Source organism: Pristis pectinata, chromosome 32 (genome assembly GCF_009764475.1).
Source record: "Pristis pectinata isolate sPriPec2 chromosome 32, sPriPec2.1.pri, whole genome shotgun sequence".
Classification (NCBI taxonomy): domain Eukaryota; kingdom Metazoa; phylum Chordata; class Chondrichthyes; order Rhinopristiformes; family Pristidae; genus Pristis; species Pristis pectinata.
The window spans coordinates 2,577,507-2,649,595 of record NC_067436.1 but is presented as its reverse complement, the minus strand read 5'-3'; the positions used below and the strand labels follow the sequence as shown (position 1 = coordinate 2,649,595).

The following is a 72,089-nucleotide window of genomic DNA, read 5'->3' as shown; positions in this document are numbered from 1 at the left end:
TCTCCCTGACTCAGCTGACAGTCACACACCTCTCGACACACACCCCCTGCTCCCCCATACACACCCCTCACTCCCCCACAATCTTCGCTGCCCCACACACACCCCCACACCTCCCTCTCCCACAGCCCTCCCTCCCCCACACTTCACACTTCCCACCCTCACTCCCCCCACGCCTCTCCCTTCCCCAGTCCCCTCACTACTACCACCATCCCTCCCTCACCCCTCACTCCCCCACACCCGTCCTTCTCCAGTCCCCTTCACTACCCCACCCTCACTCCCTCACTCTCCCTAACCTCCCTCCCCCACACCTCACTCTTCCCCAGCCCCCTCACTCCCCCACACCCCTCACTACCCTACCCCTCACTCGCCCACTCTCACTCCCCCTCACCCCTCTCTCCCAAACTTCCCTCCCTCACACCTCACTCTTTCTTAGCCCCCTCTCTCCACTCATCCTTCACTACCCCACCCCTCACTCTCCCACCCCTCACTCCCCCACACCCCTCACTCCCCCCACCCTCACTCCCCCCAGCACCCTGCTACCGATCCACCACCCAACTGCCCTCTAAACCACCTCCCAAACTTCTCTGGCAACCACAACCCCCAAACCCTAAAGCTCACCCACCACACTGAAACCACCCCCAGTAACCCACTAACCGACAATACAACTGGCCCTAAACCACTACCCAGCATCAGCAACCATGCCCAAAACCAGCACCCAAAACCCCCACAGCAGGGGCAACTACCAACCTCCAACAACACTCATCCCCAACTCCATTCCACCACCATGCTGTTGGTCTACGGAAAGCTGGCAGCTAAATGCATTGCCTTTAGAATCAGCTTCAAGACCCCGCAGGTAACTGCAGGGTAAGTCCAGGTGGTCCGTTGGAATAACGCTGACTGAAATATTGTTGTCAGTAAGGACACTGCAGAGAGGTTTTCTGATCTTCTTCTGAAAATGTTCTGTTGAGAGCAGACAGCTTAACATCTCAGCCACAAGGCTGCAACATCGACAGAGCAGCACTCCCTCAGTACTGCAGCTCAGATGCAGACAGAGCAACAACCCCTCAGTGCTGCAGCTCAGATGCAGACAGAGCAGCCCTCCCTCAGTACTGCACTGCAACTGTAGACAGTGCAACACTCCCTCAGTACTGCACCTTGAGTGGAGGCCTGGGTTTGATGCTGGAACCCTGGAGCAGAACCTTTCTCTGTGACAGAGGCCAGTGAAGTAGCACCTGACACAGTGGCACAGGAACAGTGGTGAGCCAGTCAGCCTGTCATTGTATAATGTCAGGGTTGATCTTTTACCTCAGCCTCACTTTCTTGCCGTAACCTTATATCCTTGATTTTCTGGATAGCCAAGGACCTATTTGTTCTTTCCCAGGGACTGATTCTCCACAGCCCTGCTGGGTGTGGAATTCCAAAGATTCACCCATCCCTGGGTGAGGAGAGCTCCACAGTGCAAAAAGCAATCACAAACGGACCCACCAGTGAGGAAGTGTCACAGAACCAGTTTGCAGCTTTGCCTCAGAGTGAACAACCTCTGCGGATCGGCACGCTCCCATCCCAGGTCTCTGCCACGGTTGTGTTGGTATTTCTGCATCTGTCACTGGAGCTGGGACAGAGGGCAGTCTGAGGACTAAGTTTTTCCTGCAGACCCCACGTGTGTGACACGGGTCTATCACTGCTCACTCCTGTTCTCAAATTCTTCCCCGGATGCTCAGCATTAACAGGAGCCACCTGTGCTCCTCCCACGGGCCTGTCACTATTTGCTTCTTCTACAGACTTTGAAGGGGTTGGACTGTTTCCATCAGCTCATGTTGCAGACTGGACCTTCAGAATACATTCTGTGTCTTCCACAGACACCTCATTGGTAGTGCCTGAGGGTAAAACTGCAGAATCCGTGAGACTTGCTCCGGGAGGAGTGATGCGTAGGCGCACTCTGGTGTGTGAGTACAGGAGCTGACGGGGAGATCCAGCAGGCGCATTGGGCACCAGCAGCTGCCACCTCCAGATCCCCTCCACCCTGGTGCCGTCGCTGGGTGACCAAAGCTGATCCCATGTGGGTGAGCAGACAGTGAGCAGGCCAGGTCTACCTCACACCCACTGAACTGATTAAACACAGTGACGACACTGGAAGCAGAAGAATCAGGTTTATTATCACTGACACACTCACCAAATTTTATCGATGCAGCATAGAAAACATCCCATCTGCTTGGTACAGCAACTGCTCTGCCCAGGACTGCAAGAAACTTCAGAGAGTTGTGGACACAGCCCAGCAGGTCATGGAAACCAGCCTCCCCTCCTTGGACTCTGTCTTTACCTCTTGCTGCCTTGGTGAAGCAGCCAGCGTAATCAAAGACCCCACCTACCCAGGACATTCTCTCTTCTCTCCTCTTCCATCAGGTAGAAGATACAGGAGCCTGAGGGTACGTACCTCCAGACTTAAGGACAGCTTCTACCCCACTGTGATAAGACTATTGAGCGGTTCCTTTATACGATGAAATGGACTCTGACCTCACGATCTACCTTGTTGTGACCTTGCACCTTATTGCACTGCACTTTCTCTGTAGCTGTGACGCTTTACTCTGTACTGTTATTGTTTTTACCTGTACTACCTTAATGCACTCTGTACTAACTCAATGTAACTGCACTGTGTAATGAATTGACCTGTACGATCAGTATGCAAGACAAGTTTTTCACTGTACCTCGGTACAAGTGACAATAATAAACCAACACCAATACATACGACATGAAATTTGTTGTTTTGCAGCATCAGTACAGTGCAGGATATAAAATCTATAAATTACAAGAATAAATGAACAGTGCGACAAAAAAGGGAATGATGAGGTAGTGTTCATGGGTTCGTGGACCGTTCAGAAATCTGATTGCAGAGCAGAAGAAGCTGTTCCAGAATCATTGGGTAAGGATAAGGTCAAATCCCGCTGCAACAGATTGGGAACAAACTATGGGTCACAGCAAAGCTTCGGACCCAGAACACTCAGTCACCATCGGCAGTGAACAACCAAGGGACTAAGACGGACCATCCCAAACATAATGGAACCCAGCACTTGAATGTAAAGGACAAACCTGTGTTTGCAAGTGGCTGTAGTCTAAAGTGTCTCGAGGATGACTCCATTCAGTCTCTCTGGGGATTCCCACAAGTGTCCCAACAAATTCAGTTCACTCCATGTGACTGGGTTGCATTGGATGCAGCAAAGGCACTGGGATAGCTGTTGGAGCACTGGAACCCAGAGCATCAGAGCAGCCCTCCCTCAGTACTGCACAGCAACTGTAGACAGTGCAACACTCCCTCGCCAAACTGTTCCATGCTGCACTCACCCAGTTTGTGAAGATTGTCCAGGTATGACCAGTCTAAGAGAAAGAAAAAAAAGCTCAGGAAGAATCCAGTCCAGCTAATTCCAACCCCACCAGTCTCATCCTCATCAGCAAAGTGATGGTCACTGATGGTCCTTCAAGACAAAATCACTCAATGGAAACCTACTCACTATCACTCAGGTGAAGTCTCAGCAGAAGAACAGGACTTTAGACCTCCCCATAACATCCCAACTGAGTACTGGAAGAAGGGTGTCCCCAAGGTTGGCAGATTTAATCCACCAAGTAAAACCAATGTCATCGGGATCAAGGGAACCCTCACAAGACAGAGTCAGTCTGAAGCAACAGCCAATGATTGTCAGAGACTGCTCCAGAAAATCTCTGCAGGAGCTCCTCTGGACAGTGTCCTTGGTCCAACCATCTTCAGCTGCTTCACCAATGACCTTCCTTTCATCAGAAGACTGGGAGAGAGACTGTTCATTTCCAAATCCTCTTCCTCCCGGGTAAGGAAGCAGTCCACTCCAGCCTGCGCAAGCTTGAGGCAGCATCCATTCTCAGGCTGACTGGCACTTAGATACCAACTCACTCCCAGGTCATCCTGAGCATGAGAAATCCTCAGCACTTCCACAGTAGCATCACCATTGGCTGCCATCTCACCAACAGTGCTCTGGAGGGCACCTTCAGCCAGATATTAAGGTGCACCAGTTGTATTGAAATCGAGGTGAAAAAGAGCACATGATCTGTTAGTTAAACCCACCCCCAGCCTTCCTTATTATTCAACATCAGCAACCAACAGAACTTAATATATCGGCTTGTGATTGACAGAGCACCTCACTGATCCAACCTGCTTTGTGTCCACACAAGCAAAGCAAAGGACGGTTCACATCCTTATCTCTGAAAGCACATGATCCAACTCAGGTCAGAGTGGATAGTGACCAATCCTCTGGACCATTGCAGGCACACCTGTCCTTGAAACTTTCAGACAGTAACATTGTGGGATCTCCACTGGGATTCTGAATTTAATTGAATTTGTAATGGTTCAGTTTGTAGTGATTTGAGAATGCTGAAGGAAATCCTTTTGCCTCGCAATGCCGATTAATTGCATTTTGATTGAGTTAAGATTAATTTCCGTTACATCAATATTTTCTGGATTTATTAGAGCAAACAAGAGGGAAGGAGCTATGATCACAGAGAACGGCAAATCAGAAACAAACTGTGATCTAAGAGGGAAAGTCAGCTATTTTTTCACTTATCCTTTCGCACGGAATGATGTGGATGTTCTACAGAAGCTGAATTCATGCTTCCGAACCTCACGTGTTTGAGATCAGTAAGTGCAGCGAAACTCCAGATCAGTGTGAAACCTGCCCTTGGGCGTAAAATATAAATGATAAGAAAATAGTAATTTTAAATTAAACTTCATTCGGAAATACTTTGCTTGTTTTAAATAATCCATGAGGTTGGGCTGTGAGTGAAGTGTGGCGTGGAATGTAGAACAGGGCTGCCGCTAGAACTCACTCTCACTCCCACACCACGTCTTTCATAAAAACAGAATATGCTGGCAATACTCGATGAGGCAGACAGCGGATCACCCTGGAACATCATTTCTCTCTCCACAGATGCTGCCCGACCTGCTGAGCTTTTCCAGTATTTCTTTTCAGATTCCCAGCAGTTTTTTTGCTTTTTACTTCTCAATTTTTATATCGTGTTCCATTAAAGTGTTGGTGTGTCCATACCACGGGGTGTCTGGATCCCAGCTCACGTGGTCAACCAGTGGCTGAGGGTTTGCTCAGGTCCCTAAGGGTGGCATTTTGGAGGAGGGTAGATCAGACAGGCTCAGATCAGAGGCTCAACAGACATCTCCTCTGATTCCTCGACGCCAGGAGAATGCCCCATGCTGACCCAAAGCTTCAAGGGAGAGCGTTGATCCCTCTTCCCACTCTGCTGGCAGTGGTCAGTCAGCTGGTTACAGCATTGCTTAGCTGCACCGAGGAATGTGGAGGAATACTTGCCCTGCACAGTCACAGTAAAGGTATTACCTTCATTCTTTGGAAGTTCTGGGGAACCGGGGATGGTGTGCATGGTGACTGTGGTTAAAAGGGCCATATCGAGGTGATTCCAAGCAGCTGCCCAGATTCACCCCCCACCCACCTCCCCACCATGCGCCCCGCCTACAATCACTGGAGTCTGAATGAGCTGAACCCCGCATCCACGAGGGAGGGTGGGCACTCAGAGGTGGGTGGGCCTCAGCCGGTGGATCCTGAGGCCCCACCCCGATGGCCTGTCGCACCTAATAACACTAGTCCCTTCTGTCTGCACAAGGTCCATATCCCTCCATTCTCTGCACATTCATCTACCCATCTGACAGCCTCTTAAATGCCTCTATCGTATCTGTCTCCACCACCACCCCTGGCAGCACATTCCAGGCACCCACCACTCTCTGTGTAAAAACTTGCCCCACGTGTCTCCTTCAAATTTTCCCCCTTTCAGCTTAAATGCATGGCCTCTAATATTGGATACTTCAACCCTGGGAGCTCTACTCTGTCTGGCTCTCTATCTATGCCTCTCATAATTTTATGAACTTCTATCAGATCTCCACTCAGCCTCTGCTGCTCCAGAGAAAACAGCTTTAGTTTGTCCAACCTTTCCTTATAGCACATGTCCTCTAATCTGGGCAACATCCTAGTGAACCTCTCCTGCACCCTCTCCAAAGCCCCCACATCCTTCATATAATTGGGGTGACCAGAATTGAATGCAATACTCCAGGTGCAGCCTAACCAGAGTTTTATAAAGCTGTGACAATTTCCTGACTCTTGAACTCAATGCCTCGACTAATAAAGGCAAGCACGCCATTTGCTTTCTTTACCATCCTATCAAGGTCAAAAGTCAAAGTCAAAGTCGAGTTTAATGTCCCATGCACAAATACATGTATGCACAGGTGCAATGAAAAATTTGGAGAACTGGCCCATAGCATCATATAAACAGCATTCACAGGGAAAGCATAAATTCAACATAAAATCATACACAATTTTTACAAGAAAGAACACAATTGAAACAAAAAAAGAGTCCATTTTAGTGCAAAGAGATCAAAGTGGTCATAATGTTGTTAAACTGCAGTGATTAGTGTCTTGCTTCGTATTTGTACAGCTACTTTCAGGGAGCAATGGACTTGGACACCAAGATCCGTCTGTACATCATAATATTAAAAGAATTAAAATAGATAGGTTTTTAAATGTGTAAAACACTAACACGCAATTGAAAACATTAAAATAAAGTTAAATGCTTCAATATTTCCAAAGGGTCAGATACAGATTAGATTTCTATCATATACACCAGGGTGCAATGAAATTCCTTGTTTGCATGAAGCTCACAGAGTAAACAGTGTACATGGTAATGATAAATGCAGCAGTAAATACAGCGATGAGCACAAAACAGCAGAACGGTGCAGAGATTGTAGTGCAGTCTGAGGTAGTGCAGAAAGAAATGCTAAAGTGACAATTGTGGAATAACTGCGTGAGGTGGAACGAAGAGTCCGAGAACGTGGCAGCACCAGTGGGAAGGGGGTGTGAAGTCGAGTTTATTGCCATGTGCACAAGTACAGTGAGGTACAGATGATGGGTTCAGGAGTCTGACAGCCCTGGGGAAGAAGCTGTTCTTGAGTCTGGATGTCTGGGCTTTCAAGCTCCTGCATCTTCTCCCAGAAGGTAGAAGAGAGGAAAGGGAACGACCAGGGTGGCAGGCATCCTTGATGATACTGTTTGCCTTCCTAATGCAACGTACAGTGAAGACAGACTGGATGGAAGGAAGTGACGAGCCTGTGATGGACTGGGCTGTATTTACCACCATGGTTGCTGATCAGGGGTGAAGGGCGGGGAGACTGCCTGATACCAGTGGTTCCTGCTGTGATGCTGAGGTTGGTCACAGGACAGACAGCCTCTCCAACACAGCAGCTGTCCCAGCGGTGAGCACAGCTCGGGGACCCTCAGGTTGCCTCAGACTCCCTGCGTGGCTGAGGTGGACGTTAGGTGGCACGGGACGGTTCGGTGTCCCACTGAGACCGTGGCCGGCAACAGGTTTGTGTAACTTTCAGCCCGGGTCTGAAAGGAGTTGAACTATGCAGAGCTGACAGGCAGCAGCTCCCCCACACACCGGCTGACGTACAATGCTGACAAGGGATTGCAGATGTCTTTGATGTTTGCATCTGCGGTAAACAAGAACGCAACAACACAAGACAATAGGAGGAGGCCACTCGGCCCCTCAAGCCTGCTCCACTATTTAATATGACATAGCCAATCTATGCTGCCCTCGATCCCTCTTCTGTGCCAGTGCTCTGTAACCCTGAATTTCTCGATCTTTCAAATAATTAACTTTCTCCACCTTAAATATTTCCAATGATCTGGCGCCCACCACCCTCAGGAACAGAGAACCCCACTGATTCACCACCCTTGGGAGAAGAACCTTCTACACACCTCAGTTGTAAATGAATGGCTCCTTATTTTGCAGTTGTTTCCCCTTGTTTGTCACTGTTCTTCCACTGACTTCGGTGAGAAGAGGAGAACTGTGTTACAAGTGGTGGATCGATCGACATTGTGCCCCTTTATAGATAGAATACCCCTTGTTGACCTGGCTCTTGAAATTAAATGTTCTTGAGTCTAGAGAAAGATAATGAAGAGCTCCTTCAACATTGGAAACAGTTCAGTGGGGGACTGGGCTCAGCACATCTCATAGCCATTGGAGGAATCCAGGGGTGTCTGAGGAAGGTGCTCTGGTACGGGGACGTACTGAATGTGGAGAGTTTGCTGAGAAGCCCAAACTGGTCAGTGCTGTTTGTGAGTTGGGAACTGAAGGCTGGTGATGACAATTAGTTCAAATAGAACAGTTCACCTCACGCAGAGCATTTACCACACACCTCTGACTGCCACAGAATTTGGGGAGTCAGGAAGTGATACTAATTTTACTATAAACCTTTATTTGTTTACTGTAGTTTTACAGTTAAGTTCTCCTAACCTTGCGCTTTTAACTTGCAGTGATATATTGTGGTAAACTGGAAGACTTCATCTCCCAGGTAACTCAGTAACTAGCTAGAACTGGTTAATTGAAGGCAAGGTCCTGATGCAGGGTTTCGACCTGAAACATCAACAATTCCTTTCTTCCCGCAGATGCTGCTCGACACGCCGAGTTCCTCCAGCAGATTGTTTGTTGTGGTAGACTCTCCTGTTACCTGAGAATATAATGCTGTGGGCTCTGGCAAGAAGCACGGTGTCCTGTCAGGGGCAGTGTTCATGGGGCTTGGGGAGGTGAGGATAGGAGTGACAGAAGTAACTAAACTGATTCAATGAATGTTTTAACACAAAGGTAATAATCTCTCGAGATACAAGAGAATGCAGATGCTGGGATCTGGAGCAATAAACAAGCTACTGGAGAAACTCAGTGGGTCAGGCAGCATCTGTGGAGAGAAGGGGATAGTTGATGTTTCAGGTCAAGACCCTGGATCACCAGTAATCTGCGATTTACTACCTGAGCCATGTGCAAAATGAAGAAAGTTGAATGTGTAGCTCAAAGGTCGGTGTGGGAGAAATACAAGTCCACTGCTGAGTCGTGTCCTGTTCTTGCTGCTACCGTCGGGCAGGAGGTACAGAAGCCTGAAGTCCCACACCACCAGGTTCAGGAACAGCTACTTTCCTTCAACCATCAGGTTCTGGGACCAACCGGCACAACCCTAACCCTACCTCAGCAACGGAACACTACGGACCACCTCTTGCACTGCCACGGACTTGTCTCTGATTGTGATTTTCTTGCAGTATTGTTTTGGTTTGCACAATCTTTTTTTCTCTTCACTGTCTTGTATAATTCATGTATAATTTATGGTTTGTGTGTTGTCTGTACCTACATGCCTGTGATGCTGCTGCAAGCAAGTTTTTCATTGTACCTGTACCTCACCGTACTTGTGCACATGACAATAAGCTCAACCTGACTTGATTTGACTTCATGAAAGAACACATGCACAGACGAGCAAGTGTTGGTAACCCAGCCCTTCGAGCCTGCTCTGTCATTCAGTCCGATCTGGCTGATCTGCCCCAGGTCTCAAATCCTTCTCTTTGCCAGATCCCCAGAGCCCTCATTTTTGCAATTATTCAAAAATTTATCTACCTCTTCTTGAAATACCTTCAGTGATCTAGCCTCCACAGCTCTCCAGGGCAGAGAATTCCAGAGATTCGCCACACTCTGTGGGAAATATCTCTGCACCCCAGTTTAAAATGACCAACCCCTAATCTTGTAACTACATCCCTTCATTTGACACTCTTTCACTAGTAGAAACTTCTCAACCCCTACTCGATCAAACCCCCTTCGTATCTTGTATGTTTCAATGAGATCACCCCTCATTCTTCTGAACTCCAAAGAATATAGATGAACTCTTCTAGCTGCTAATTGATAGAACAATCTTCATTTATCCCAGGCATTACCCTGGTGAATCTCCATTGGATTATCTCTGATACTGTTATATCCTATAAGACTTGGCACCCCTCCTCCAACTCTGCAACTGGATCCTTGACTTCCTGACCAACAGACCTCAATCAGTAGGGATAGGCAGCAACACCACTGCCATGATTGTCCTCAACACTGGTGCCCCAGAAGGCTGCGTCCTCAGCCCCCTACTCTACTCCCTATGCACTCATGACTGTGTGGCCAGATTCTGCTCTAACTCCATCTGCAAGTTTGCAGATGATATCACATGATGACAAGTCAGAGTACAGGAAGGAGATAGAGATCCTAGTGACACGGTGTCAAGACAGCAACCACTCTCTCAATGTCAGCAAAACAAAAGAGCTGGTCAATGACTTCAGGAAGTGGGGCAGAGTATGTGCCCCTGTCTGTATTAGTGGTGCTGAGGTGGAGATGATTGAGAGCTTCAAGTTCCTAGGTGTTCCTAAATATCAAATTCCCAAGTTACTTCAAGTTCCTAAATATCATCAAAACTTGTCCTGGTTTAGCCAAGCAGATGCAATGGCCAAGAATGCACACCAGGACTCTACTTCCCCAGAAGGCTAAGGAAATTCGGCATGTCCCCGATGACCCTCACCAATTTTTACAGATGCACCACAGAAAACATCACAGCTTGGTATGGCAACTGCTTTGCCCAGGACCACAAGAAATTGAAGAGAATGGTGAACACAGCCCAGTCTAACACGAAAACCAGCCTCCCCTCCATGGACTCTGTCTACACTTCCCACTGCCTCAGGAAAGCAGCCAACATAATCAAGGACCCCTCTCATCCCAGACCTTCTCTCTCCTCCCCCCTCCCATTGGGCAGAAAATACAGAAGCTTGAGAACACCAGGCACAAGGACAGCTTCAATCCCACTCTTGAATGGATTTCTTATACAATAAGGATGAACTCTTGTTCCCTCAATCTACCTCAGCACGTCCTTGCACCTTATATGTCTACCTCTGTTACTGTAACACTACTGGAAAAGTGTGAAGTGATACACTTCGGGAGATCACGTTTGAAGGTAGAATACAAGGTTAATGGCAGGACTCTTAGCAGTGTGGAGGAACAGAAGGATCTTGGGGTCCACGTCCATAGATCCCTCAAGGTTGACGCGCAGGTTGATAGGGTTGTTAAGAAGGCGTATGGTGTGTTGGCCTTCATTAGTCGGGGTATTGAGTTCAAGATCTGCAAGGTAATGTTGCAGCTCTGTAGAACTCTGGTCAGACCACACTTGGAGTATTGTGTTCAGTTCTGGTCGCCTCTTTATAAGAAGGATGCGGAAGCTTTAGAGAGGATGTAGAGGAGATTTATCAGGCTGGAGAGCATGTCTTATGAGGATAGGTTGAGAGAGCTAGGGCTTTTCTCTTTGGAGCGAACGAGGATGAGAGATGACTTGATAGAGGGGTACAAGATGATAAGAGGTATTACATTACAGCTGTAATGTTCTATGTTCGATGTCCTATGTTCTAGATTCTGCATTATGTTATTGTTTTAAATTTTCACTGCCTCAATGTACTTATGTATGGAATGATCTGTCTGGATGACATCAAAAGCTTTTCACTGCATCTCGGTTTATGTGACAATAATAAACCAATTACCATTAAATAAGAAAACCAAACTGTACATAGAACTGTGGGTTTGTCCTCACCAATACCCTGTGGAATTGTAACAATACTCCTCCGTTTCTAAGCACCACTTCAGTTGCAATATTGTCCAGTTAGGTGAATGGGTAAGGACAGGGAGATGGGGCAGAATGCAGAAAAATGTGAGGCCATCCACTTTGGTAGAAAAAAATAGAAAGGCAGAATATTTAGGAAGGAAAACCATATGTTGTAAGAGGATTTGAGTATGAATAGACACGTCTTGCTCCAGTAATACAAGTGAGACTGTACCTGGGATATCTACTCTCCCTAAGAAAGGATCTCGCTCTATTCGAGACGTTTCTTACATCCTATTCATCACTTCTCCACCCTGCAACTTAAACCTGACTTGTTTTGTCCCTTTGCCAATTCTGAGAGGGAATCTTCAACCTATAACTTTAACTCTGCACCTTTGTCCACAGATGTTGTCCGACCCTCTGAGTGTTTCCAGCATTTTGTTTTTACTTTTAATTCCAAGGAATCAAAATCGTTGTATAAAGGGAGTTTGAAAAGACTGGACCTATCCTCTTGGGAGTTGAGGACAGCATGGATCGGCCATGATCATATTGAATGGTGGGACAGGATTGAGGAGCCAGGTGACCTACTCCTGCTCCTATTTCTCGTGTTCTTGTAAAGTTTAGACAAATGAGAGGAGATCTGATTGAAACTTATTGGGCTCAACGGGCTGGATGTGGAGTCTCCCCCAGATGAGGAGTCTAGAACCAGAGATCAGATGCAAATTAAGAGATCATTCATTCGGGAGTGAGATATAAAGAAATTCCAGACTTTGGAATTCACTACCTAACAGCACTGTAGAGGCTTGGCACAGAGTATATTCCGGACAGAGATGGATAGACTTTTTAGATGTTAAGAAAATCAAGGCTCAGTGCAGGAAAGTGGTGCTGAGGTTATAATTCAGTCAAGACCTCACTAAATGGCAGAGAAGGCAAGAGGGGCTGAAGGCCCTCCTGCTCCTGCTTGTTATGTTCTTCTGATCTTAATGGGATCTGAAGCCTTCAGGTTTACTCACGAACACAATCTGTTCTGTTACCCAGGGGACAGGTAGCTGCAGATAATTGTGGTTGAGATCAAGACTGGAAATCACTTGAGAATTTTACTCTCCAGGAGGATGACTGGATTTCCTTGTCATGTTTAAAAGCTAATCACAAAGTATGACCTGTTCAGATGTGAGGCGTTTCATTTAACATCTGCTGTGTTGCAAGATGCATTACATCTAAATGTGCACTGAGCACATCTGATATTCCCCATTTCGGAGGAGCTGAACTACTCGAATATTTTTCTTTCGCATCCAGCAATTCTTGCTGAACAGCAAAGAGTAATCGAGTTCTTCTGCACGGAAGCAGGCCCTTTGGCCCATCGTGCACATGCCAGCCATCAGATACCTATCTATACTAATCTCATTTAGTATATACTAATCTCATAGGTCCGCAGGCTATGTTTCTGTATTTCAAATAATTTTTCAACCTGACGTACCTGCCTCCAGCACCTTGGGATAGAATCACAGAACCGTTACAGTGTAGAAGGAAACCACTCAGCCCATCGTGATTTTACTGGCTTTCTACTCACCCATTCCACATCTGTCACACTTTCTACAAAACTGTGCAAGTTTTGCTTGCCATATATTTATCCATTCCCTCTTAAAGGTCACAATGGAACCTGCCTCCACCACATCTGCAGGCCGTGTGTTTCAGATTCCACACACACACACCACGTAACAATACTTTTCCTCGTGTCACTTTTGATTCTCCCCCTCTTATTTTGTACCTTGACCTCTCGTGCTTGACTTCTCCACCAGCAAGAACACCATCCATTCTGTCCAGACCCCTCATCATTGTCTTTACTTCTATCAGATCTCCCTTTGGCTTTCTCTTGCCTGAGGAAAACAATCCTAGCCTTTCCAATCTACCCTTAACAAGTATCATCCCTCACCCCCAGGAACCATTAGAACCATAAAACCATAGAATACTACTGCACAGGCCATTTGGCCCTTCTAGTCTGTGCTGAAACTTTATTTCGCTAGCCTCATTTACCTGCACCCAGTCCATAACCCTTCAGACCTCTCCCGTCCATGTATCTATCCAATTTATTCTTAAAACTTAAGAGTGAGCCCACATTTACCACATCAGATGGTAGCCCCTTCCACACTCCTACCACTCTTTGAGTGAAGAAGTTCCCCCATATGTTCCCCCTAAACCTTTCCCCTTTCACCTAAAGCCATGTCCTCTCGTACTTATCTCTCCTAATCTAGCCTACTCGCATTAACTCTGTCTATACCCTTCATAATTTTGTAAACCTCTATCAAATCTCCCCTCATTTTTCTGTGCTCCAAGGAGTAAAGTCCTAACCTGTTCGATCTTTCCCTGTAACTCAACTCCTGAAGACCCGGCAACATTCTAGTAAATCTTCTCTGCACTCTTTCAATTTTACTGATATCCTTCCTATAGTTAGGTGACCAGAACTGCACACAATACTCCAAATTTGGCCTCACCAATGTCTTATACAACCTCACCATAACATCCCAGCTCCTATACTCAATACTTTGATTTATGAATGCCAGAATGCCAAAAGTCTTCTTTACAACCCTGTCTACCTGCAACGCCACTTTCAGGGAATTATGTATCTGAACTCCCAGATCCCTTTGTTCCTCCGCACTCCTCAGTGCCCTACCATTTACTGTGTGTGTCCTACCTTGATTTGTCCTTCCAAAATGCAACACCTCACACTTGTCTGCATTAAATTCCATCTGCCATTTTCTGGCCCATTCTTCCATTTGGTTCAGATCCCTCTGCAAGTTTTAAAAGCCTTCCTCGCTGTCCACTACACCTCCAATCTCAGTATCATCAGCAAACTTGCTGATACAATTTACCAGATTATAATCTAGATCGTTGATATAGACAACAAACAATGGCCACAGCACAGATCCCTGAGGCACACCAATAGTCACAGGCCTCCAGTCTGAGAAGCAATCTCGTAAATCTCCTCGGGATTCTCTCTGCTGCCTCCTCAGCCTTCCTATAACGGGGTGACCAGAATTGAACACAATTTAAGGTTTAAGATTTAAGATCTCTTTATTAGTCACATGTACATCGAAACACACAGTGAAAAGCATCTTTTGCGTAGAGTGTTCTGGGGGCAGCCCGCAAGTGTTGCCACGCTTCTGGCGCCAGCATAGCACGCCCACAACCCGTACGTCTTTGGAATGTGGGAGGAAACCGGAGCACCCGGAGGAAACCCACGCAGATACGGGGAGAACGTACAAACTCCTTACAGACAGTGGCCGGAATTGAACCCGGGCCACTGGTACTGTACAGCGTTACGCTAACCGCTATACTACCATGCCTGCCCTACAGCTAATACTCCAGCTAAGGCACGCCCAGTGTTTTATGGAAGTTCAGTGGAGATAATTCAGACCTATTTGCAAAGAGATCTTTTCCAAGATTGAAGCAATCCAGTAAGGGCTGACTTTTGATGGATGCTTCCCAAACGAGTATCAGACAGACACTGCTGAATCTCGAGGTTAAACCCTGTTACAACAGAGAGGAGTTGTTAAACTCTCTCTGCAAATAACTGTTCTTTGTGAATATGCTGAGTTAGTGATGCTGAACCATCACTACAGGAGTTCAAAGAACCAACTAGTGGAGAAACTCGGCGGGTCAGGCAGCATCTGTGGAGGCAGAGGGGTAGTCGATGTTGAGTCAAGATGCTGCATCAGGACTGATGCTCCAGATTCCACTGGCTCTACCACCAAAAATGACAAGGGCAACGGACACATGGGATCAGCACCACCGGCAGGTTCCCCTGCAAGCCTCACACCTCCTAACTTGGAAATGGATCACTTGGGCTTCATTGGTGCTTGGTCTGAATTCTGGAACTTCCTCCTTCACAGTGCTGTGGCTGTACCTCACCAGGATGATGAGACGGTGGCTCATGCCTACCGGCTCCAGGGCAACCAGGGATGGGCAACAGACACTGGCCTTTCCAGCAATGCCGGCATTCTGGAAATTTGAAAACGGGATATGTTCCACTCTGTTATACTGCTGCATTTGTCAAGCCTCTGGGACCAACCTGGTCTCTAGCCTTTGGTTGGCACGTCTGCTACCTGACCTGTATTTGTGAGGTTGCTCTTGCAATTTGTTGTTTTAGTTTTCTTTGGCAATCTTCTAACAACAATTTTATACCTTGCCTACATCTGTAAGGTCCCATGCACCCAGCCCTTACCCTGTTTACCGATGTCAAGCTCATGTTACCAATGGGTTAGCTGGTTTGTGTTTGTTTCAGCACCTTGCTTTGTTGCTGGCACTGGCAAGATTGCTTTTGTATTCTCAGCAGGTCAGGCAGCATCTATGCAGTATCAGATTGAAGGTCTCGACCCAAAGAATCGACTGCCCATTTCCCTCCATAGATGCTGCCTAACCCACTGAGTTCTCCAGTGTTTTGTGTGTTGCTCCAGGTTCCAGCATCTGGAGTCTCTGGTGTCTCCTGCTTTCATATTCTGCCTCCTTCTTTTCATTTGTCAACACTCTTCCACCCAATCCATTGACTTGTCTGTGTTTCTGGCTAAAAGCAAATAAACTGCAGATGCAACAAGTCTGAGGTAAAGTCAGAAAACGCTGAAGGCAGGCAGCATATGTTGAGCAAGAAACCAAACTGACAATCGGGTCAGTCAAATACAGCACAGGCCCTTCAGCCTATCGTGTGCATGCCAGCCATCAAATACCTGTCTATAGTCATGGAGTCATACAGTCATACAGCATGGAAACAGGCCCTTCGGCCCAACTCATCCATGCCGACTGCGTTGCCCAGTGAGTTAGTCCCATCTGCCTGCGTTTGGCCCACAGCCCTCTCCTATCCATGTACTTATCCAGATGGCTTCTAAATGTTAATGTGCCTGCCTCAACCACTATTTCTGGCAGCTCATTCCAAATACGCACCACCCTCTGTGTAAAGAAGTTGCCCCTGATGTCCCTTTTAAATCTCTTGCCTCTGAAAAGCCTATGCCCTCTTGTTTTTCGCACCCCCTCCCTGGGAAAAAGACTGTGCGCTTTCACCCTGTCTATGCCCCTCATGATCTTATATACCTCTATCAGGTCACCCCTCAATCTCCTATGTTCAAGAATAAAATCCTAGTCTATGTGACCTCTCCTTGTAACTCAGGCCCCCAAGTCCAGGCTTGGTAAAAACTCAAGCCCTGGTAAATCTTTTCTGCGTTCTTTCTGGAAGAGAGGGGGGGAGGGGAAGATGTGCCTGGTGGTGGGATCCCGTTGGAGGTGGTGGAAGTTGTGGAGAATGATGTGTTGGATGTGGAGGCTCGTGGGGTGGTAGGTGAGGGCAAGGGGACCCCTGTCCCTGTTATATTGGGGGTGGGGTGGGGGATGGGGTAAGGCCAAACATGTGAGAAATGGAGGAGATGCTGATGAGGGCAGCATTGATGGTGGTGGAAGGAAAACCCCTTTTACTGAAAAAGGAGGACATCTCAGATGTCCTGGAGTGGAACGCCTCATCGTGGGAACAGATGCGGCGGAGCTGAGGAACTAGGAGAAGGGGATGGCGTCCTTGCAAGTGACAGGGTGGGAAGAAGTGTAGTCATGGTAACTGGGAGTCAATGGGTTTGTAAAAGATGTTGGTGGTTAATCTGTCTCCAGATATGGAGACAGAGAGATCCAGAAAGCAGAGAGAGGTGCCGGAGATGGACCAAGTGAATCTGAGGACAGGGTGGAAGTTGGAGGCAAAGTTGATGAAATTGATGAACTCAGCACGGGTGCAGGAAGCAGCCCCAATGCAGTCGTCAATGTAGCAGAGAAAGAGTTGGGGGGCGTTACCGGTGTGGGCTTGGAACATGGACTGTTCCACATAGCCGACGAAAAGGCCGGCATAGCTGGGGCCCATGAGAGTGCCCAAGGCTACACCTTTAGGTTGGAGAAAATGGGAGGAGCCGAAAGAGAAGTTGTGGAGGGTGAGAACCAGTTCCGCCAGACGGAGGAGGGTGGTGATGGAGGGGAACTGGTTGGGTCTGGTGTCGAAAAAGAAGCGGAGAGCCTTAAGGCCTTCCTGATGGGGGATGGAAGTGTACAGAAACTCGGCGTCCATGGTGAAAATGAGGCGGTCAGGGCAGGGAACTGGAAGTTGTTGAATTGATGGAGAGCACGCGAAGTTTCACGGACATAGGTGGGAAGGGACTGGACCGAGGGGGACAAGATGGAGTCCAGATATGAGGACACAAGTTCAGTGGGGCAGGAGCAGGCAGAAAGAATGGGCCTACCGGGGCAGTTGGGTTTGTGGATCTTTGGCAGGAGGTAGAAACGGGCAGTGTGGGGTAGGGGAACTATGAGTTTGGAGGCATTAGAAGGGAGATTTCCGGAGGTGATGAGGTCAGTGATAGTGCGGGAGACAATGGCCTGATGGTCTTTGGTGGGGTCAAGGTTGAGGGATAAGTAAGAGGAGGTGTCCGAGAGTTGATGTCTGGCTTTGGCAAGGTAAAGGTCAGTCCGCCAGACTACAACAGCACCCCTCTTGACTGTGGGCTTGAGAGTAAGATTGGGATTGGTGCAGAGGGAGTGGAGGGCAGCGCGTTCAGTGGGGGTGAGGTTGGAATAGGTGAGGGGAGTGGTGTAGCTGAGACGGTTAATGTCCCGTCAGCAGTTAGGGATGAAGAGATCCAGAGCGGACAGAAGGCCAAGATGAGGTGTCCAAGAGGAGGAAGAGGGCTTAAGGAGGGAGAAGGGGTCAAAAGATTTACCAGGGCATAAGGAGGGAGAGGTGGGGAATCTAAGTCAAATTTGCATTGGTCAAATCTCTGACACTAATCTGTTGAGTTTATTTTTTGTTCAAATATGTACTTACAAAATATAAAGTAACTCAATCAGAAATTGTCCTTATTTTCATTCACTGTGGCAAACAGTTCAATACATTGACATATTATAAGTAAAGGTCACTAATGATTCATCCTCAAGCATTCCATCAGTGAACTGCCTGAGAGTCTGTTACATGGAGTCAGCCCCTCTGTGTGCTGTGTTTCATTCATAATATGCACGGTAAAGTTAATCGGTACACCTCTTTCTCTACATTCATGGTACCATCGATTCAATGCATTCTCTGGCAATGCATCGATCCACTATGAGATGCAGGGTGGACTGCAGGAAACTTTTCCCCATACCAGGGGTATGTAAAACCAGAGGAGATAAATTTAGGGTAAGGGGTGAGAGATGTAGAGGGGATCTGAGAGGGACTTTTTTCATCCAGAGAGTGGTGAGTACCTGGGATACGCTGCCTGAGAATGGTAGAAGCAGAGTCACTGACAGTGTTTAAGAAGTGTCTGGATAGCCACTTGAATCTCTGAGGCATAGAAGGCTACAGGCCAAGTGCTGGGAGAGGGGACTAATAGGTGCCCACTAGTCGGCTTGGACACGATGGGCCGAATAGCCTGTTTCCACTCATGGTTCCTCTTGAAACATTGCACCCATGAAGCGTTTGACAGCATGGAGAGGGAAGATAGCTGGTATAAAGAGGCGAGGAGGAGCGGTGAGACAGGGGCTGGTAGGTGATCAGTGGACTGAGGAAGGGTGAAGGAAGATGGGGAGATGGAGCCAGGTTGGGTGGGCGCAGGGTAGAGACGGGAGATAGAGGCAGGTGGGTGACAGGTGGAGGCAAAAAAAGAGGCAGATGGAGCCAAGCTGGCGGAGTGGAGGGTGAAAGTGCAGACAGAGGGTGGGGGTGATAAGCAGGGACACAGAGGCTACCAGTGCTGGAACCTGGTAACGAAGGAAGGTGATGGAACCATCAGGTGAAGGGCAGATGGAACTAAAAGGGGGGAGGGAGAGGAGCCAGAGGGAGAAGTGTGTGGGCAGTAGATTGATGGGACCAGGAGAGGAAGGGGGACTAAAATGAGTGATTTGGGGGCAGGGGGGTGCTGGGGGCGGGGGTGATTATGGGAAAGGCAACAAAAGTGGGAGGACCGGCGGTGGATTGAAAGGAGATGGTTACCTGAAATTGGTCACACCACTGGACTGTAGATGACCCAGGCAGAACATGAGGTGTTGTTCCTCCAGTTGGCGTTGGGCCTCACCCTGGCAGTGGAGAAGGTCGAGGATGGGCAGGTCAGTATGGGAATGGGAAGGGGAGTTGAAATAGCAATGGAACCAGAAGCTCAGGCTTGTTCTGGTGGCTGCACGACAGGAATGATGTGGTAGCACTGGAGAGGGTGCAGAGGAGGTTCACCAGGTTGTTGTCTGGGATGGAGCGGCTCAGTTGTGGGGAGAGGTTGGATAGGCTGGGTTTGTTGTCACTGGAGTGGACGGGGCTGTGAGGGGGAGCATGTTGGAGTATAAAGCAATTAAGAAGGGCATAGATCAGGTAGGTAGTCGGAAACATTCTCCCTACCAGAGGTGTCGATTAGCAGAGGGGTTAGGTAATGGACTGGAGTTTTAGAGGGAATCTAAAAGATAATTTTTTCACCCAGAGGGCGGTGGAACCTGGAAGGCACTCCCTGAGGTGTGGTGATGAGGAAGCAAAGGGTTAAGAAACTCATGGACAAGTGATAATTACTGTGTCCGGAACCTTGGTTGCAGACCAGTTATGCTAGACAATAGGGGTATTGGGTGCAATAAACAATGAGTGGGAAGCTTGTCCTAAACATTGTCCTAAAGCTTGTCTTTGAATCTCTTGATTATATGTTGGACAATGGGTGCAATGTCTGTCTTTGGATCTCTGAGGCCTGACCGAAGCTCGTGGAGCCGAATTCATTAAGTGTGCATGACAATATCTGTATAAATCACTGTCTGCTGCTTTGGACTGCAGAGACCTCTGATGAAGATTCTACATGAGAGTTTGAGGAGAACTCTCCTACAGTATACTGCTAATAAACGCGTTTTAACAGAATTAATCTTGGCACTGTGTTACTTTGCAGCAGACAGGAGAGGGAACTTAAAAATGGGGACAACAGTGAAGGCAGGTCCTGTCACAACACTTAGGAAACATCTCGACAGGCACCTGCAGTGTTAAGGCATAGATGCTATGGATCCAGTGGTGGAATATGAGATTAGTCAAGACAGGCACTTGATGGGCGGTATGGATGCGGTGTGCTGAGGACCCTGATTCCATGCCGTGTGACTCTATGAGTCTCAGATGCAGCAGCCCAGAGCTGACCTGTGGACTTTCCCTGTAGCCACCAAGTCTGTGTCCAAAGGGGCTGAGGGGGTGACCAGGCAGCAACCACACTCCAGGGGATGACAGGGGTGTCTGACCCCCCCTGCCCCCAGCTGGGGCTCCTGAACCTGCCGTCCCGTCTCCAAGTGAAAGCTTCGGTGATCCCAGCTCACGTTCATCGTTAGCCTTCAGCCAGGCAGGTGTTGTGCTGGGCACCCGCACAGTTCTCAATGTTGATTTGGTCGTGTGGATGAATTAAACTCATGGAGTCATCGGGAGATACGGCACAGAAACAGGCCCTTTGGCCCATCGCCCATGCTGACCTGCTAGCACCTGTGTACATTAATCTAAAACCTATTGCAGTTTATTCTCCCCACATTCCCATCAACTCCCCCCAGATTCTACCCCTCACCTACACACACTAGGGGCAATTTACAGCAGCCAATTAATCTACCAACCTGCACATCTTTAGGATGTGGGAGGAAACTGGAGCACCCGGGGGAACCCCATGCAGTCATGGGAGAACGTGCAGACTGTACACATAGACATTCACTGGAGCTGTGAAGCAGTGGGTGTCCCAGCTGTGCAACGGTGCCACCCAATTGGTTCAGGTTGGTTCTGACAACAGTGTGACTAGAACATGGGAAATGTGATGAGGGAAGGAATATTCCTGTTGTATTTTTATTCACTTGTGAGAAGAGGAAAACATTTAACATCCATCCCTAACTCTTATAGGTATTCTGGACCACATGTGTATCAGGAAGGAGGGTTAGAAATATTGGAGCACATTCGGATGGATAAATCCCCAGGGCCTGACGGGATCTATCCCAGGATGCTAAAGGAGACAAGGGAGGAGGTTTCTGGGCTCTGATGGAGATTTTTGCAACTTCATTAGCTATGGGCGAGGTACAAAAAGAGTGGAGAATAGTTGATGTTGTCTCCTTGTTCAAAAAGGGCAGTCAGGATAAGCCTGGATACCACAGGCCGATGAGCTTTACATCACCGGTAGGGGAGCTAGAGAAGAATCTGATGGGCAGGAACTATGATCACTTGGAAAGGCGGGAAGTGATGAGGAACAGTCAGGTGGTTTTGTGCAGGGGAATTCCTGTCTGACAAATCTGATTGCGTTTTTAAGGACGTAACTAAGAAAACTGATGTACAGTAGACGTGGTTTACATGGACTTCAGTAAGGCTTTTAACGAGGTCCCACGTGGTAGGCTGGTCTAGAAGGCACAAGGGATCCAAGGTAGGCTGGAGAACTGGACCAAAGTCATCAGTGATAAGAGGCAGAGGGTAGTGGTGTTTTTCTGATTGGAAATCTGTAAGAAGTGCTGCACCACAGGGGTTGGTGCTGGGACCTTTGATTTTTGTGATATACGTAAATGACTTGGATCAGAATATAGCCGATCTAAGTAAGGTTGCAGATAACACAATAACTGATGGAGTCATTGATAGTGAAAATGGTTGTCTAAGGATAGAGTGGGACATAGATCAGCTGGAATGTTAGGCAAAGTGGTAGCAGGCGGAATTTAATCCAGACCAGTGTGAGGTAATGCACTTCGGGAAGTCAAATTTTGATAGGACATATCGAGTAAATGGCAGGGACCTTAAGAACGTTAGTGTTAGAGAGACCTTGGGGTGCAAGTCCATACATCTCTGAAAGTGGTGACATAGGTGGATATGGCAGTGAAGAACGGATGCTTGCCTTTATAGGCCGAGGCATTGAGTGTAAGAGTCAGGACGTCATGTTGCAGCTGTACAAAACATAAGAGAGACTGTACTTGCAGTATTGTGTACGGTTCTAGACACCACATTGCAGGAAGGATGTGGTAGCAACAGAGAGAGTGCAGAAGAGATTCACCTGGACGTTACCTGGAATGGAGGGCTGTAGTTATAGGGAGAGATTGGACAGGCTGCATTTGTTCTCAGTGGAATGTAGGAGGCTGAGGGGTGACCATATTGAGCTTTATAAAATTATGAGGGACATAGACTGGATGGATAGCCAGAGTCTTTTTCCCAAGGCAGGGGAGTCTAGAACTAGAAAGCATAGGTTACGAGGGCAAGAATTTCAAGGAGATCTGAGGAGCAAGTTTTTCACACAGGGGGTGGGTGGGTATCTGGAACGAGCTGCCAGAGGAGGTGGTGGAGGCAGGTACAATTACAACATTTGAAGGGCATTTGGACAGGTGTGTGGGTAAGAACCGAGTAGAGGGATACAGGTCCAATGCAGGCAAATGGGATTAGCGTAGACAGGCACCGCGGTCGGCGTGGACGAAGTGGTCTAAAAGAGTCTGTTTCGGTGCTGTATAGCTCTATGATTCTCCGAACTACCCTCAGACTCGCTCCAAGGAGTATCGTCTCCCAGCGGTGCAGGTCGGGAGGGAGAAGCAGGATTTTGATCTGTGACTAGGGAGATGGGATTGGGTGTGACTTGGAGGTGAACTTGTGGGGATGGTGTTTCTAGGTGCCTGCCAGCTTGTTCTTCTGGAAGTGCAGGCCATGGCTATTCCAGGTACTTGGAAGCTCCTGGATGCTCCTTGAGAGTTGTTGGATCTGCACTCATCAGACAAGTGGGGAGTGTTGCATCCTGCTTCTGACCTTTGGGGTGTCAGGTAGTGGAGTCAGTCACCACAGGATGTCCAGCCTCTGACCCGCTTGTGTAACCATGGTGTTTATCTGATTCAGGTCAGCATTGACTGCGAGGAAGCTGATGGTGGGGAGCTTGATGTGGGAATGCTGGTGGGTGTGAGGGGAAGTTGGCTGGTTGGAGATGTTACAGTATTTGTCAGCCCAGAGCTTAATGTTCCCCAGGTCCCATTGCAAACAAGCATGGACTACTCATTCTGAGCCAGCTCCTTCTTGAAAGCACAGACTCGTTAGTGAATGAGAGGAGTGATTAATCAGCCCTCGACAGCAGAGGGATCCTCCAGTCATCACCTGCTACCTTAGACTAAGATAAGAGAAGATAAGACATTCGTTTATTAATCACATGAATATTGAAACACACAGTGAAATGCGTCTTTTTGCGTTACTGAGAGTGTTCTGGGGGCAGCCCCCAAGTGTCGCTCACCACTCTTCTGGCGCCAACATAGCATGCCCACAACTTCCTAACTCGTACGTCTTTGGAATGTGGGAGGAAACCGGAGCACCCGGAGGAAACCCACACAGACACGGGGAGAACATACAAACTACTTACAGACAGCGGCAGGAATTGAACCCAGGTCGCTGGCGCTGTAATAGCGTTACGCTAACCACTACATTACTTGCTTCCCCTCTCCTTCCCCCTTCCTCTTCCATTAGGTACAGTCACCACAGAGTATGAAAGACATGTCTATATGATGGTGAGGGAGCAGTAGACATGTCCATTGAGGATCTAGTCCGCAGGTCAAGGCTGGACACTTGGTCCGGACTGGCCCTAGCACAACAGGGCGGTCTGTGCTTCGTCTGGGGCACCAGGCCTGAGGTTGCAGGAGCTCTATGCTCTGGCTGTTAGATGGGAGCCAGAGACCTTTCAGAGACACCTGTGTGGCTGCAGGGATGGGCTGAGCACAGGGGCCCCAACAGAATGAAGGCCTCCTGCTCAGCGACTGTTGGGATTTTCTGGGTTGTGGGAGAGTTGTTAAAGCTCAAGGAATGAAACCGTTCTCAGTGATACCAAGGGTTGTGGTATGGAGCATTAATGTCCGTGGCCAGTTTATTCCTCTATGTTGGCAGTTCTGTCACTGCTGCTCTATATCCAACGAATTCCCCTCTCCAGGAGGGCAGAGCACTTCTCACCGCCCTTATTCAGAGATGGCAGCCATGTTTAATATTGGATCTGGCTGCCCGGAGTGATCTGGAGACAGGGTTAAGTTGTCCTGAACCTGCGTCTGGTACTGGGTGACCCTGACTATGACTGGATCTCCCCAGCACGTCACTTTTCCACCGCCACCCGTCTCCCACTCCTGCTTCTGCCCCGATGCCAGCTGGGTCTGGTCTTTGCCACGGCCCTCACCTTCCCTATCCCTGCGTAACCACAGGGTTGGCTTTAGGAAGTACCTGGTTCCTCCATCTCACCGGGTCACCTGAATATCAACGATCAGAGCTGGCTGACTTCCTCAATCAAATCTGCCCACTGGCTCCAACAAAGACACAAGACTTTGAAGATCCCTTGAAGTAAGGTTAGGTTGGGTGGATTCTTTGGGGTGACCACTGATTTACACATGTCATAACAAACAACTTGCCAGAGGAACTCAGCGGGTCGAGCAGCGTCTGTGAGGGAATGGAATTGCTGGCTTTTCATGTGGAGACCCCGCATCAGGACTGTGGCGTTAGCTGGATCACCACTGGCCCAGTGGCAGGCAGATGTGGAACCAGCATCTCCTAATCACGAGGGGGGCCGCAGTGACCACCCTGCTCTCTTCCTCGGGTACCTGACATCCTCTACCTCATTGCCTAAATCTCCCAGTAGTGTGAGCCACATTAAAAATGTGCACTGAGTCGGAATCAACATTGGAGGGCAGTCAGCGAGCTGAAGACGGAGGCAGCCAGCAATCAGGCCAAATCTCAAAGTTTAGATCGTCAGCGAACTGACAGCAGGGCTCCAATTAAATCGAAGTTCCAATCAGCAGCAGCTTGCGGGCAATGTCTGCTCCTTTGTTTAGTGCTCACACAGAGGACAACACAAGCTCTGTGAAGAGAATGTGGTGCAAAACTTTATGCCTTATTGCCCTCAAGAGGAATCTTTAAGAAGTGCGGGTGCCTGTCTTTCCAAAGCAGGGCTGGTGGATAAATGCAGTGTAGAAATCACACGTACATAGATTCATACATTCACAGGGTTACACAGCAGAGTAACAGCCGCTTCGGCCCAACTCGTCCGCACTGACCAAATTGTCTATCTACATTAATCCTATTTGCCTGTGTTTGGCCCATATCCCTCTAAACCTTTCCTATCCGTGTACCTGTCCAAATGTCTTTTAAATGTGTAATGGTATGTGCCTCTACCACCTCCTCTGGCAGCTTGTTCCCTATACCCACCACCCTGTGTGAGAAACTTGCCTCTAGGATCCCCTTTAAATTTCCCCTCTCTCACCTTAATCCTGTGCCCTCCAGTTCTAGACTCCCCTGCCCTGAGAAAAAGAGTGTGAATATCTACCCTATCTATGCCCCTCATAATCATATAAACCTCGATTAGGTCACCACTCAGCCTCCTTCGTTCCAAGGAAAACAGTCCCAGCCTATACAATCGCTCCCAATAACTGAAGCCCTCCTTTCCAGGCAACATCCTGGTGAATCTCTTCTGCACTCTCTCTGTTGCTACCACATCCTTCCTGCAGTGTGGTGATCAGAATGTACACAATACTGCGGTCTAACCAATGTTTTGTACAACTGCAATGTGACGTCACAAGTCTTCTACTCGATGCCCCGGCCTATGAAGACAAGCGTATCAAATGCCTTCTTCACTACCCAATCCACCTGTGTGTCCATATTCACTAAGCTATGGACTTGCACCCCAAGGTCTCTCTGTACATTTACCAGAATTTCACTTCCTAAAGCACATTACCTCACACTTCTGGATTAAATTCCATCTTCCATCACTCTGTCTGACTTTCCAGCTGATCTGTGTCCCGATCTATCATTAAACCACCTTCTTTGGTGTTTATGACTCCACTAATTTTTGTGTCATCTTCAACCCTACTAATCAGACCCCTACATTCTCATTCAAGTCAATTATATATATATTACAGACCTCCAAGGTCCCGGCTCCGATCCCTGTGGTCCACCACTGGTTACAGACCTCCAATCAGAAAAAACACCCATCCACCACTACTGTCTGCCTCCTATCACCAAGCCAATTTTGGATCAGTTTGTCAACATGCCTTTTGTGCCTTAACCTCCTGGACAAGCCAACCATGTGGGACTTTGTCAAAGCCTTACTGAAGTCCATGCCAACCACGTCTACCACACTGACTTCATCAATTACCTCCTCAAAAAACTTAATCAGATTTGTGAGACGTGATCTCCCCTGTTGACTTCTCCTAATCAGCCTTTCCAAGTGAACATCAATCCTGTCCCTCAGAATCTTCTCCAAGGACTTCACTACAAGGCTCTTGTTATTTATGGAATAGTTGAATGGTCAGAAGGAAACACGGACTGAGCTGGATGCTTTGGGAGAGGATGCATCACAATGTGGAGTCAGCTCCAGAGCTCTGAAGATTCTCTGCAGGGTGTTACAGCAAAGAGTGCACCACAGCGCTGGTGACTGGTAATTTGGTAATTGGTTTATTATTGTCACATGTACCGAGATACAGTGAAAAGCTTTTGTTTGCATGCCATCCAGACAGATCACTCCAAACATAAGTACATTGAGGTAGTACAGAAGGAAAAACAATACAGAATGCAGAATACAGTGTTACAGTTAATGAGAAAGTGCAGTTCAGGTAGCCAAATAAGGTGCAAGGGCCGTGGCGAGGTAGATTGAGAGATTAAGAGTTCTTTATTGTACAAGAGGAGCTCCTGATCTCTCAATCTACCTTGTCATGCGATGGGACAGTTTGAAAACCAAAGCCTGTGGGAGACTTTAGAAAGGAAAGATCATCGGCAAAGACTTTGTGATTCAAAAGTGACAATAAGAAAGGGAAAGGTTCCATGTCCACAGTGATACACAATGGGAGTCAGGATGCAAGTGGTGTTAGAACGGGATATGAAGATGGAGAGTTTAAACAAGCAACGACAGGAGACACAGTTATGCCAGTACCAGATACAATGTATGATTGTAGCTACTGTATTTATTGATAAGATTCTTGGAGTTTGTGTTAAATTTCATTCAGACTGTTTCATGCATGTGGGTGACACCAGGAGTCCCGAAAATGTGAGAGCAGGATGTGGGACCCGATGAAGCCCATCTGGGGAAGTGACCCATTGGAGTTACTGGTGCCTGGCGCAGATACTTCAGAGATGCCAAGTACAGCCTGCAGTGAAAATTCAGTGATCAATGGGATCAAGAGATCAAGTGAATCATGGGCTGAATTTACAACTGTACGTTAGTTAAATAGTTAACTAATTGTATAATTTAATTTATGTAAATAGATTAATCAATTGTATGGGGTTATTTTCTCTCTGAAGAAAAGCAGTGTAGTTTATATGTGCATGGTAACCTTAAAGAACCAGTTGGTATCATGTGGTGTGATATCAGACACACACAGTTTGGTTGAGGGTTCTGCTTACAAATTGGAATATAAGAACTACCCTCTGCCTCCTTCCACCGAGCCAGTTTTGTATCCAATTTGCTCTCTCACCACGGATCCCATGTGCTCTAACGTTCTGCACCAGCTTACTATGCGGGACCGTGTCAAAGGTCTCGCTATAATCCATGTAAACAACACCTACCGCCCTGCCCTCACCAATCCGCTTGGTCACCTCCTCAAAAACCTCAATCAAGTTTGTGAGACATGATCTTCCATGAACAAAGCCATGCTGGCTATCCCTAAATAGTCCTTACCTTTCCAAATGCAAATAAATCCTGACTCTCAAGCATCCCTTCCAGTAACTTTCCCACCACTGACGTAAGGCTCACCAGCCTGTTGCTCCCTGGTTTGTCCTTACAGCCTTTCTTGAATAAAGGTAGAATATTAGCCACCCTCCAGTCCTCACCCATAGCTAACAAAGATACGAAGCCCCAGCAGTCTGCTCTCTTGCTTCCCACAATGTCCATCTGGTCTGATCTCAGGGAATTTTTCCACCTTTATGTATTTCAAGACTGCCAAAACCTCCTCCTTCACAATATCAGTGTGTTTCATGACATCACAGTTTTGTTCCCTGAACTCACTAACTTCGGTGTAACTCTAACTTTCCATGGTAAATCCATAACGAGAAGTATTCATTTAAGACCTCACCCACCTTCCGTGGCTCCACACATTGACGAACACACTCATCCTTAAGGGGACTTACTCTCTCCCTAGTTACCCTTTTGCTACAGAACAGGACTGTTTCCCTCCCTGAACTCACTAGCTCCCATGTCCTTCTCCACCGTAAATATGGACGAGACTTTCTGTGCCCATAATCATTCCCAGGTGAGTCGATATTTGACACAGGACTAGCAACACTCCAGCCAAAATCCCACAAAACATTCCTGCTCCGTCAATGCAAAAGAGGTCACAATAAGGACAGCAAGAGATCAATGAGTGATACAGCATGGAAACAGGCCCTTCGGCCCACTGAACCCGTGCTGACCATTAAGAACCTATTTACACTAATCCCAATTTTTTATTCTCCCCACATTCCCATCAACTCCCTCCAGATTCCGCCACTCATCTACACAATATACAGCAGCCAATTAACCCACCAACCCCGCACATCTTTGGGATGTGGGAGGAAACCGGAGCACCTGAAGGAAACTCAAGCAGTCACAGGGAGAACGTGCAAACTCCACACAGACAGCGGCCGAGGTCAGGATTGAACCCGGGTTGCTGGAGCTGTGAGGCAGTGGGTCTCCCAGCCATGCCACTGCCCACCCAACGTACAAAGTAATGGGGAAAAATGTAAGGGCCTGAGCACCTTGTCTACAGCTTATTATTTCGAAATAGCATTCACCCACGTTATAAGCTGTACAGATCACGCGTAAACAAGAGGCAAACGAATAAATATTTAAACATGCAATTATTTTAAATATTAAAAATAAACCTGTATAACCCTGACATAGAACAATAGAACAGCAGAGGTTTATAGCAATGAAAAAAGCCACTCAGCCCATTCAGTCAACCCTCAGGCTATCCGAAAATATTCACCATTGCACACTCTCCCAATATCTTTTGCTACTTCAAATATTTATCTAACTTTACCTTAAAGATGCGATGGTCTGTGCCTCCACCTTTCCCTGTGGTAAAGCAATCCACGCACCAACAACTTTCTGTGTAAAGACATTTCTCCTCATTTGCTCTTCTTTCTCCTGGTGACAGCTTTAAATTGATGATCCCTGTCACCAACTCCTAAAGCAGAGGAAATAATCCTTCCCTGTTCACTCCATCAAAATCCTTCATAATTGAACAAAAATCACAGGCTTCTGTGCTGTCTGGAAACAGCATCAGCGTCCCGGCTGCATTCCCAGTCCCTGGGTTGGTCCTGGTCAGTCAATGAGAGAGCCACTCTGTGCCTTCAGAGTCCTTTCTATCGTGGGGTGCCCAACCTCTGCTCTCCTTCCAGTCTCTGTGTCGCCAGCCTCTGGAGTTCAGACATGAGAATCTGAACCTGTTTTTCTGGGGACACTGTATTCGATCTGACAACTTCAGTGGTCCCATCCCCTCAGCCTCCTCTCATTCTAGACTCCTGCCGTCACTCTCAAACACAACGTTCCCCCCTCCGACCCTCACAGCCCCTCTGTCCTTGTCCATTGTTGTTTTATCTTCAACATCCGACTGGAGTATCTTTCTCTGCAGATTCACAAATGTTCCCGTTAACGAGCTTCCCTGCAAAAAGGTTCAAAGTGAGGGTGTTGTTGATTGGATAATGTTCAATTCCATCTGAAGCTCCTGAGCAAGTGAAGCAGCAAGACCTGGAGTCCCAGGGAATGTTCAGGCACAGGGTGATAAGTGGCAAGTAACATTTCTGCCACAAATGTGCCAGGCAATGACCACCTACACATCACATACAATGGCATTAACATTACTGGGCCCCCCATCTCAATATCCTGGGGGTCACCACTGACCAGAAACTCAACTGGATCAGCACATAAATAGCATAGCAACATGAACAAGTCATAGGCTGGGTATCCTGTGGTGAGTGACTCACCTCCTGACACCCCGAAGACTATCCACCATCTACAATGCATAAGGGGGCGGCATGGTAGCGTAGTGGTTAGCACGATGCTATTACAGCGTCAGCAATCGGGGTTCGATTCCCCTCGCTGTCTGTAAGGAGTTTGTACGTTCTCCCGTGTCTGCTTGGGTTTCCTCCAGGTGCTCTGGTTTCCTCCCACATTGCAAAGACGTACTGGTAGGTTAATTTGGGTTTAAAATGGGCAGCGTGAACTCGTTGGGCCGGAAGGGCCTGTTACCACGCTGTAAGTAAAATTTTTAAAAAAGTCAAGAGTATGATGAAACATTCTCTACTGCCTGGACGAGTACAGCCCCAACAACTTTCAAGAAACTTGCCACCATCCAGGAAAAGTCTCCCCTCCACCACCCTAAACATTCAAGGTTAGACAATCAATTCATACGGCTATGTTTTTATGTGCTACCTGACTGCTTTACAACACATGTCCAGTACAACCAATGGTTTAGCCTCAGGACCAGGGCCAGTCTAGCCTACCATATGACTTCACCCATTGCCTCTTGGCTGAAGGCTCCAAGCCCCTTCTGCCTTCTGGCTGGAGGACCCCAACCCCCATTTCCACGGCCATCAGAGGTGAGTGATGTCCACTTCCTGTACTCTCCTGCACTCACAGACAGATCTGCCTCCAACTGGTCCCAGCAGTTGAAATGGCAGTTCCCATCAGGAGCCATTACATTCCGAGCTCTTGCATGGACTTGGGGAAAATACATGGGATTTTCCATTCTATAGCACAGTGTACACGTTCAACCAGCACTGCCCTGGCCTTATCTCCACCACTTCAGCACACTGTTCTACATGGAAACTCTCACCCCGTCCCACACTAGCACACCTCATCTCCAACTATCATAAGGTTCACTGTCGAACTTCCAATCAGCTTCCTGCCCTTGCTGCAATACCTTCATTAAACAGTCTCCCTGAATTTCACATTGACACCCTTGAGATGGAGACTGAGGTAAGCTCAGCCTTCCTGATGCAGGATCAGACTTTATCATGGTTAATGACAACGTCAGTTTCCACTTTCTGTAAGTCAAGGGTGGCAGGAAACAGTGTTAGTTAGGGAGAGGTGGATGAGTGTTGTAGGGTGGGTGTGACATTACACAGGAAGAGGGGAGGACTGAAATAAAAACACAGAGCAGGTGAGGCAGCATCTCTCTCTCTCTCTCTCTCTCTCCCCCCCCCCCCCACCCTCTCTCCCTCTCTCCCTCTCCCTCTCGCTGGCTGACCTGCTGAATATTTCTAGCATTTTCTGTTTTTATTTCAGATTTCCAGCAGCTGCAGTGTTTCTTAATTTTCTTCCAGAAATCCATACTGGCTCTCCACTCATTTCAAATTTCTTTTAATCCTCAATCACTCTCTCCTTAATTGTGGACTCTGATAACATCCCAGATCTATAAATATTAGGCTCTCACACAACTTCGTTGAATAATTTTATATTTACAACTTCCCAGTGAAATAACAGCTTGGGGGTGGCTTTGATCTGAAGTCCTCGCTGGGTAGGAACCAGGAGGTGGGGCAGGTGCTGCACTGCAGTACCATTGGCGTGTCTGAGCACTGGTGTCTTGCTCCTACAGTGAGCCGCAGTGCCTGATCTATTTTTATGGGAGGCTCTTGCCATTCCATTTCCTCTTGTGCAATTTGCTTTTCATTTGTAATGGTACCCCAGCTTTAAAAACTAAAACACACTTTGTCTTATTCTCGCTACCTCTCAAAGTTTATTTTCTTATTCTGTTTTGTGTTGTGGCCTTTTCTGTCATTTTTCTTCCTTTGCTGGTTTTTCTTTCTCCTCAGTTCCCATTGATCTATACTTTACATTGTCACCTCACCGTCACCAGCACCCACTCAGTCTGCAGGCTGAAGGTTTCTTCTCCACATCATGAAGTCAGAATCAGAATCAGATTTATTATCACTGATGTATGTCGTGAAATGTGTTGTTTTGTGGGAACAGTACGGTGCAAAGACATAAAAATCTATTAATTACAAAAGTAAATAAATAATGCAAAAATAGGAATAATGAGGTGCATGGATCGTTCAGAAATCTGCTGGTGGAGGGGAAGAAGCTGTTCCTGAATCGTTGAGGCACAAGAGTCATGGAGTTATACAGCACACCAACAGGCCCTTCGGCCCAACTCGTCCACGCCGACCAAGGTGCCTTCCGGAGCTAGTCCCATTTGCCCACGTTTGGCTCAGAGCTAAACCTTTCCTATCCGTGTACCTGCCCAAGTCCTCACCTTGTATAGGAAGCAAGTGTGACTCGCAGGAAGCATTGGTTTGTACTTTACAATATTGCGGACCATCTCTCTGGGGCCGTACTAGGTGAGTGAGAGGAGATTCCAGTTATTCATCTCTTTCTTTGGTTATGTGTCAGTTTGTGGGAGCTGAGGTTTTGCTCAGTGGCATCACCGCCTTCCTCTCCTTGCCCTCTAGTCCCACACAAACGTATCATGGTTCCCCTTTGTTCCCCCGTGCTCCGTTCATTCGCCGGAACCGTGGCGACACTCGCGGGCTGCCCCCAGAACACTCTACGCAAAAAATGCATTTCACTGTGTGTTTCAATGTACCTGTGACTAATAAAGAAATCTGATCTCTTATCTTATCATTATACTTTCCACCCACCTCGCCACACGACCTGCTCCCGTCCCTCAACCTCGCTCTTCCTCGCTCCCCTATTATCAGTCTCCCCTCTATACCCCTTCTAATGTTATATACCCCAGTCACATCCCTTCTTATCTTCCCCCATTCCAGGGAGATCAGTCCCAGCCTCTTCAGTCCCTCCTCATAAATGAAACCCTCCTTCCAAGGTAACATCCCGGTGAATCCCCTCTGCACCCTCTCCAGTGCTGTCACATCCTTCTTATGCTAACTGCGCACAGTGCTCCAGCTGTGGTATGACCAATGCTTTGTAGAATTGTGGCATAACCTCCCTGCTCTTGTACTCAGTGCCCCAACTACTGAAGGCCTGTATACATTACCCCTTCTTAACCACATTATCTACCTGCGCTGCCACCTTCAAGGATCTTTGGACTTGTACACCAAGGTCCCTCTGTTCCTCACTATTCTCTAGGGCCCAACAATTCATGGAGTATGTCCTTGCCTCATTAACACTTCCAACATACACTACCTCATTAATCTGGATTAAACTCCATCCTCCATTTCTCAGCCCAATTCACCAACACATCGATATCGCCCTGTAGTCTAAGACCACCCTCCACACTGTCAACAACTCCTCCAGGTGTCATCTGCAAACTTACTGATCCTGCCTCCTGCGTCCACATCCAAATCATTCACATATGTTACAAACGGCAAGTGTCCCAGCACTGACCCCTGTGGGACACTGCTAGTCACAGGCATTAACCACAGAACTACACCACTAACCGCAGAAACAACCCTCAACCGTCACCCACTGTCTCCTATTGCACAGCAAATTTTGGGCCCAATTTGCCAACTTGCCTTGCATCCCATGGGTCCTGATCTTTTGGAGTGGTCTCCCATGTGGGACCTTGTCAAAGGCCTTACTGTAAGTCCATGTAAACCACATCTACTGCACCGCCCTCATCAATACACTTTGTTACCTCTTCACGAAATTCAGATTGGACAGACAAGATCTCTGCCCTTGAGAAAGCCACACAAGATGCTGGAGGAACTCAGGCTGCATCTGTGGAGGGAAATGGACGGTCGATGTTTCAAGTGGAGACCCTTCATCTGGACTGAAAGATAGAGGGGAGGTAGGCGGTTTAAAAAGATGGAGGGAAGGGGTGCAACAAAAGCTGGAACTCATTATTATTCACAAGAGCAGATCTCACCACTTCTGGAGATCTCCCCTCCACAGTCTCCAACCTAATAGTTCCCAAACCCGCACTGCCCATTTCTATGTCGTACCCAAGATCCACATGCAAGATGCCAGCTCTTGCTGCAGCCCTCCCTCTGCTTCTTTATACCAGCTGTGCCCCATCTTTCAGTCCAGATGAAGAGTCTCGACCCAAAACATCAACTGTCCATTTCCCTGACTCGCCGAGCTTCTCCAGTATCTTGTGTGTTGCTCCAGATTCCAGCATCTGCAGTCTCTTGTGACTCCTTGACAAAGCCATGCTGGCTAGTCCCTGCCTTTGCAAAGATCATTAATCCTGTCCTTCATAATTTTCTCCAGTAACCTCCCTACCACTGATGTCAGGCTCACAGGTCCGGTTTTCCTTGCTGCCCTTTTTGAAAAGAGGAACCACATTTGCCATCTTTGCTGACAAGTTGTCTCCGATAACAAAGGTAAAGGATCTCAACTTTGCTAATACTTAGAGTCATAGAGTCATACAGCACAGAAACAGGCCTTTCGGCCCAACTGGTCCATGCTGAGCAAGATTTCCATCTAAACTAGTCCATCTTGCCCATGTTTGGCCCATAAACCTTTCGTACCCATGCACCTGTCCAAGTACCTTTTAAGTGTCACTATTGTACCCGCCTCAACCACTTCCTCTGGCAGCTCGTTCCATACACGCACCACCCCCCGCGTGAAGAATTTGCCCCTCGGGTCCCTTTTAAATCTCTCCCCTCTCACCTTAAACCTATGCTCTCCAGTTTTTGATTCCCTTTCCCTGGGAAAAATACTGTGTGCATTCACTCTATAAATTTCCCTCATGATTTTATCCCTCAGTCTCCTACATTCCAAGGAATAAAGTCCTAGCCTGTCCAACCTCTCCCTATCACTCAATCCCGGCAACATCCTTGTAACTCTGCATCATAAATCTGCAGTGTTGGTGAATGATGTGCATGGGCTGCAGCTTACTGCGGGTGAGAAGTTGCAGTGGTGCTGCCCTCAAAACCTGCATTGAAGCTTCAGCCATGCAGCAGTGCTGGTGAATGATGTGTGGCAGTCGGAGGGACCAAGGACTGTGGTGTAATTGCCCCGGGACCAGTGAAAGGGTGGCAGGACCCCACTGTGTTTGCCACGGATGGGCCGAATGTATTCGGGAAGCAGGTGGGTGTGGCTGGGGCTGTGACATCATCAGTGACATCATGTCAGCCTGAAACTGGACAGCAAGATGAGTGGGGGAGTCACTCCAGCAACAAAACCTGGAACCGGATCTAGAGCCAGATTATGGGCAAATCCCGGAGCTGGACTTTGACAAACCCTAGAACTGGATCCTGGGCAAACTCTGGAGCTGGATCCTGGGCAAAGCTCAGAGCTGGATCTGAATGAATATGCCACGACCATCACTGACTTCATCAAGACCTGCGTGGACGATTGTGTGCCTCTGAGAACGTACCGAGTCTTCCCAAACCGGAAGCCATGGATGAACCAGGAGACTCGCAGTCTGTGGCGTTCAAGACCAGCATTCCAGAATCCTTGTAGAAGTCCAGGTACAACCTACGGAAGGCCATCGTGAGAGGGAAAAGGCAATTCCAAGTGAAGCTGGAGACACAGTCGGATGCACGACAGCTGTGGCAGGGTTTGCAGGCCATCACTTCCTATAAGGCGAAACCTAACAGCATAAGTGGCAGAGATGCTTCACTCCCTGATGAGCTCAACACTTCTTATCCACGCATTGAAAGAGAGAATAACACTACACCTGTGCGAATCCCCACAGAATCTGGCGACCCTGTGATCCCTGTCTCGGAGGCTGAAGTCAGAACATCCTTCAAGAGGGTGAACCCTCGCAAGGCATCAGGCCCTGATGATATACCTGGCAGGGTACTGAAAACCTGTGCCAACCAACTGGCTGGAGTGTTCAAGGACATCTTGAAACTTTCACTGCTGCAGTCGGAGGTTCCCACTGCTGCAGTCGGAGGTTCCCACCTGCTTCAAAAGGACAGTAATCATAGCAATGCCCAAGAAGAGCAAGGTGAGCTGCCTCAATGACTATAGCCCGGTAACAATCACATCTACTGTGATGAAGAGCTTTGAGAGGTTGGTCATGGCTAGAATTAACTCCTTCCTGAGCAAGGACCTAGACTCACTGCAATTTGCCTACCATCACAACAGGTCTGCAGCAGACACAATCTCACTGGCTCTCCACTCTGCTTCAGAGCACCTAGACAACAGCAAAATACACGTCAGGCTGCTGTTTATCGATTACAGCTCGGCGTTCAACACCATCATCCCCTCAGTACTAATTAACAAGCTTCAAAACCTGGGCCTCTGTACCTCCCTCTGCAACTGGATCCTTGACTTCTTATCTGGAAACCACAGTCAGTGCGGATCGGTAGTAACGTCTCCTCCTTGCTTACAATCAACACAGGAGCACCTCAAGGATACGTGTTTAGCCCACTGCTCTACTCTTTCTACATTCATGACTGTGTCACTAAACACAGCTCAAACGCCACCTATAAATGCACTGATGACACCACTGTTGTTGGCAGAATCTCAGATGGCAATGAGAAGGTGTACAGGAGTGAGATAGATCTGCTGGTTGAGTGGTGTCGCAACAACAACCTCGCACTCAGTGTCAGCAAGACCAAGGAATTAATCGTGGACTTCAGGAAGGGGAAGTCGGGAGAACACACACCAGTCCTCATTGAGGGATCAGCGGTGTAAAGGGTGAGCAGCTTCAAGTTCCTGGGCACCAACATCTCAGAAGATCTATCCTGGGCCCAACACATTGATGCAATCATGAACAAGGCATGCCAGCAGCTCTACTTCATTAGGAACTTGAGGAGATTTGGTATGTCATCAAAGCCTCTTGCAGATTTCTACAGATGTACGGTGCAGAGCATTCTGACCTGTTGCATCACCGCCTGGCATGGAGGCTCCAATGCGCAGGATCGCAAGAGGCTTCAGAGGGTTGTAGACTCAGCCAGCCCCATCACGGGCACAACCCTCCCCACCATTGAGGACATCTTCAAGAGATGGTGCCTCAAGAAGCAACATCTATCACGAAGGACCCTCACCACCCAGGACATGCCCTTTTCTTGTTACTACCATTGGGGTGGAGGTACAGGATCCTGAAGACCCACACTCAATGTTTCAGTAACAGCTTCTTCCCCTCCGCCATCAGATTTCCGAACGGTCCATGAACCCAAGAACACTACCTAGTTATTCCTTTTTGTCTTTCACTCTTTATTTATTTTTGTAATTTATCGTAATTGTTATGTCGTTGCACTGTACTGCTGCCACAAGACAATAAATTTCGCATCGTACAAGTGATAATAAATCTGATTCTGAATTCTGATTCTGGGCAAACCCTGGAGCTGGATCCTGGGCAAACCCTGGAGCTGGATCCTGGGCAAACCCTGGAGCTGGATCCTGAGCAAGTCCCAGAGCTAGATCCTGAGCAAACCCTGGAGCTGGATCTTGGGAAAATCTCAGAGCTGGATCCTGGGCAAATCCTGGGGCCAGAGCCAGAGTATAACCTTTCTAAGGCCCTTCCATCTTTCCTGTGGTAGGAAGATCCGTCCAGAACACCATGTCCAAGGGCTGACTGCTGACCTGCAACATGATCCCCTTGGCTTCATATTCCACTTCTGCATATGTTGAAATCTGCCTCCCATCCTCCAATCAGCCTCTGCTTCCCGACATAGAGGCAACTTATTCTCCATATCACCACGGGAGCTGCACCCTGCCTGCAGTGTAACCTGTCCATTATCCATTCCCTGTTGAAGATGGAACCAACATGGAGAGGTATCCTGCCTCTCCAACATTGCCCAAGCCCACCTCTGCAGATCTACACTTAGAAAGAGTTTAAGGATTCTGGTTAGTTATGCCTGCTAATCTTTTCTCACAGGTTACGTTTAACATTTTACAGTTCTCCATTAGCTGTTAATGTATACCCACTGGGTCTGTGATTTGTAGTGATTTCAAACTTCCCTCCAATGAACTGAGCCAGTCAGTGGTGGACCGTCTGCCTCGGATAGATCACAGGTTCCACGGCTATGATATTTCTTGTTCAATACGTGGAAGGGACCAGCCATTTCCTCTCCTAAACCTGCCAAAACACGGTTCACTAGCGAGGTGTTTGTACAGTTGCTGCCGCCACTCACTGTATAACAGCAGACATTTTTTGATGTGCATGTTGTGCTTTTATCTCCTGATGAGACCATGTACCCCTCCCAGTTCCATCCACCTATTACCCACATACTTCACCCCCCGGCTAACCACCTCCATCCCCTCCCCTATCTGTTTCTATCTGCCCATCACCCCTCCCCTAATGGTTCCCATATCCATAAAACCATAAGATACAAGAGCAGAATTAGGTCATTCGGCCCATCGAGTCTGCTCCACCATTCAATCAGGGCTGATTTATTCTTAATCCCATCCTCCCACCTTCTCCCCATAACTCTTAACCCCCTTACCAATCAAGAACCTATCAATCTCCGCTTTAAATACACCCAGTGACTTGGCCTCCACAGCCGTCTGTGGCAACAGATTCCACAGATTCACCACCCTCTGGCTGAGAAATTCCTCCTCATCTCAGTTTTAAAGGGACATCCTTTTATTCTGAGGTTGTGCCCTCTGGTCCTAGACTCTCCCACTGATGGAAACATCCTCTCCACGTCTAATCTATCCAGGCGTTTCAGTATCTGCTAGGTATCAATGAGATCCCCCCTCATCCTTCTGAACTCTATCAAGTACAGGCCCAGAGACATCAAACGCTCCTCATATGTTAAGCCTCTCATTCACATCATTCCTGTGAACCTCCTCTGGACACTCTCCAGGTGCAGCACATCTTTCCTCCTTAGATAGGGGGCCCTAAATTGCTCACAATATTGCAACATTCAATATTCCAATGTTCCAATCTTCCCACAATTTCACCTTCCTTTTTTTGTCAGATTCCAGCACCGGTAGCCTTATCTCCCTCCAGCAGCTGTCTCCACATTCACTCTCCCCTCCCCACACACCTCACTCCCATCTGCCCTTTTTTTTCTGTCTCCATCTATCATCATCCACCTGCCCCTGTCTCCCAACTCCTCCCCTCCCATCCCCTACCTGGCTCCACCTGTCCCTCATCCTTCACCCCTCCTCAGACCCCTGGCCCCTGTCCTGCTGCTCCCTCTTCTCCTCCTAAGACTGGATACCTCCCCTCTCCACTCTTGGTCCTGATGCAGGGTCTCGACCTAAAACGTCAACAATTCCATCACCCCCCCCCCCCCCCCCCCCCCCCCCACAGATGCTGCTCGACCTACTGAGTTCCTCCAGTAGACTGTCTGTTGCAGGCAATAAATTGTTTGTCAATTCAGAGACACTGTTCAGGTAATCATTCCATTTTTTAATTTCATATACAGGGACTGTGGTTAAAAGCATATCCTGCTGTAAGGTGGGTACATGTTAGAGCACAGTACTGTAATTATAGTGCACACGGTGTACACATCTGCCATATTCAGCTACCAACGTGCATCCTGAACAAGAGTTGCCTTTATTTGACCTCAACCACCTAGTGGCAGGAACTCAAACCCAAACTTTTGCTCTGAGTTTATTCAACCGCAGGTGGCCTCGAGGAGTATTTTCAAACATTTATTGATTGACCACAAGGAAATTCCATCACAATCTCATGATAAAATACTATTGAATACTTTGCTGCTACACAACAGAATGAGGAAGGTTGAGTGGTTCAGCCTGCATACAGCCCCCCTGCTCCAGGAGGGCGGTATAGAAGTGGAGTCCCTCATGTGTTGTTTTATTTAGTCATCTCCTCCGCAGAGAGCCAGCAGGACCCGCTCATAGTCATCCTTGGTTGCAGCCTAAAGCAGAGAGATAAATGATGGTTATCCCAAGGCCACCAGCAACACTGGACATTTATTGGCTTGTACAATGACTCCCACTATCAGATCACAGTGAACACCAGAGCCTGCAGACACTGAAATCTGGAGCAGCGAACCATCTGCTGGAGGAACTCAGCGGGAGGAATTCCTTTTCCCTCCACAGATGCTGCTCGACCCGCTGCGCTCCTCCAGCAGATCATTCGCCGCACCAGGTCAGCAGGCCATTCGCAGACAGAAGCTCCAAACGCATAAAGGCAGTAGGTATTGGGGTAGAACACAATACACAGGCCACAGAGCACGTGATTCAGGTGAATGGCCACCCCCACTCCTCTGAATATATCCTGGATCACAACAACCTTCACGGCATTAATCAGCGCGGAGGAAGCCCAGTAAGGGAGGAGAGCACTGGACCAGTGTTAGAGAATGACCCCATGACCCCAGGTGTGGAAGGGCCGTGGGAGTGGAGTTTGGGGGCCGTGACCATAATTCACTTCAGTTCGGTATAGTTGTAGAAAAGGAAAAGGGTCCAACCTGGAGTGGAAGTTCGACATTGGGACAAGGCTGATTTTACTCAGCTGAGGGATGGTTTAGCAAAAGTGAACCAGTGTTTGAGCAGCGGGAGGTGAGTGGGTGGGTTCGGGGCAGGGACGGTCCCGTTCGTAGAGAAGGGGGATCTCCCTATTCCAGACCCCCACGATGGATGTCAAGGAGCAGCCAGGGTGGTATAAGGCAAGAAATGGAGACCGATGACGGACACTGTAGAAAGTCTGAAAAGAACAGAAGGTGCAGGGAAGAAATGAAAGATTAAATTAGCAAGGTACTGATGAATAAATGAAATGAAAACCCAAAGACGTTGTATGAATACATGAAGGGTGAAAAGGAATGGAAGGAGTGGGTCTGAATGGAGGCTTGCAGGTGGGAGTCCTGAATGAAAACTTTACACCTGACGTCATGGAAGGGCGGGTTGTTATAACAACCAGGAGGGAGAATGCAAAATATTGATATAAAGAGAGAGGAAAGACACTTATGGTGAGCAGCATCTTTAAAAGTGGATAAATCACAAAGTCGAACTAAAATGTATCCCTGGCCCTTACAAACATTACAGGGGCTCTGACAGCAACCTAGAAAGAACCTGAGGAGAGATTCAATTAAAGTGCATAAAATTATGAGGTCTGATAGGCCTGAAATCTTATTGGAGAGGTCACTCATTCCGGTTATGCAAGTTAGTTGGTACAATGATTAGAGAGGAGGTGAGGACCTTGTTATACTCCACAAGTTGTCGGGGTCTAGAACTTACTGCCTGAGGACTGGAGGTAGAAGACTTCCCCAGGCGTAGGCACCAGCTGGACAGGCCCTTGAAGAACTATGACCTACGGGTCCATGCACTGAGCTTGGAGAAGTGGGATAACCGAAGGCCCACGTCTGGTAGGGAGGGACACCATGGGCCAAGTGCCCTCTGCTCTCCAAGGCTCTGTATGATTCAACCTTGCAGACCCAGTGAGGGAGACTTTCTAGTGTTCGCCTCTCTAACCCAGTCTCCTCCACAACATCAAACAATAACTCTGAATTTGTATTGCTCCAGATTCCAGCATCTGCAGGATTTTGTGTGTCTCCATTCTGCATAATCACCTCCTGCCTTCTCCCCTTTCCCATTTGTCCTCATCTCCTCCCACCATCTCAAACACTTCCCAGTTCCGATCATCCTTATTTCTCTCTCCACAGATGTTGCCTGACTCACTGAGCATTCCCAGCATTTTCAGCTCTCATCCCTGTTTCTCATGAGGTAAACAAGACGAACACGGTAGTAATGATCCAGTACTCCATATACGCCCCTGGAGCCAGGGACTGCTACTGGAAATGTAATCCTTCTCCAACAGTGTTGAGATGCTCCAGGGTAAGGCAAACTGCCCCGGGGTCCACAAGCAGAGACGCAACAATGCCCACCAAGCCCCGCACAGGCAGACACTCACCTTTATACATTGGTGGAGAGATTTGCCAGTTTTCTTCTTGAATTCTTTCCTGATTGATAGCAGATCGATCTCACAGCGCGACACCATGATCCTGGTTAATACATCTCGCTTCAGGTCGCCCTACAGATTGTACATCTCAGTTTAGTTTAAAAACACAAACAGCAAAGCAGCCGCCGATGCTGTCTTAAAGCATTTGTACTCCAGTGTTGACACAAGAACTAGAGGACATAGGTTTAAGGTGAGAGGGGAGAGATTTAATAGGAACCTGAGGGGCAATTTTTTCACGCAGAGAGTGGTCAGTGTAAGGAATAAGCTGTCAGAGGAAGTGGTTGAGGCAGGTACATTAACAACATTTAAATGGTACTCGGACAGTACTTGGATAGGAAATGTTTAGAAGGATTTGGGCCAAATGCGGGCAAATGGGACGAGCTTAGATGGGAATCTTGATCGGCATGGACCAGGTGGGTTGAAGGGCCTGTTTCCGTGCTGTATGACTCTTTGATTCTAAGTATTAGCGAAGTTGAGATCCTTTACCTTTGTTATCGGAGACAACTTGTCAGCAAAGAACTCGGGAGTGCTCTGGATGCATTGCACTGTGAGGGACACAGAAAGGACTGTTATCAACATGGAACCAAGCAGCCTGAGCACAGCCTGTAAGGCAGTCCTCACCACAAATGGGTGGAAGTCTTGTGGAATGCCAGCCCCTTGGTATAAATGCCTACAGGAGGTCCTTGCATGTGGCACAGAAAGGGAGGGGCCTGCCCGACACCCCCACCCTCATTCAATCAGGTCACCGACAACCCGAATCCTAACTCCAGGCAGCCGTCGCAGTCGAACAGCCAATTGGGTGCATGGGAAAATCGGTACCTTCTCCGAGTAATTCACAATAAAGGTCAGAACATACCGGTGGTAACCCAGCTGCAACACGCTGATACCGTCACCTCCCTTCTCTCACTGCACCACTTGTTGACGCACCCCACCCCCCCACCCCACCCCCCAAGCTAGTTCCCTGCTGGGGTGGAGGTCACTCGGTCACTGTCTCGCCAGCCAGTGGCACAGGTGGAATTCTTCAACTTTTCGGGATGTTGGTGTCAGTATGAATTGCCCTTGAGAAGGTGGGGGTGAGCGAGGGAGGTGTGGGGAAGGTGGGGTGAGCGTGGGGTGTATTGGGAAGGGGGGGTGAGCGAGGGACTTGTGGGGAAGGGGGTGAGTGAGAGATGTGCTGGGAAGTTGTGTGAACGAGGGACGTGCGGGGAAGGTGGGGATGAGTGAGGGACTTGTGGGGAAGGGGGTGAGCGAGGGTCGTTTTGGGAAGGGGGGTGAGTGAGAGACGTGTTGGGAAGTTGGGGTGAGCAAGGGACGTGCTGGGAAGATACCCCCACCATGCTGTTGGGTAGGAATTTCAGGGGTTACAGGTGCCTGTTGCGGGAGGTCCAGACTCAGTAGGATACAGGAGGGCAGCGTTCACTGCTCGATAGACCAGGAATGTTATGCCAGATCTGAGGTCTCCTACTTTAAAAGCTCTTTTCCTCAAATGACTGAAGGCAGATGCTGTGGTGAATTTCCTCACTGATGTCTACCTCCACTGACCAGTTGATTCTGGGGTACGGGAAGTGGTCCACATTTCCCAGGGTCCAGTGTGGACCTTTATTGTCAGAGGATGGTGTGGTACATTGGGCCTCGATGACCTCCGCATACCAGACGTTTAGTACCAGACCCATTCTTCTGTACGCTGCTGTGAAGCAGACAACAAAAACCTGGAGCTCAGCATCCAAATGTGGACATGCACAAACACCGTTGGCGTAATGAGGTCAGAGCGTCCCTCTGTTAGACCACAAGGATGTCCCACCCACACTGTGACCAGTTCCAATGACCAGTGGTCTGACCATTGCTCAACCTGCTCTGTTGTCTCCATCAACTGCCAGAAGTAAATCAATGTATCTGACGCTCAGTGCCTGTGATGCTGCTGCAGGTACGTTTTTCACTGCACCTGTGCATACACGTACTGCAGAGAGTTGTGGACACAGCCCAGCACATCACGGAAACCAGCCTCCCCTCTGTGGACTCTGTCTATACCTCTCGCTGCCTTGGTGAAGCGGCCAGCATAATCAAAGACCCCACCCTCCCAGGTCATTCTCTCTTCTCCCCTCTCCCATCAGGCAGAAGATACAGGAGCCTGAGGGCATGTACCACCAGGCTCAAGGACATGGTGATAAGGCCATTGAACGGTTCCCTTATACGATGAGATGGACTCTGACCTCACAATCTACCTTGTTGTGACCTTGCACCTTATTGTCTACCTGCAATGCACTTCTCTGTAGCTGTGACACTTTACTCTGTACTGTTATTGTTTTTACCGTACTACCTCAATGCACTCTGTACTAACTCAATGTAACTGCACTGTGTAATGAATTGACCTGTACGATTGGTATGCAAGACAAGTTTTTCACCGTACCTCAGTACAAGTGACAATAATAAACCAATACCAACACTTATGCATGCAACAAGAAACTTGACTTTGACCTTGATGTTGAAGGTCTCAGGGACACTGCCAGGACAGCTCTTCCCAGCCTGATCCTCACTGACAACCTGACAAAGCCCAGTCAACAGGAGCCAGGGACTGTCCACATCCAGCCAGCTCTCCTGAGCCCAGAAATTCTCGGCTCAGGAATGGATGCTGGGTCTCACTGGGAGCACTGCAGGCAGGTGGTAGGATCAAAACTGTGGGCTCGCCAGACATCAGCAATTCTGGTCCCATCACATCGAAGTTGATGGCAATTTGCAAAGGTCTTAAATTAACAAGTCCCACCCCCTACACAGGAACATGCAGCATTCAGGACAGAGAAGGTGAAGTGTGAGATATCAGGCATACCCAGGGCCAAAAGATTACATCGCAGATCTTTTGAAAGGTCTTCTTTGATGCTTTCACTGACGGTTTTGGGGCTGTAGGAGTTGTATCGCTGGAAAACTAATCAAAGGAAAACTCAGGTTAGAATATTATTAGTAATGTTGGTAATAAGATCACCATTGCCAAAACAACCAAGCATCACCAGTGATGCCCAACTACTGTGGATGAAAGATACATATTATATGGGGTTATATTGAAGAATGCAAAAATGTTTTAAGCAATATTGGACCAGGCAAAAGATGGATATTTCTGCCCACTTGCCTGGACACTACCTCCTGCACTCTGTGTCACTGTCCATTCAGACACAGCAACCAGAGCAAGAACATCCAATCCCTATTTCTGCACCATTCACTAGGACTGAGGCTGACCTGATTTTCTTTTGCCTGAGTTCCACTGCATCTAAGACACAAATAGAGATTGTAAGTAGTTGTGGCCCCATCACTGAACTTGCAGAACCCTACAAGTTATAGATTGGCAACCTAAAAACAAACACTTACCCTCACTGCTTTGCTTTAATTATCTAATTCCCTGCCCACGTTAACCCAATGCCGTGAGCTCTCGCCTTTTGCAGTAACTCTCTACGTGGTGTTTTACTGAAAATACACTGCATCTTCTGGCTCCCCTCCCTCCACCCTGATAGGTACATGCTCATTGAACTCTCATAAAACCACGATTATCAGGTAGTCATGTTCTGCTCTTCTGTTTTCACTTCCTTAATAAATGGGTTCCACCATTTTCCAGACTAGAGATGTTACTGATTGGCTCGGAGCTTGCTGTTTCTCTATCCCTCCCTTCTTGAATAGGGGTGTTATATTTGAAGTTTTCCGATGCACCGTAATGTTGCCCGAATCTCAGAAATGCTGGAAGATCTCAATCATTTGTAGCCTCCCTTTCCAGAACTCCAGGACATAGGCTGTCAGATCCAGGGGGGTTATTAACCCTTTGCTTCCCTGGTTTGTCTCATACTGTTCATTGCTTTAACTCTTTACTCTGCTTTGGCCCTTGGTTTTGTACTAATTAGCATTTTCTACTGTGGAGACAGACACAATGTTTGCTCAATGTTTCTGTGACTTCCTCTCTCCCCATTACTCACTTCTATCTAAGCTTCTCCAAGGCTTACATTTGCAGCCCTCTTCCCATATATGTACTTTACAATCTGTTATTCTTTTCCTTGACACTTTTATATTCTATTTTCTCCCTCCTTCATCAGTGCTTAGTCACTTTTTGATGGTTTCTAACTCTCCAATCCTCTGGCCTTCCTCTACAACTTTACTAGCCTTTGCCTTCTGTTTAACACTATCCATAACTCTTCAGTTAGGTGTGGTCTTTATTTCCGGATAGAATGCCCATTTGTTGAGAACTATGCAATATTTGTTTAAATCCATTATTGCTCACCTAACTGTCATCTCTTTTTAACTAATTCCTCAATTTAACTGAACAAAACTTGTTCTTCATTTCTACTTATTTGCACTTAAGTGCAATACTAGTTCTGAATTTAAATGTGTCATTCCCAAACTGAATGTGAAGTTCTAGACAATAGTGCAAGAACATAACTCCTGTTAGGGGGCTTTAGATGTCTCCCCTGACGATTTCCTGCCCTCGCTGATCCTTATCAAACTGACTCAGCTCCTGACTTTGTGAGTCAACATCACCTCTCACCATTCTCCCGATGACGGATTCCTCCTTGAACATCAGGGTAAGCTCTCTGGAATATTCAGTTGCCACACAACAGCTGAGTCTCTGCATTGGCTGTTGGATTGGACATAACCTCCATTTGTCCCACTTATTTAACTATCTTAGAGTCATAGGGTCATGGAGTTACACAGCAGGGAAACAGGCCCTTCGGCCCAACTGGTCCATGCCGACCATTATGCCCATCCATGCTAGTCCCACTTGCTGGTGTTTGCCCAACCTTTCCTGTCCATGTACCTGTCCAACCGTCTTTCAAACATTGTTATTGTGCCTGCCTAACCTCTGGCAGCTCATACCATATATTGACTCCCCTCTTCATAAAAAATTTGCCCCTCAACTTCCTTTCCCCTCTCACCTTAAACCTATGCCCTCTAGTTCTGGATTCTCCAACCCTGGGAAAAAGACTGAGTGCGTTCACCTCATTGATGTCCCTCTTAATTTTATACACCTCCATAAGAACACTCTTCAGTCTCTTACACTCCAAGGACAAAAGTCATAGCCTATCCAACCTCTCCCTATAACTCGATGATGCTGGAGGAACTCAGCAGGTCGGGCAGCATCCGTGGAGAAAAGCAGGTGGTCAACATTTTGGGTCACCCGAAATGCTGACCACCTGCTTTTCTCCACGGATGCTGCCTGGCCTGCTGAGTTCCTCCAGCATCATTGTGTTTTTCATCTAGATTCCAGCGTCTGCTGTCCAAGGGAGTTTCTCTCCCTATAAGTCAATCTCCTGGCAGCATCCTTATAAATCTTTCCTGCACTATTTCCAGTTTAATAGCATCTTTCTTACGGCAAGGTGACCAAGAATGAACACAATAGTCCAGTTGCAGCCTGACCAACATCCTGTACAACTGCAACATAACCTCCCAATTTCTATACTCAGTGCCCTGACTGATGAAGGCCACATGCTAAGTGCCTTCTTCACCACCCTGTCTACCTGTGACTCCACTTTCAGGGAAACATGTACCTAAACTCCAAGGTCCCTCTGTTCTGTTCTACAGCACTCCCTACGGTCCCACATTTACCGTGAAAGTCTTACCCTGATTTGACTTTCCAAAATGCAACACCTCACACTTATCTGAATTAAACTGCATTTGCCATTCCTCAGCCCACTTACCCAGCTGACCAAGATACCAATGATTCTCAAACCAATGTCTTTTACAATTTTCCCTACTTTGACCTTTTGCTGCTTTGCCACCTCTTGTCACACTTGTCATTACCCTTCAACTTCTGAACGTTCCCTCACCCGAATCCTGACCTCTCCCCCGGCCATTTTATTTAAAACCCTGTCTGCAGTCCTGGTTGCTTAATTCACAATGACTCTGGAGCCAGCCTGCTCCACTTGGAGCTGGACTTCCATTTCGCTCAACTGCCCGCGGATACATAGACCACTCAAGCAGTAACCTCAGACTGTCTTTCTGCTGGTTCGGTAGACGGTAGCTCCTCACACTTCTCCAGCAGCAGCCCTCTCTGCTCTGTAGTCTTGCTGGTTGCAATGTCAGCCTCAGCTGTGTCCTTGCCTTCCCACCAGTCCTCCCACAGTTCGAGAAGGTGGCTCTAACCCTGGCATTGTGCAGGGTTCATCGATATCAGGGCTTGTGCCTGCAGAGAATAGTGTCTGTCTGTCTGTTCCTACAGAGTCAGTCCATCTGTTCCTATGGTGTCTGTCTGTCTGTTCCTACAGAGTCAGTCCATCTGTTCCTATGGTGTCTGTCTGTCTGTTCCTACAGAGTCAGTCTGTCTGTTCCTATGGTGTCTGTCTCTGTCTGTTCCTACAGTCAGTCCATCTGTTCCTATAGTGTCTATCTGTCTTTTCCTGCAGAGTCAGTCCGTCTGTTCTGACAGAGTCAGTCTGCCTGTTGCTACAGTGTCTGTTGCTACAGTGTCTGTTGCTACAGTGTCTGTCCCTCTGTTTCTACACTAATGATGACACGTTAACTCTTTCCCTCTCCACATATGCTGCCTGTCCTGCTGAGTGTTTCCAGCGGTCTCTATCTCTATGTCACTGCCTCCGTTTGCGAAGCCTGACTAAACAGCGGCCTACTGGCCGACCCTGTTACCTCTCTTTAGGTGGGGAACACTCCTCTCGGTCAGTATGCTGATCCACTTTGCCGTGTCCATTCCTTTTTTTTGCTGTACAGCTTCATTGAGTGTCTGCAGAGTCAAACATGAGGGCTGCGATCAGTGAATGATTTCACACAGTTCCACAGGCCCCTGATGCCCACACCCCCCAGTGTTTGGCGTCTTCATCCCAGGACAGCGTGTGTGTCCACACCAGGACACGTGCCTGGGTAGGTTAGAGACGGACAAGACGGCTGATGGAACATCCACCAACTCTCCCAACCCTGATGATGGGGTGTAAGGACTCTGAGGGTGGGCATTCAAACTCCCCCATTGGTCAGTGGGCTGTAGGTCACCCCCAGCACTAGGCACTGTTAGTCTCAGGCATTAACCTCCTGAGACTAACAGTTAAACCTCCTGTCACTGGATGTCAGATAAAATCCTCTGGACAGAGAAACCAAGGACTTCAGATGCTGGAATCCAGAAGAAAAACACAATGATGCTGGAGGAACTCAGCAGGCCAGGCAGCGTCCGTGGAGAAAAGCAGGTGGTCAACATTTCAGGTCAGGACCCTTCTTCAGGACTGAAGATAGGGAAAGGGGAAGCCCAATATATAGGAGGGAAAAGCAGAGCAGTGATAGGTGGACAAAAGAGGGGAGGCAGGGTGGCACAGGGTGGTGATAGGTAGATGCAGGTAAGAGATAGTGATGGGCAGGTGCGGGGGAGGAGGGGAGAGCAGATCCACCAGGGGAGACTGGTGGGATGAAATGAAAGGACAAGGGGGACCCTATCCCTGTTGGGATCCTCTGGACACTTTGCATTAAAGCCTCAGATACCTGACACCAGGCTTCATACCAAGATGCACTAAAATCCCATGACAATGGCCCAAATCCAAGCTGTATCCAGCTCAGAACATCACAGGTCACTATGTCAGTGCTGGCGAAGTCAGCGAGCAGGACACGTGTACTCTACATGCACCGTGTCCGCACTGAGTTGCCTACCTGAGCATCAGAGTCAATCAGGCTGTAATCCTCCACGTTGGATGGCTCCGATCGATTACCCTACACACGGAGAAAGTCGAAGCAGTGTCACTAATTGGTGGACATGAGCAATGTCAACCGTATGATGTACGCACACAAGCAGGACACCGAAGTAGACCTTCATCATGCACAGCCCAGTGATGCTCGCTCCACCCCCTGCCCCCCCCCGGACAACTGTCGTCACTGCCCCTTCTCTCCCCTCTCCCTCCTATGCCTTTCCTTCCACCTCTGCCTGTGGCCTCAGTTCTTCAACCACATTCTGTGCCCTCTTTCTCCACCAGTCTTGTCTAATCAGCAAGGTGGAGTTGGCAGGAATTCACCGCGACTAAGGAGTAGTGTGTTAGGGTACAAAGTGCGGCAGGTGCCCAGGGGATCCTCACCCTCATCACACAGATGCTAATTCCTACGTCACACTGTGCCAAATATCCCCAGTTACATTCCCGGCAATCCCTACATTACAGAGGCTGCATTTAGTTATATGCCTCGCTGATGAGCTCAGCAAGTCGGGAGCAGGAATGCAAGACTCAGGCTTGATACACATGGGAAGTTACCTTCGCCAAGGCACACAGAAGTTTAGAGAAGTCTCCCGAAGTGTCGTCTTTGATATCACTTAGCATGCTTTTCTTGAAAACTGTAAAGATTTGAAATATTGTTAGTTCATTAGAAGCCTGAAGTCCCTCACCACCAGGTTCAGGAACAGCTACTTTCTTACAACCCATCAGGTTCTTGAACTGACCTGCACAACCCTAACCCTACCTCAGCAACGGGACACTACGGACCACCTCTTGCACTGCCATGGACTGGTCTCTGATTGTGGAGTATTTTTGCATCAATGTTCTGTTTTGCAGTCTTTTTTATTTCTCTTTACTGTCTGGTATAAATTACGTATAATTTATGTTCTGTGTGTTGCCTGTACCTACATGCCTGTGATGCTGCTGCAAGAAAGTTTTCATTGTACCTGTACCTCACCATACTTGTGCACATGACAATAGACTCGACTTGATTGCTTGGGCTGAGACACATTCTGAAGCTACTATGCAAGCTTCCTGAGTCAGCTGTACAATAGAGGTGTTAACTCATTTATACACACCATCGGCAGACCAAACCCACGTATTCACTGTCCCACCAGAGTTTACACCTGTCCCTCACTCTCAATCTCCCTGCAATTCAAAGACATGATCGTGAAGATGGAGTTGTATCAAGTTCCAGTTAAACCCCAAACACTACATTCGGTTCTGGGCGCTGTACGTACATAGGACCTCCCGGTCTTGAACAATGGTGACCTTCGCCACGATGTTGATAGTTCAGGACTCAGTGATGATCATGTCATCGAATGTCAAAGATAGGTGACTGAATTCTACCTGTGGGACTCAGTCATTGCCTGACACTTCCATAGCACAGATGCTGCTTTTGTTCAAACATTTGTTTTTTATGAACAGGACCATTCCTGGATAAAATTTTCCACATTATGTGTGGTGTTGTAACTGGACTGGAACAGCTGGGCTGTTCTGGAGTTCTGGAGCGCAGGGCTTCAGCTGGGACAGTGTCTGATGCTGCAGTCCTTGCTGGGTCCATCACGAGGAGTGAATTGATTTGGCTGCAGACTGGCTCCTGTGACGGTGGGAACACCCACTCGGTACTTGTGGATGAACACGGCTGTAAATGCTTCAGCACTCACACACTGGGCCCCACCGTCACCGAGGATGGGTTGTCAGATGTTCCTGGAGCCTCTCCCTCCTGCTCGCTGTTTAGTTGCCCCCCCACCATTTCCCACTAGACTCGCTGGACTGCTGAGCTGTGATCTGACGGCTTAGCTCCATCTGTCCCATGGCGTGCTTGCTGGTTAACTTGACATCCAGCTGCCAGCACACCCTCCTGACCCCTTGATGGACCAGGGTCAACCCCTGGATTGACAGGAATGGTGGAGGGAGGGATATGTCAGGCAGTGAGGTTACAAACTGTGGTGGTTAACATTTCTACTGCTGATGGTCCACAGCACCTCACACTGGCCCGACTTTGAGGCGCCAGGTCTGTCCTGAGCCCGTCCCATTCTGTTGTCTGCAGCACCCGAGGACACCCTCCAGTGTGAAGACGGGACCTTGCCTCCACGAGGACCGTAGGCTGCTCACTCCAACCAGTGCTGCCGCGGACACATACATCTAGTTGGTGAGGGTGAGGTCGTCCGTTTGTCCCTGAGGATGAAGTAGGGAGGGGGGTCATAAGGACCGTGCTCCTGTCACACCTTACCCACCCGTCACACATTGTCACACCTGTCAACCCTCTCACATCTGTCACATCTGTCAGGTGGAATGGAAACTTCTTGTCCTTAAAACCAACAATTACTGCAGTAGATGGAGACTTCTATTTTTGCTCAGCTGCCCCCTTACTCACGTTCTTCATAAACCTTGTTCATCTCCTTGATCTCCCTGTTTGAGCGAGAGCACAGGATCTCAATCAGAGTGGCTTCATTTGTTCCCATGCCCTGTGAACAACACATTTTAAGGACCATTTTTGAAACAAAACTCATAAATTATCACAAGTTCACTGCAAAATGTATGGTGCAGAAACTACAACTGTTAACACACAGAAAATGTAGGAAACACTCAGCAGGTCAGGCAGCATCTGTGGAGAGAGAAATGAGAGTTAACTTTTCAGGTCAATGACGTTTCATCAGAGTCGGTGGGCATTCCTGGACACGTTCACCCTGTTTCTCTCTCTGCACCTGCTTCTCGAGCTTTTAATTCATTTTCAGGATTTGGGTGTCGCTGGCAAAGCCCATCCCTAACTGCCATAGAGTCATAGAGCACCACAGCACAGAAACAGACGCTTCAGCCCATCTAGTCCATGCCGGCCTGGTTTTCTGCCTATTCCCATCTACCTGCACCCGGACCATATCTCTCCAAACACCTCCCATCCATGTACCCATCCAAACTTCTCTTAAATGTTACAATTGAACCCGCATCCACCACTTCCGCTGGCAGCTCGTTCCACACTCGCACCACCCTCTGAGTGAAGAAGTTTCCCCTCAGATTCCCCTTAAATATTTCACCTTTCACCTTAAACCTATGACCTCTAGTTCTAGTCTCACCCAACCTGAGGGGAAAAAGCCCACATACATTCACCCTATCTATACTCCTCATCATTTTGTATACTTCTATAAGATCTCTCATTCTCCTGCGCTCCAGGGAATAAAGTCCTAACCTATTCAACCTATCCCTGTAACTCAGGTCCTCAAGTCCCGGCGATATCCGTGTAAACGTTCTCCATACTCTTTCAAGCTTATTGATATCTTTCCTGTAGGTAGGTGACCAGAACTGCACACAATACTCCAAACTTGCCCTTGAGAATGTGGTGGTGAGATGCCCTCCTTCTGGTGTACGTGCTCCACAGAGCTCTTGGGGAGGGGAGTTCCAGGATTTGGACCCAGTGACAATGAAGTCCCAGTGATATATTTCCAAATCAGGGTGACGTGTGCTTGGAGGGGAACCTGCAGGTGATGGTGTTCCCTTGCGCCTACTCCCCTTTGCACCTTGGTGATCGCGGTTGCAGATTTGGGCGGTGCTGCCGGAGTAGCCTGCGCGAGTGACCGCAGTGCGTTTGGCAGACAGTACACACTTCAGCCGCTGCGCGCTGAAGGCGGAGGGAGGGAGAGCTTAGGGCGGTGGAAGGTGTGCCAATTGAGCGGGCTGCCTTGTCCTTGTCGAGCTTGATGGTTATTGGAACTGCACTCGTCTGGGCAAGCAGAAAGTGTTCCATCGCACTTCTGACGTGCCAGAAAGACCTTGGGGTGTCAGGGGGGTGAGCCATCCACCACGGGATCCCTAGCCTCTGACCTGCTCTTGCAGCCACAGTGTTTCTGTGCCTGATCCAGTGAAGTTCTGGTCAAAGGTGATGTCGAGGGTACTGATGGTGGGGAACTCAGTGACAGTAATGTCAAGGTAGGTTGGTTATACTTTCCTGCTGGAGGTGGCCATTGCCTGGCACTGTTGTGACATGAATGTTACTTATCAGTACATGCCTGAATGTTATCTGGGTCTTGCTTCATGCAGGCGTGGGCTGCTTCATTTGCTGAGGGATCGCAAATAGAATTATCAGCGAATGTCCCCACTTCTGATGGAAGGAGGGTCATTGATGATGGTTGGGCCCGGGACACAGCCCTGAGGAACTCCTGCGATGATGTCCTCCAACACCCACAACCATCTTCCTCTGTGTGAGGTGTGACTCCAGCCACTGGAGCATTTCCCCTTGATACCCACTGACTTCGGTTGTACTTGCTGAGTGTTCTCTCTACTTCATCATTTCAGATTCCCAGCATCTGCGGTATTTTATTGCTGAATTTCAGAGCGGGACGCACTGGGGACAGAAGTTAATGGGTGAAAAGGAGGTGGTTCCCTTCGAGAGACGAACCCATGGCACCTCCCTGAGGCTGTTCAGCTTCAGCTGTGCCTGGGATGTCTGTTGGTGAAGATAGTGTTGGCTGTAAGTGGTGTTCAAAGCAAATCTACCTCCTGCAGTCACAGCCAATGGCCACCAGATGGCACATGAGGCTGCGTCACAGCCAGTGCTGGGGCTGCCTGCACTGAACCTTCTCTCACACACACTCCCTCAGGCTCCAGGGTATCTCGATGCCACTCCTGTCCCTCGGGTTCTGGGGTGACCCAGGACGGCAGTGTGGGAGCCGTAGGCTCTCCCACAGGCGGGGGTTGAGGTGGCTGGGAAGGGGTGCTGTAGTTCGTGAGGTTTAGGCAGGGATTCTGTGTTGTCCCACCCTCTCTATCTCCACTCTGAGTGGTCATGGACCTGTGGGAATGCTCAACTTTCCTCAAGGAAGCTTTGAGCATATCCTTGAACCTTTCTGTCTGCCCTCTTGGTCAGCTCATCCCCTCACAGAACTCAGAACGGAGCATCTGTTTTGGGAGTCAGGTGTCAGGCAGGTGAACAGGTGACCTGCCCATCGAGGGGTAACCGGAGTCTTGGTGAGCACACAGATGTTTGGTCACTTATTCTTCCAGTGGATTTGGAGGGTATAGTTGAGACAGGGCTGGTGGTATCTCCCCAGCACCTGCTGTAGGTGTCCAGATCTCAGAATTGTACAGGAGGGCAGTGAGTCACCAAACACTTTCCTGACCGTCAGTGATTCACCTCCTGGGGAAACATTCAGCAGGTGAAACCAAAGTCCCCTTTAACAGTGCGCAGCCCTCCAATCAATGTCACCGGGCAGGACCGGTCTCGGTACAAATTCCTGTGCAGGACAAACTGACCAAAGGCCGGTCAGTGAGTCTAACAATGTGAGTGTGATTGTGTGTGTGTATGCGTGTGAGTGTGTGTGTGAGTGTGTGTGTATGAGTGTGTGCGTGTGTGTGTCTTTGCGTGTCTGTGCGTGTGAGTGCATGTGTGTGTGTGTGTGTGCGTGTGTGTGCACGCGTGTGTGTGCATGTGCGTGTGCATGTGCGTGCGTGTGTGTGCATGCATGTATAATGCCTTACGATTGTTCTGACGTTACAGCAGGGAATGAACCCCACAGGTCAGCTGTGTTGACCTTGAAGCACACTGGGGGCCACCTGAAGTTGCCGTGTAACCTGTGCCCTCCTTGCGATAATGAATCTGGTTCCACCCTCCCCGCCTGCACGTTCACACCAGAGCAGCTTGTTATGTGTGTCTACTCGTGGCTCCTTGTGGCTCAACCATTGAATGGCAGAAGGAGGAGATCTCCCTGATTGCGCCGGGGGTGCGCCCGGCGCCCTGATCGAATCCTCACCTTGACTGCTTTCTTCATTTCCGTAGCATCGTACTTGGCTGGAGTTTTCAACAGACCGAGGATGACAGCCTTCAGAGGCTCCTTGAGGACAGAGTTCAGAACATCCTCCAGCTTCTGCAGAGGAACAAAAGACATCATGTGGTCATTGTCCGTCAGTACCAAGGTTCCCTGCTGACCGCTGGGACATGATGACACCAGGGTGATGAACATCTCCCCTGGGTGATGTCCATCTCTCCAAGGCTCACCATTTCCCTTCTGTACTGCAGTGGGCCACAGTCAGTTACAGGCGGATTGTTGACCCTCCCATGTCTGGGACTGTACAGTCAGTAACAGGCAGAGTGTTGACCATCAGTGTCTAAGATGGTACAGTCAGTAACAGGCGGAGGGTTGATCATCAGTTTCTGGGACGGTACAGTCAGTAACAGGCAGAGTGTTGACCATCTGTGGCTTTGACCGTACAGTGGGTAACAGGCAGAGTGTTGACCTTAGTGGCTGGGATGGTACAGTCAGTAACAGGCGGAGCGTTGACCATGAGTGTTTGGGATGGTACAGTCAGTAACAGGCGGAGCGTTGACCATGAGCGTTTGGGACGGTACAGTCAGTAACAGGCGGAGCGTTGACCATGAGCGTTTGGGACGGTACAGTCAGTAACAGGCGGAGCGTTGACCATGAGCGTTTGGGACGGTACAGTCAGTAACAGGCGGAGCGTTGACCATGAGCGTTTGGGACGGTACAGTCAGTAACAGGCGGAGCGTTGACCATGAGTGTTTGGGACGGTACAGTCAGTAACAGGCGGAGCATTGACCATTAATGGCTCGGACGGGTACATTTAACCTTTCCATGTGAAATGCCCAATGGCACACTGACCATCACACGTGTAACACCAACTTCATGTACCGCCGTTCGCCACAGCATTTTGCTTACCTTTTCCCGACCCCTCCCCTCCCTGTCCTTCCCTCCTCATCCCTCAATCTGCCTTATCGTCCTCCCCACCTTCCACCCCATCCCTCCCCTCATTCCCCTCCTCTCACCTCCCCACCTTCCCCATTGCCCCAACCCTGCCCCCTTCTCCCTCAGCTCCTGCGCTCCCCATCCAGCAGGCAGCGTTCCCAAATCCCAGCCGGCCCCGGTACCATGCTGCGTCAGGGTTCGATGTGCACACGGGGGGTCACTCACCTTCTTTCCCAACCTTTCAAAGGCGAAGGCGATATCTTGTCTCTGTGCATTGCTTCGGCTGGTCAGTACGTCGATGATGGTGTGCTCATCAATGCCTGAAACAAGGACAGCTTATTACAGCTTTGGGACAAGCATGGGCAGGCTGCACAGTGCAGAACCGTGCTGCATCATTCCGTGTATCCACGTGTACAGCACCGAGCTGTGCAGTACAAGGCTGCATTTTCTTTATCTGTGGAGTATGAGAATGGGCCTCAATTTGTAGAGTACAGTTAAAAGGGTCGTGCATCTCTCTGCAGATACACAACCCTGAGTTAATCCAAACAGCACAGGACTGCGTGTTTACCATTATCACTGCTGTCGTGACATCAATCAGTACTGAACGGCTTCTATGTACAGTACTGGTCCGGATATCTATCTAGGCAGATCCAATGCTGTATCGATGTCTGTGTAGAGGAAGACCATTTTTACAGTACATAACTGCACATCAAACCGCACAAAACATTAGCTCTGTGTCAATCTATAGAGAAGGGTCCCGACCAAAATGTTGACCGCCTGCTTTTCTCCACGGACGCTGCCTGGCCTGCTGAGTTCCTCCAGCATCATCGTGTTTTTGATCTAGATTCCAGAATCTGCGGTCCTTTATTTCCCCTGTATTTGAATGTGTTCAGTAGGGGCCTGTATATTCTTACCCAAACAGTCCTGACTTGTGGATCTATGTTTATACACACCCTCTCAGATTCTCAGAATCACCACCTCGTCCTTTATATGGGATCATTATTTACAGAGGGAGGGTGGCTGCTGATATGGGAAACACGGTGCCTTCAGAGTGTCCCCTCTGAAACTTCAGACACCCAGTGAAGGGACACAGGGTGCAACATCCCAACTGGGAATGTGGTTACCAGCCAGGAATGTCAGGATCGACTGGGAACATTGTGATGGGCCAGGAACATGGGGATCAGCCAGGAATGTCAGGATCGACTGGGAACATTGTGATGGGCCAGGAACATGGGGATCAGCCAGGAATGTGGGCATCTAAACCCTGGGGAGTAACTTGAGACAAGCCAGCTCCCGGCAGAGTTACGGCTGGCACTGAGCGGGCTCCAGGTGGAATGTGAGGGTCTCCGGCCAACAGTGGAGCAGAAGCAGTAACTTTGACACTGGCTGGCTCCCAGAAGGTGACGTGATGCTCTGACCCAGAAATATCGACCTACCTTTAGTTTCAATGGCACGAAGCAGCACCGCGGCATCGCTGTCTGCGACAAAGTTAGGGAACGGCTTCACTGTGGCCCCAGCGGAAATCTGGAAGGGAAGACAGGAGATCATCTCCATCCTCGGTGTCCAGGGAAACTCCTCCTACAGGCAGTCAGAGAAAGTCCACACCCAGACCACTGGGGAAACCCCAGACCACAGGGAAATCCCAGCCCTGGGCCACCGGGGAAACCCAAACCCCAGAGCAGGGGGGGAAGCCCCTTCACTCAGACCACCAGGGTAAACCCACCTCTACAGTGCAGGAGAGTCACAGTACCATGGGTCACCCCATCCCGTGCGACACAGGGGACATCCCACCGCCACAGTGTGGTCAGACCAAGCCCTCACAGCCCTGGGGAGCAGCTCCCACAGCATACTTGGGGGAATCCCACGCCACTGACCCTAACCTACATACAAGATACTCTGTCCACACCTCCGAAGTTCCTACCCTCTCTGCCACCCCCTCAAACTAGTGAACCTCTCTCTCCCATTGTCAATACCGATAAGATCCCCCCACATAAACGCCCTGTGCTAACCCCAACCTCACCTCATCACCCACATGACTCATTGTTACCCTGCCAAGGGCTTAGTCTGTAGTGAGTGACTCACCCCCAGACACCACAAACCCTTCCACCCTCTAGAAGGCACCAGTCAATCCTGTGATGAGATATCTCCCTTTGCCTGGATGTATCCAGCACTAGGAACTCTCCAGAAGCTTGACACCATCCAGGACAAAGCAGCTTGCCTGGGACCCCATCCCAAACATCTCATCCATCTACCACTGGCACCCAGTGGCTGCAGCATGTACCCCATCGACACCATCTCCCACCCTACCACCTCAGCCACCAAGAAAGACAATTGCATGCAAACATCTACGCCCTGCGTATTCTGCTCCCCATGTTCACCCTCCACCCCAACCGCCCCATCAGCTGAATGAACTGGAAGTCGATGTGAAGTTGGTGACGTGTCCCCGAGCAGCTCCAGAATGATTGTCCGTGTGGTGGAAGGAAAGGGACGGACTCAGACTCAATCAAAGGGTGTGACAGGAGCCCATTCAGCCACAGTTCGACCCCCAGGGGCCCACAGTCTCTGGGGGAGGTGGAGTCAATGGAGCCATCCTCATGGCAACTGCACACTGAGTGACTTTGTCTACAAACCAAAGCAACATTAACTGGGTTCCACACCCCTGCCATTGGTGGGTTGATAGGCCCTCCCTTTACGTTCATGTCATTGGTCACCTGATATGTCCGTCATTGCAGGTACCGTCCTCTGTACCTGCTCATTCATCCAATACACCAATCAGAATTTTCACCACCAGATCGGCTGATTGGCCAGTCAGGCAACCTTGTCCCCATGTCCAATACTTTCGAACGGTTGAAGAAAAGTTCAAATGAAATTTTAGAAAAATTTTTTACATAATTTTTGGGGGTTTCACTCACAGCAGCATGTAATTTAGTTCCCGCTCAGCGATTCCCTGGTTGGGTGTGATCATGACCACTCAGTTCCACACCTCATCACGGCCTCGGTCCAAGCATGGACCAAAGAGCTCAGCTCCCGCGGTGGACTGAGTGACTGCCCTTGACACCAAGGCAACATTCGACTGAGTGCTGCATCAAGGAGCTCTGGTAAACCTGAAGTCAGAGGGCATCAAGAAGAAAGCACTCCGATGATTGGAGTCATATTTTGTACAAAGGAAGATGGTTTTCAGAGGTCAGTCATCCTAGTCCCAGGATAGTACTGCAGGAGTCTCTCGGAGCAGTATTCCAGATCCAACCACCTTCAGCTACCTCATCAATGACCTTGGTTCCATCACCAGGTCAGAAGCAGGGATGCCTGCCTGACAACTGCACAACGTTCAATTCCGTTCGCAGGACCTCAGCAAGTGAAGCAGCTCACGTGTGCACACAAAGAGACCTAAACAACATTCGGAAATGGGCTGATAAACGACAAGTAACATATGCGCCACAAAGATATGAGGTAATAACCATTTCCAACAAGAGGGCATCTAATCAGCGTAACATTCAACAGTGTTACCATCACCGAGACCTCCACCATCAGTATCCTGAGGGTCACCATGACTACAGGAGCAGGTCAGAGGCTCAGTGTTCTGCGGAGGGTGATCCACCTCCTGACACCTCAGGAGCATGGTCAGCACCAACAATATTCAGGAAACTTGGCATCATCGCAGACAAAGGAGCTGCTTAACTGGCATCCCGTCCACCAGCCTGGACATTGACTCCCTCCATCACTGGTACACGGTGGCGACAGAGTGCATCGGCTTCAGGATGCACTGCAGTTACTCACCCAGGCTTCTCCGGGAATTGTCGAACACAGGTTGGAGTCCCCTGGGCAGCAGCAGACTGATATGCCCAGGTGGATGATAGCTGCTGGTCCTCGAGCTCACTTTGGGCTTCAGCAGAACAAGGTAAGAGGCCACAGACAGGGGAAAGGAGTAGGACAGAGAACTAAAGTGACAGTCAACTGCAGTAACACTCCAATAATCCACTATCTGAATTTTCAGAATTCCCAATGATTCAGTTTCTGGATCACCAGGTTCAGTCTTCCACTTACCCTTTAAACTCTTCGTCCCCAACTCACCGGGACCCTGCGTCCAATACTCCTTTTAAGCTCTCCTCGTTCATGGGAGAACTCACTACACTATTGTGTAACACCGAACAAAAAGTGAATTAAAAGAGTGTTGAGATGTTAATAGGAACAATGTCCAATAGTCTGGAAAATCTGACATCCCAGCACTACCAAAGTCTGGAGTATCGGAGTGCTGGAGTTTGACTGAGGAAGCTCAGGGTTACCGCTGTGGACTCAGCGCAGGTCCAGTGCAAAGCAGGCACCCAACCTGCACTTGGTTTCTCCAGTGTGGAGGACAACTGGAAGAAGTGCACGAGAACCATTATAGAAAGGATGTGGAGGCTTTGGAGAGGGTGCAGAAGAGGTTTACCAGGATGCTCCCTGGATTAGAGGGCATGTGATATAACAAGAGGTTGGACAAACTTGTTTTTTCCTTCTCTGGAGCATCGGAGGCTGAGAGCTGATAGGTTTACAAGATGATGAGAGGCATAGATAGACAGTTGGTATCTTTTTCCCAGGATCAAAATGTCTAATACTAAGAGGGTATGCATTTAGGGTGAGAGGGGGTAAGTTCAGAGGAGATGTGTGGGGCAAGTTTTTTTACACAGAGCGCGGTGGGTGCCTGGGATGTGCCGCCAGGGGTGGTGCTGGAGGCAAATACAACAGAGCCATTTAAGAGGCTCATAGATAGATGTGCAGGGAATGGACGGATATGGCATTGCGTAAGCAGAAGGGACTAGTTTAGTTAAGTGCTTAATTACCAGTTTGATTGGTTTGGCACAACACGATGGGCCGAAGGGCCTGTTCCTGTGCTGTAACCACTGCTTCACCTGAAAGGAGTGTTTGGGTCCTGGTTTGCAGGAAGGACCAAGAGAAAGCATCTCCTGCAGTCACACAGGAAGGGAGGTGGTTGGTGGGGATTGAAGAGTGAACCATGGATTCACAGAGGGAACGGTCCCTTCGGAATGTTGAACAGCGAGGGGAGGGGAAGCACGAGTCCTGGTGGCATCTTGTTGGAGATGGCAGAGATGATCCGTTGGATGTGGAAGCTGGTGGGGTGGAAAGCGAGGTTGTGAGTTCTGGGAGAGGGAGTGGGAGCAGAAGTGAGGGAAATGGAGGAGATGGGGTTGAGAGCCTCGTTATCTGTGGTAGGGGGGAAGCCCCTGGTTAAGGACAAGGGAAGACAACCCGAAAGCTCCGGTCTGGAAAGTTGTCAGCATCAGAGCAGAGGGAGGCAGAGAACCCGGGGAAATGGGATGGAGTCCTCTCAGGAAGCAGGGTGGGAGGAGGTGTGGTCAAGGTCATTGTGAGGAGCCTGTTGGTAATGAATATTGATCGCCAACCTGTCCTCTGAAACGGAGACAGAGAACCCAAGAAAGGCGGCAAAGCTGATGAAACCCTGGAGTTTAGTGCAAGTGTTGCCAGCTCCCCAGCTGACGCAGAGGTGATTGGAGGAGGGCTGAGACAAATGAATCCAGGGGTAGGCTGCAAGAATTTGATTTCTGTTCCAAGTGTTAAAACTTATGAAAGGAAGGGGTGTGGTTCTGGAAACAATTCACCGAGCACTGGAGGCTCCTGTGTCTACACTGAGCATTGGAATGTGTGAGGCTGGCGCAGGGCACACTGCACTCAGCCTTGAGACAACTTAATGCAATGAACATAACAGCACAACATCTCCTTAGAGAGAGAGGCAAGTACTGAGCTTTACTTTTCCTAAGTGCCTCAGCAGGGTGTGAGGGAGGGACTGCTCCCCGCGCAGCAGTGGGCTGTTTGTGAGCTGTGTGTGCAGTCTCCAGGAAACTCCTTATCGTCGTCACTCCCGTGTGGGCAGCTGATTGAACCGGATCCAGAGTCAACACGCAGACAAAGGCAGTAACACAAAGTGCATGGCTGCAAAGTGACTAACTGCAAACAAAGCAAAACCTCAGAGGAAGCAAACTGGAAAACTTGTTCACTAGGCTGGAGAGGATGCGGGTCACGGCTTCAAGGCCTGATCGAGGTTGGACACCGCTCCTGCCACTGCTTCCCTTGTTCGCCAGAGGACGCGAGTCCCCCGGAACAGGCTCTGGGGTTGTTCAGTGAGGAATGAGAGGCATAGATAAGAGGCATAGATCGAGCGGACAGTCAGAGACTTTTTCCCAGGGCGACAATGGATCACAGGAGGGGGCATAATTTTAAGGTGATTGGGGGAAGGTATAAGGGGGATGTCAGGGGTAACTTTTTTACACAGAGAGTGGCAGGTGCGTGGAACTCACTGCCAGCAGAGGTGGTGGGCGCAGATACATTAGGGACATTTAAGAGACTCTTAGATAGACGCATGAATTATAGAGAAATGGAGGGCTATGTGGGAGGGAAGGGTTAGATAGATCTTCGAGCAGGATAAAATGTCGGCACAACATTGTGGGCCGAAGGGCCTGTGCTGTGCTGTAGTGTTCTATGTTCTATGAATGCTTTGCTGAAAGGCTTCAGGTCAGAAGTGGAGGAGTTTCTTGTTGGCTGGGTGGTGCAGGTCGGTGGGACCGGGAGAGGGGCAGGCGGTGGTAAACTTACACAAGGCGGTGAAGGGAACTCGGGGGCAGAACTCTCTCCTGCACAGTTTCAATTCTTTAGGGTGGATCAGAGAGGAGTTTTGAAGCATCTTCCCCACAGTGGCTCAGCTGGTCGAGCCCCTCCCTCACAGCTCCAGAGAGCTGCGCTCGATCCTGATCTTGGGCGCTGCCTGTGTGAAGTTTGCACGTTCTGCCTGTGGCTACATGGGTTTTCCCCTGGATGCTCCGGTTTCCTCCCACATCCCAATGACCTGTGGGTTTGTAGGTTAATCGGCCGCTATAAATTGCCCTGGTGTGTGGGTGAGCAGTGGAATCTGGGGCATGTTGATGGGAATGTGGGGAGTATAGAAAGCGATGAGTGTAACCGGATACCTGATGGTTGGTGCACACTTGATGGGCTGAAGGGCCTGTTTCTGTGCTGTATCTCTCAATGACTCAGATTGGACTGAGGCATCTTGCAGGAGGTCAGATAGTTTCGGGTGGGGTAGGGTGTGGGAGAGTCTAAAGGGGCCTGACCCGTTGTAGAACAGGAGACTAGTGAGAGGGCCCACCGATTGTAGACTGAGTTTGAACACTTGCAGCACAAAGACACCTGGGTCGGGAAGGAGCCTCACATCCAAGGAAATATGGAGAGAGTTCCTAAAGCCCTGTGATCTGGATGTGTCTGAGATGAAGAGAAACTTGTTTATCTCAAACTTTCCCCATAAATGTATGAAGGGTTAATCCAGTCACAGCATTGTGCCTGACCTCCTGAACATACTCAGCATTTTCTGGTTGGGAACAGCCAGCTGAAACTGGATGGCTCCGGGCCCAAGGGTTTGGGCACCTCACCTTAAACATGATAGGACCTTTTTCATTGGAGCGCAGGAGAATGAGGGATGACCTGAGAGATGTATAAAATCATGAGGGGCATAGATAAGGCATAGATAAACCTTTTCCCAGGGTTGGGGAATCAAGAACTAAAGGACGTAGGTTTAAGGTGAGAAGGGATTTAGTAGGAACCTGAGGGGAAACCTTTCCACCCAGAAGGAGGTCAGTACATGGAACGAGCTGCCAGAGGAAGTGGGTGAGGCAGGTACATTAACAACATTTAAACGGTACTTGGGCAGGTACATGGATAGGTAAGGTTTAGAAGGATATGGGCCAAATGTGGGCAAATGGTACAAGCTTAGATGGGAATATTGGTCGGCATGGACCAGTTGGGCTGAAGGGCTTGTTTCTGTGCTGTATGAATCGATGACTCTTTGATCTTGGTGCATGGGAAATATTCAGGGAAGATGGAGTGGGGCATGCCATACCTAATGTGTTATGTTATTTCAGCAAAGGGTGCCAACAACTAAAGTTGTTCTCACTGGAGAAGATGGAATGGCAGTCAGTCCAGCTCTAAGTAATGAGCAGAGTTGGCGGGGTGGGGGTGTACAGACCAGACACCGCTGTACCTACACACGCAGCAAAGATCAGAAGGAGGACTTGTTCTTACAGCACACCACACAGCCTCAGGCTGTCCTGAAGCTTCACGGCCTTGGAGTGGGAAAGTGGGAAATGCAGGAGACAATCCGTGCAGAGCGAGATCCCACAATCTGGCCAAGTGAATGACAGCTGAGGAATAAATATTGACAAGGGCAGTGTTGGATTCAGCTGTCTTAAGTAATTTTTTAACATGTAAGGAATGGCCACTTCCTAGCTTATTGGTTCGTCCATCAGGTGAATATGTGTGTTCTCAGTGGTTGGTTTGGCCACAGGTATCTAATAGGTTTCCTGATTGGACTATTGTTAGCTAAGGAGTACCCCTTATCTCAGGTGTAAAAGGTGTCGTTTTTTTTTGTTAATCTCTCTCTAGTTTATCTCTCTCTCTATCTCTTGCTCTCTCTCTCTTCCCCCCACCACCCCCCACCCCCCAGCCCCGGCCCTAGCTCATCTTTAGTTCCTTTTGTCTCGGTTCATCTCCTAGCAGTAAAGCCAGTGCCATGTGCTCTGTGACTGCTTCTTTGTTTTAAACTTTTCCAATAAAACTTTGTGAAGCACCAAGTTGTTTTCAACTCATTCCTTGACTCCTGAAAGAACCTGCGGATTCGAAAATAACCAGATCCGACAGAAGTAAGATCTCCTCTGTTTGTCCTGGAATCCTTCACACCCTGCTGAGAGGGCAGGGCAGGTGCACAGAGCAAAGGGGAACTCGGTCCCTCACCACGGAACAATGAGCCCAGCTAAAACTCTGTGTCCGATTCGGGGAACACAGATGGGGGTGTTGGCTGTGCAGACTGATGTAAGACATTTTCTTGGCATTGCTGTGGGGACGAGTGTCAGTCCCTGAGGACCACTTGAGGTGTCTCTATGGCCCCCCCCTGCACCCGGTGTGGAGAGGAGTTCAGTTCGATGAAAGCACAGGGGAAGTCGGTGTTGTGCATCTGTGGGGACAGGGGTGAGTGCACCTCCGGTTACACCTGCAGACAACTCGTCAGGTGAGGGTTGTGTCCGCTCATGTCACCAGCTTTATGTTCTACACTGAGGCAATAAAGTGACAGGGAGCCATGGTATGGAGACAGAGAACATCACAGTGGGAGCTGAGGGAGGAGCTGAAATCCAGGTCTCCACCTTTCCTGCTACTGGCCCTGTAAGCAGGCTTATCAATTATTGTCAAAAAACTGTTCTATTGGCAATAAATATCACAAGTAAGTGCCGCTGTTACAAACCCTTAGAACAGTCAGTCTACCCAGAGCCCTGACCCATGAACACAGACCCAGACATCAATTGCAGGGTCTACCACCAAGCCAGGGCCTTGCACAGAAATACTGGACTTGGAAGGAGCAAGCAGCGCTCATGCAGTTAACACTACAGAGCAAACACTTGTGCCTAACCTCAACTCCTTGGACTATTGAGGCCCTGCTGCTTGCTCAAGGCCCGACTGGAGGCCAAAGCCTTGCCCAGAGGGAGCCCGTGCCACTGTGTGAGACCTCACCGAGGCCACGTCCACAAAAGTCTAAGCCCAAAGTCCATGGCCCAAAGTCGCGCTCTCGGCTAAGAACCCACAACCAGCCCACAGGCCTGCTCAGAGACCGGTCTTCCCCCAGGCCTTGTCCACACATAGCAAGCCCATCGCCAAAGCCCAACCTCGGCCCAAGCTAAGGCCCAGCCCTAAACCGAAGCCCCAGGCCAGACAGAGCAAAAGCCCACCTCAGCCCAGTCTTTGTCCCAACCCAAAGTCCTTGCCCGGAACCCCAGCTCCAGCCCTCAGCCCAAAACCAACCCTGACCCACTTCCTCACAGTTTAATACGCACCTCATCACCACCCAGGCACACTTCAGCCAATAAATCCCGGATCTTCGCCATTTTGCTTTTAGAATGAACTAGGACAAAGAAGAAAACCAAATATTAAAAGAATCGAGGCAGTGAGTCTTGCAATAGCTTAAACGTTATTCAGAGCAGGAAGGACCGTTTTCTCTGCCTGTACCTCAGTCCAACCCTGATGATTCACACCCTCCCTCGCCCTTGCTGTAATGGCAGGCTGGACTGGAAAGACACAACTTGCTGCCAAACATTCCTCCCTCTCACAAAAGAACCAGTGAGGAAAGAATGAATCATACTCCCGGCAACAGCGGTCAGGGTGCTGAGCTGTTCATTTTGAAATAAAAAAGCACATTGGCTGAACTGGTCTCTGGGCAAGCTGGCTAGTGTGTGAAGTTGCAGTGTTGGACCTGTGGACAGTGTGTGATGGAGCAGCAACGTCCACAAGGCTTGTAGAATCGGCAGCTAAGGGAGCATCCTTCCTCAGCTGGGTTAGAAAGTCGATGGAAGCTGGAGGGAGCCTAACACTGATGTACGGTCAAGGAATAAACTTCCAAAGGCTAACCAGTTGGTAAACACTCCCTGTTACACACATAAAATGGAATGTGCTTGTGGGCTCAATGTCTCAAAGCCCAAGGCAACACTTAGGCTTAAAACTTACAGTGTTGCTGACACAGAGTTCGGGAGCACACACACAGATCCAGCACACGTGCAACCCAGCGGAAGGTCACCTCGGAGAAATCAGTCTGAGCCATAACCCGCCAGTCAAATCACTCAAAGTCACACCTGAGAGTTATTGTTTAAAGAACGTGTGCAGAATCAATACTTAGACACAAGAGATTCTGCAGATGCTGGAATCTGGAGCAACACACACAAAATGCTGGAGGAACTCAGCAGGTCAGGCAGCATCTATGGAGGGAAATAAACAGGCGAAGTTTTGGGTTGAGACCCTTCATCAGGACTCACAGGCAAATTGCTCCAGAATCAATACTTGGTGGGGTTGAACCATTTTGGTTTCAATGGCAAATTGTGCTGGTAATTGGCTTTGAACGGTGGTTGAACAATTTAATCAAAACAGAGCAACCCCTTTCCTTCACTCAGAGCAGTGAAGCAATCCAATTCACACTTCCCATTCTTACAGTATCAGAGACAGGACTGACCCTGTGTTGATACTTCCTGTGTTCTGTAACTTGGGCATCGGCTTCGATGTGTCTGCACAATCTACATTACTGTCTCACTTCAATGTGCTTTCCTCTAAAACCCTCCACTTCATCAATGTGCATTCAAACGTACGCAGGAAATATCCCCTGCTCCTTGTTCCTTTCACTTGAGTACCTTGTCAAGCACAGACTGAAGTTAGTCTGAACTTGGGCCGTGATCAATTCCGCCGGATGGACCGAGGGGACAGAAAGGGGTTGTTTCCACAGGCAGGGTCAGGGCCACAGCAGAGATGATGTAGGATGGAGAGGAGGGGGTAGCAGGGCTGTGAACCTGAGAAATGATGACTGGATCTGAAGCAGAGAGTCTGCCAGACCCTGCATGACACAGCGTCACATCAAGTACAGCTGCAGCCTCACAACCCTGGTGACCCAGATTCGATCCCGACCTCCAGCTCTGTCTGTGTGGAGCTTGTACATTCTCCCTGTGACCACGTGGGTTCCCTCCCAGTGCTCCGGTTGCCTCCCACATCCCAAATATGTGCTGGTTGGAAGGTTAATTGTCTGCTGTAGATTGCCCCAAGTATAGAGCAGTGGCAAAGAGAATCAAAGGGGAATTGATGTGTGTGTGAGAGAGGATAAGTTACAGTGAAATCACTGGGGGAATGAGACAGATGGGAATGATTGAGACCTGCATAGACTCAATGGGCCGAAAGGCCTCTTTCTGCACTGTAATGATATATAAAATCTGTAAAATCATTAGGAAGATGGAGTTGTGGAGAACCTCTGACAACCTCTGAACATTGCAGAGATATGGCATCAGGATTGTGGCCACACCAACACCAGTACCCACTGGCTGCCTCTGTCTACATACTCTCTGTCTATGTACTGCGACCACTGGATCCAGTGGCCAACAGCTGGCAGGGCAGCTTAGTACCGAAGGTGCAGGCGTGTACCAGTGGGGGGAGCTCTCTGCCTACCTGCTCACCCACTTCCCTATCACACTGCCAGCAGCCACAGCCCTTCGGCCCAACTCGTCCATGTCGACCAAGGTGCCCACCTGAGCCAGTCCCATTTGTTTATGTTTGGCCCATATCCCTCTGAACCTTTCCAATCCATGTACCTGTCCAAGTGTCTTCTAAACATTGTAATTGTACCCGTTTTTACCACCTCCTCTGGCAGCTCGTTTCATATACGCACCACCCTCTGTGAGAAAACTTGCCCCTCGGGTCCTCTTTAAGTCTTCCCCCTCTCACCTTAAATCTATGCCCTCTAGTTTTAGACTCCCCTACCCTGGGAAAATGACCATTCACTTTATCTATGCCCTCATGATTATATAAACCTCTATAAAGTCACCCCTCAAGCCTCCTTTGCTCCAGGGAAACCAGTCCCAGCCTATACAGTTTTTCTTATAAGAACTTAAGCCCTCCAGTCCTGGCAACATCCTTGTGACTCCCTTCTGCGGGTGTAGTCTCATGAACGTCCTGTACAGCTGTAACATGATGTCCCAACTCTTGCACTCAGTGCCTTGACTCATGAATGCAAGTGTGTCATACACTTTCTTCACCAGCCTGTCCACCTGTGATACCACTTTCAGGGAACTGTGCACCTGTACCCCATGGTCTCGCTGTTCGACACACTTCCCAGGGCCCTGCCGTTCTTTGTGCAGGTTTAACTTCCTAAAATGCATCTCTTTACACTTCTCTGAGTTAAATTCCTTCTGCCATTCCTTGGCCCACTTTCCCAGTTGGTCTAGATCCTGTGGTGACCTCTCCACCATCTTTCACACCAGCAGTTTTGGTGTCATCCACAAACTGACTGCCCGCGCCACCTACATTCTCATCCAAAGCATTAACATAGACGACGAACAATGGGGGACCCAGCACCGACCCCTGCGGCACACCGCTGGTCGCAGGCCTCCAGTCTGAGAGACAACCCTCCACTGCCACCCTCTGCCTCTGACCAGCAAGTCAATGTTGTCTTCATGTGTTAAAGTGAATATTAAGACCAAAGTTCTTTAAGCCTGGTGAACTAACTAACCCTTGACCTTGTGTGAAGGTTTCTTCGTGAAGTTTCGGAGTTCAGGGTGGGAGAGAGAAGCAGCGGTGACAAGAAGCGTGGACAACCTCCACTCTTCCATGTATTTGAACTTCTTCCCGTTAGATCAGTATTGGTTTCAGTATTCCTCAGGTCTAGGGCAGTGCACATGAAGCCCTGGATTAAAGCAGAATACCACCGAGAAACCTCTTCAAGTAATCTGGAGCCTTGGATTCCTGGCTGCTAATCATTGTCCAAGTCCAAAATCAACCTGTAAAATATGGTATGACCTTGTCCTGTTCTAGACCACCACCCCCACCTGGACTCCCCTTCACCCCCCTACTCCCCCATCCGCACCCCTCCACCCCACCTCACAAGCCCACTGCCACAAACACCTGATAGTCTGAGCTGATTGTGGACAACAATCATAGTCCTGCTGCCCATATCTGACCCTACATGGTCCTCTCCATCTCACACCCTGACCTGTTGTGGACACAGCTCAGCACATCACAGAAACCAGCATTCCCTCCATGGACTCTGTCTGTACTTCTCGCTGCCTCGGTAAAGCAGACAACATAATCAAAGACCCCACCCACCTGGGACATTCTCTCTTCTCCCCCCTCCCATCAGGCAGAAGATACAGGAGCCTGAGGGCACGTACCAGCAGGCAAGGACAGCTTCTATCCCTCTGTGATAAGACTTGAATGGTTCCCTTATACGATGGACTCTTGACCTCACAATCTACCTTGTTGTGACCTTACACCTTATTGTCTACCTGCACTGCACTTCCTCTGTAGCTGTGACACTTTACTCTGTATTCTGTTATTGTTTTACCCTGTACTACCTCAATGCGCTGTGTAATGAATAGATCTGTATGATTGTTATGCAAGACAAGTTTTTCACTGTACCTTGGTACAAGTGACAATAACAAACCAATACCAATACCAATGTTGGCTCTCCACATATCTCAGAGCTCCTGTCCCAGCCCAGAGCCCTTGGTTCCCCCTCCCTCTGGCTGCCCTTGTGACCACACCCACTCCCTCCATCTTTCATTTTTAAGTCCACACGCAAACTGTATCCTTGTCCTCCGTCTCCCGCCTGTCCCTTAAGGCACGCCTCAAATCCTAGCTCTTGACCACACCTCCTGCCTTCTCTCTGGAGCAGCTCAGCTCTTCTTTATTCTCACACACTTTTCAGCAGTTTTTCTCAGCTGAAATGAACCATATAAACTTGAGTCACACTGCAACTAATTGCCACAAGGCAAAGGGAATAAAGAGCAGCACACAGCTTGTAGCAAGCCACTGAATGTTCTGGTTCCACCCCTCTCTCTGACAGCGAGGGAGCAGAATCAATGGTTCCAGAACTCTGTGTGGCCACAGCCCCAGTGACAGACAACAGTCTCACATTGCATGGACTGTGGGAGATCCCAGATGCATTGTTCTGCAACTTTGCCACCCTGATTCTGCTTGTTGAACCACGGAACACCACTGGCACTAATCCAGGGCCTTTCCCCAGGGTGTGGCATGTCCTAGATCATGTTATACAGAAATTAACAACTTGCATTTGACATCAAGATGACAAAATATTGTTCAACCAATAAAGCACTTCTGAAATCTGTTCAATAACATTGGTTGATGGATAAACACACTGTCCCCAGCAAAAGTAGGGGAACTTGGTTCAGCAGAGTTTACACAATTAGACACACATTATATGATTTTTACAATCACAGAATATATCATAATCTGTTACTTTTCAGACTGGGATTTAAGAGCTTCACTGATCAATGCAATCTGAGATAATCACACAATGAAAATTACACATTTGACAATTCAGTGCATCAAATCTTCAATCAATAATTATTCAGTGAAAACTGTTAAATTATTGTAGTTTACACTGCCGATGTTGGATGATATTTTAATAAGAATTGGAATCACACCTACCCGTGTGCTCAGCCACTGAACAGGGACTAACTCAGCTACAGACTCCACTGCAACTCACGGGTGTGGCTTTTAAATACCAGTACGTGGCCACATCAACACTTACTGAATCCCCACCCCTCTCCCAAGCCCATCCCTGTCTGTAGCAACAAACCCTTGAAACAATGATCCCTAAGACAGGAAAATGACTAAACTTCAATCTAACTGTCCCTCCGGTAAACCATGCCTCAGCCTGTTCTCCTCAACACTTCTCCCCACTCCTGCCCCGACTGAAGCTGCTAGTTATGAACGAAATAACTCTGGGATTCAGCCCAGATAAGAAGCTCGTTCCACTCGCAGATCTTTACACTTCACCCCATTTGTAAGGGAGAGTATTTTACTGGCAGACACTGAGCAGAGCTCCAACTTGATTCCCCGCCTGCAAACCACAAGTCTGTTCACGCAGCGGTGGGAAGGGATTCAATCTTCCTCTGCACCTCGACACTGCAGTCAGTGTTCAAATCTCCGAACCCAGAACATTCAGTCGAATACACTCTTTCCATAACCAGCAAAACGTGACTGATTGAGTTAGTT

General features: G+C 48.8%; 1 protein-coding gene across 1 annotated transcript; it reads right to left on the bottom strand.

The window, feature by feature from the left end:
- Positions 1 to 39,598: 39,598 nt before the first annotated feature.
- On the bottom strand, positions 39,599 to 71,615 carry LOC127585192 (annexin A2-like). The gene is made up of 13 exons (XM_052042423.1): positions 71,520 to 71,615; positions 66,380 to 66,447; positions 57,929 to 58,016; positions 56,718 to 56,812; positions 55,542 to 55,655; positions 52,175 to 52,265; positions 50,335 to 50,414; positions 49,745 to 49,804; positions 48,743 to 48,836; positions 44,955 to 45,050; positions 42,617 to 42,675; positions 42,083 to 42,202; positions 39,599 to 40,091 (listed from the first exon to the last, which is right to left on the bottom strand). Exons 2-13 carry the CDS (start codon positions 66,428 to 66,430, stop codon positions 40,032 to 40,034), a joined length of 1,008 nt encoding a protein of 335 aa, XP_051898383.1. The 5' UTR covers positions 66,431 to 66,447; positions 71,520 to 71,615; the 3' UTR covers positions 39,599 to 40,031.
- Positions 71,616 to 72,089: the final 474 nt, after the last annotated feature.

Bases quoted from the DNA above. Each gene is read 5' to 3' on its own strand.
- LOC127585192 (XM_052042423.1), bottom strand. From the start codon at position 66,430: ATGGCGAAGATCCGGGATTTATTGGCTGAAGTGTGCCTGGGTGGTGAT. The intron at 56,813-57,928 runs GTAGGTCGATAT...TCCTTGTTTCAG, and splicing joins TCGTGCCATTGAAACTAAAG to GCATTGATGAGCACACCATC. The intron at 52,266-55,541 runs GTGAGGATTCGA...TGTTGTTCACAG, and splicing joins AAATGAAGAAAGCAGTCAAG to GGCATGGGAACAAATGAAGC.